The sequence below is a fragment of the Ixodes scapularis genome, unplaced genomic scaffold (genome assembly GCF_016920785.2).
Source record: "Ixodes scapularis isolate PalLabHiFi unplaced genomic scaffold, ASM1692078v2 PGA_scaffold0__279_contigs__length_252992795, whole genome shotgun sequence".
NCBI classification, from domain to species: domain Eukaryota; kingdom Metazoa; phylum Arthropoda; class Arachnida; order Ixodida; family Ixodidae; genus Ixodes; species Ixodes scapularis.
Window position 1 is genome coordinate 67196978 of NW_024609835.1, and position 72089 is coordinate 67269066.

The following is a 72089-nucleotide window of genomic DNA, read 5'->3' on the forward strand; positions in this document are numbered from 1 at the left end:
ATACTCGTATTGCAGGCTTACGTATACGACCAGAATTTCATGACGACGCTTCATCCTGCATGGCGGAGATAAGGCTCGCGCTATTGTTACTTTTCTGGTCAGTGATCTTCGCGAATGAGGCCACAAGCTCGAGACAATCGATTTTTTTTAGAAAGAATTTTCGTGCCACTTAAATTTCATCTGCTATTTTTTGACGCCGCTATTTTACCCATAGTGGTGGCCGGCGCAGTCGACGACCCGTAGCGGCTTAAAAGTGCACTAAAGAAATCTTTGAATCGTCGTTTTATGGTCATAACTCAGTTCATGAGCTCTAAGCATCATAAAAAAAAAAAATTACATTCATGCGCGGCCGATTTGCATATTAAAATGTGATTAAAGATCCCAACATTTGCCGTATTCAGCATTAAGTAGCACCAAAACCCTTTTGCATCTGGGGGTCGCTCACAAGGAAACGTCGCAGGTGCGTTTTAAAATAACAAAATCTGTTGTCGATATGACGTGGATAAATAAAAAGCAAAAGCAAAATAGAAAAGAACACTGAAAGGTTGCGTGTCCCCCACTTGGTCCATAGTTCCAGACGGTCTGACCTGGCTTGGCTCCCAAGCGACTTGTTTGTCCGCCTTGGCCACTCACACAAGTTACCGCAGCCGCTACAGCTATGGTGCCTCACTCTCAGAAAAAAAGGTGTATTATTACACCCCTTGTCCCATATAATACACCCCAAAATTTCAATCCGACGTACAGCGCCCCATAATCGAACAGGCGGCCCCAAAGTTTACGAGGGGCTTGATAGCCGTGTGGTTCAACTTATTAAGATAGGTGATGTACGTATTATTGAATACAAAAAAGATTATCGGAGTTTTCTTGGCCGTACTGCAAAAACTCTGTGTTTTCTTTCTTTGGTCCTCGAGAAGTGCTTTAGCTATTTAATAAGTTATATCGCACCGTTATCAAGCCCGTGGTAAAATTGTGTGCCGTCTGTTCGACTATAAGGCGCTGTACGTCAAAATGAAGTTTTGGGGTGTATTATATGGGACAAAAGGGTGTAAGGTGATACCCTCTTTTTTTAGAGTGTGGACAATACCACATAGGTGGTATTGGCCTGGAACGCATATAGCTAAAACCCCTAGGAGATAAACTGGTGCGCGGACCTCAATTAAAATTTTTGAGGTGGGCGGGACGGTGCGTTGTTCTGGCTCGTTGGGGCTCGGAGAGCTCTGACTTCGGACTCCTCAGCTGCACGGACACCTAGCGAGATGACACTTCCTTCCACTAGCTCTGCCTGTTCCGACGGCTGTGGTGGTCCTGTGTTCTGCCGCTGTTCGCGTTCTGGGCGTTTCACCAAGCCCAGAACCTTGTCGAAGGCCGTTGCTGCCGTTTCGCTTGGTTTTAGGCGTGGGCACTGGCTGAAGATGTGATTGATGTCCTCGTCCCCGAGGTCACATAGCCTCCACGTCGCGTCGTCATCCCCCGAAGAGCTCTTGTCTTCTTTTCCGCGTGAGCACTGAGCAGTGCGCCGGTCCGAGCCTGGAAAAGAAAGACGCTCACTATGTTGTCTTCCCGATATCGGGCGAGTGACTGCTTCTTGTTCATTACCTCTTGCCACAGACGCGTTCTTTTCGTAGTGCTTTCCGTTCGGGTCGTCCTTGTCCACTGTTTCTCGCCAGTGGCAGCATGTCGTTCTGTACCCGCGCTAAATTTGCCGTCTATGGCCGTGATTCTCTGAATCCACCCTGTTCTAATTCCCCGGTACCTGATGTGCTGGTACATTTGCCTTGCGTACCTTTCGCTAGATAAGAACGCCATGCGACCGAGGTGAGATTTTGATTTTTCCTCTCTTACTGCGTGGGTCGACCACCGCATTTCCCCCGCCACTGCTGCATTGGCTGCGCAGCAGTTTGCCCCCAGGAGCCACCGTCCAATCTCGGTTCGATGCCTGTCAAGAACCTTCGCTTGGGCTGGCCCGCGTGCTACTGCGTCGTTTGCATACGTTATTGCTGGGACTGTTGTTGCCTTCCAAAGCGTTCTTCCCACCACGTATGTATTGTAAAAGTTTTTCGCCAGATTCCACACTTTTCCCTTCAGTTTGCTGGATTTTGTCACCGCTGCTGCTTCGTGTTTGGTCAAATAGTCGTTAGTGTTCTGGATTTTGATTCCTAGGTATGTGTACTCTGTAGCTTCTTCGAGCTGTTGGTTTCTGATGTGGAAGCTCGCTGTCTCCGTTGAATTGAACGCCATCCACTGCGTTTTACCCTATTGTTAAACCGGAAGCCGTCTTGGTGTTCTGCACAAATGCCCAGAAGGTGCTGCATATCCGCTTCGGACTCGGCAAGCAACGCCAAGTCGTCCGCGAATCTGAGGCAGGGGATCCTGGTGTACTCCTGGTCACCTTCCCTGGTCACAGTTGTAAAGCGAAGTTCAGGGCCTTTTTCCTCTAATTCTCAATCAAGTCATTGATGTAGATATTGAAGAACGTAGGAGATAGTGGACATCCCTGTCTCATTCCGATTTCTGTCGATACTTCTGAGGTGTATCGTTTGGATTTGTAGGAGGCTCTGCAGTCTTCGTATAATCTTTTTAGTAGTTTTATGATCTCGGGTTCAAATCCAATATGTTACAGTTTCCTCCACAGTTTGTCATGGGGGACGGCATCATAGGCTTTTTTCAAGTACCAGGAACGTCAAGAACAGTTTAGACTTCTCGTGGTTTTTCGATTATATGTTCCGGCTCAGAGTAAATATGTTGTCACTAGTTCGTCTGTTTGGTCTGAAACTCTGAATCCATTCTGTGCCTCACTTAGAATGTTCGCATTTTCGCACATATCTTGCAGTCTTCTGTTAAGTATGCTCGTAAACAGTTTATATGCGTTGCTTAAGATTGTTATCGGCCTATACGAGTTTACGTCAATGCGGTCTTTAGCTTTTTCTTTGTAAATTAGTTGGATGGTTGCCTCTTTGCAGGGCTGTCGTATTACCTAGTTTTCTAATATGCCATTATAGCAGAGTCTTAGTTTCTCCAGAGCTTTTGCTTTTAGTGCTTTAAGGAATTCGTTGGGAGTGTCGTCCCTGCGTATGGCTTCCTGCTTTTTTTGGGGCTTTTTTTTAATTCCATTTTTGTCATAGGTTCGGTCATAGTTTTCTTCTGGCTTTCCACTTGTTTGGGCTTGTCCCTTGGATCCTTAGGATCTCCTGCTGGTCGTCGCAGTTTGTTCTGCTGGTTCCTGAAGTGCTCAGTCAGCCAAGCCTCAATTGCCTCTCGTGTCGTGAGAAGTTGTCCTTGCTTCTCCAACATGTGTTCGTGTGTAGAATTCTTTCTCGGTTTCGTGGAACTAATAAATGGCCAATATTTCTCTCTCAGTGTTTTCCTGTCTCCCTCGATCTACATTTCAGTGTGTTTGTGATAGCATTTAATTTTCGTTGCCGCCACTGCCTTTACTCTGTCTCTTTGTTCCTCGTAGCACTCCCTCAGGCGATCAATATGGTTTCGCGGGTCTCCTCTCCTCTGGGCCCACCTATGCTGCCGGCTCCATTCTCGTCGTAATTTCTTCCTTTGCCTCCCCATCGTATCACGGCCTCCTGTTTTCTCAGTGTCCTCCCTTGCTCTTTCCCACCGTGACATTGGCTGTCCGAATTAGTTGGCTGATCAGCTCCCTGTACTCTAGTGTTTGTGGCATGTTGTTCTCCAATTCCCGTGCAAATTATTTAACTTTTTCTTCGTTCTTTGTCTTCCTGTGTCTGGGCGTTTCAATGTCTTCCACTGACAGTCGTCCTGTTTTGTTTCCTCATTTTGTTTCCCGTAGTCAAGCAGACTTTAATTATGTTGTTACTCGTGCAGCTTCTTCCTTTGCTTTCATCAATGTGCATGGCAGTTATTTTTATACTATTTTTTTCCGCCTGTTGATTAATGTGTACATAACCAATTGTCGATTGCTGGTGTCTTTCCGTCCATGTAATTTTTCCAGCGCAGTAGGGGTTCAGATTTGCTTTTTCTAGGTTCTAATTTTTTTACAAGTTTTCTGAAGTTTTCGGCTTTGTGGTCCTTTCCTCCTAGCTCTGCTCTGTGTCAGTTGAAGTCTCCCAAAATTATGACAGGTTCTCCATTAAATTTTGTGTTTCATGTTCTTTTCGGTACAGTTATAGATTTTTCCATTCCATGCTTGTTTTTCACTGGTTGCCACGTAGGTTGAGTAGATGTTTATCTTCTGATTGCCTCTCAAGCGCCGTTCACACTGTTGCGACCGAGTAAGACCGAGAGAGACCAGACCGGTTTTTCCGCTGCAGCGGAGCTGGTCCTGAGAGATCGCAAGGGGCTTAAAAACCGTTCTCGTCTTTCTCAGTCGTACTCGGTTGCAAGAGTGTGAACGGGCCTTCAGATGCACTGTTATCCATAGGTGCACAGTGCACCGTTGGCGCAAAACGACAGATGGCGTAACCGAACCTTGCTGAATATGGCCGGATGACGGACCTTGGATTCCCGCGTTGGACGAGTGGCCGACCAGTCCCGCTCGTCCACGCGGGAACCCGTCGCAGGCTCACAAGCGCTGTCCGTCGTTCGACCATATTCAGCAAGGTTTGGTAGCGCCATTTGTCATTTTGCTCCAATGGTAAATGTTGAGATCTTTAATCACTTTTTTTTTTTTTTTTTTTTTTTTTTTTTCATACGCAAATCGGCCGCGCACGACTTTCTGGGACATTTTATGGAATAAAAAGTTTTCAAGGTAATATCAAATTCTATTTGATTTTCGTTGTATGATGCCCAACCAATTACAATCCTCGGGAACATTACGATCTTCTGTCAAGAAAAGCAGAAATCGATAATTTCGTGAATGTGGCCTATAGGGTTCAATACAAAGAAATTGTAGAGCCGTGGAATAAAAACCATATCTGTCCAAAAATGTAATTACTGTCTATTGATATTTTATGGTTGTCATCTGGGGATCGATGGCCGAGTGGTCTAGCGCACACCAGCTCGGAGCACGTGAAGCGAAAGCTCGCGCTGCAGAACCCAGGGATCCTGGGTTCGAGCCCCACCCCTGCCCGTTTCAATCTGGATGAGCATCGTACCGGCGTGCGGTCGTGTATCACTACTGCGTGATGCACGTTGAAGACCCCAGGCTAGCGGCTGTACCGCACTGGCTAAATTGCTCATCTACAGCTGGGAGACTCGTCGCCCCTGTGAGGCAGACCAAGTTCTAGGCTGTATAAACACACACACAACCCAATTTTTATGGTTGTCATCTAAAATATTCCCGGGGAACATCGCGATGTTTATTGTTGTTCTGTTGTTGTTGCACATTCGCAAGACGTTGATGTCCAAGAAAGTTAGGAATGAATGTAATTTGAGGTTTTCTTTAAGGATGCTTAGAGGTCGTACATTGAACTATGCATGACCATAAAACGAGGATATAAAAAAAATCACTTTCGTGCCCTTTTTATTAAAGCGAACGTACCATACCCCGTTTTACCTTGCGATCCATCCTAGCCAATCCAGTGCTGTACCACGTGACCCCCCCCCCCCCCCCCGTCGCTGTGCCCCTCCCGAAGTTCACGTGGCACTCACACGGTTTTAGATTGGCTTCGTAGGCTTGTACATTGCGCCCTCTGCTCTCCATCGTTACGTAGTGCCATTTCAGCAGACCGAAAGCAAAAAGCGAAAAGCAGCCGCGATCTTTTGAGGAAGTCTATGCGGTTAGCGCTTGGTTGGCGAGTGTTCCACTCAGCAGCGAGTAGAGAAAGGCATCCCGGGAGGATATCAGGCAGGGTTTAAATAGAGTAACTGAATATGGTCCCTATACAGTTACTCTAGGGCAGGGATGGGCAGTATTTCAAATACAAGTATTTGAAATACGTATTTCAAATACTTTGTGTATTTTGCATTTGTATTTAATTACAAATTGGGTAATGTATTTGACGTGTGCATTTAAATACTAAAACGTATGTGTTTCAAATACAATTGTAATTAAATACAAGTTTGTGGGTGCAAATACATCCCTCAAATTTATTGTCACGACTCATTTTGCTCATCCTAAGACGTGTCCAAAGCTGCTCTTTCTTCATCTCAACGCCAACGGCAACAACCAAACCAAGAAACTTTTCATATCGTCATGCATACACCAGTCTTGCGGCAGTTCGCGTCTCGCTCACTGCGGGCACGCCGGGCGCCCGCGGCACTTGCCTCTATTACGTTAAATAAATGTTATTGCCAAAGTTACAATTCTTGTTTTTATGCATGTGGTTTGTGAGATATACTCTCCATCCTTTATTCAACCATGGGGCTTTTTTTTCTTTTTCTCCTCCGGCCTTATTTTAAAGGCACTGTCAGGAGCAGGAAGAAAACTACGTTCTGCACCGAATGCAGTGTCTCTCAATCAAGCACTATTGTTTAGTGACTTTATGATTACGGTGCTAGTCCAGGGCAAGAATAGTGACGAAATCGACGTTCACAGTCAGACTGGCTAAATAAGTGCCTGTGACAACTTGTGATGCTTTCCAGCCTGATTTCCATCCATATTTTTGCCTGGAACATTCTAAATGCGCGGGTCGTCCAGGTTTTTGTAACTGGTGCGAGTTGCAACAATAAAAATTTATCTAGCTAGTGCTGCGCGTCTTGGTCGTCTCGGTTCTTTGTTGGTCTATACTAAAATGTAATCGACAAAAAAAGCTGTTTGAAGCTGTGTACTTTTTTCACCTATTACGTCCAAGCTGATTACATTTTTTTTTTGTGATTATATTTCTATTACGTTACTAGAGCCTCGCATACTAACTCCCGAGTGTGCGATGCAACATTAAAATGAGATACCCAGAAACCCGTTGCAGGTGCCCTGAAGTCGCTGACGCAAATTTTGAGGAATGTATTTGGAAAAGTATTTGGGAGGGAGACCAAATACATTTGGTTGTATTTGTATCTTGTACTTAAATGCTTTTTCGGAAATGTAATTAGATTTGTAATTAAATACATTTTTGACGAAGTATTTTGTATTTGTATTTCGATACATATTTGCTGTATTTTGCCCATCCCTGCTCTAGGGTTATAGGCCTTCCTTAGGCCTAGCGCGAGCTTGCGCGTCCTTGACTTATTTCGGCTTAAGGAATTCTGCCTCGCTCTTTCGCGGTTGGAAGAGCGATTCTATCGCCTCGCTCGCAGTGTTTGTTAATTAATGGCGGTCACGTTCTGTTCTGGCTGTCTTCCTCCGACTGCCGGGGTTAGGGGAGATAACTGCCACGCGCGCAGAGGTCATGACCCCCGTTGGATGTTGGTATGCATACTTCATGAAGACGCGCCGTACACGCTTTGTTTTCACGAAACTCTTGATGATACTAGTTTTATGTGTAGTACAAAACTGAGTAATCTACTGTGTGACCTCTATACAAATCATTATTACTTAGCGAATGAAGTTTAAAATATTACATTCCCCGGTACCAACGGTGTAGAAACAAGAGTTATGGTTATAAGAGGTGGTTCGAGTTATATTTTAACTCGAACAGATAAAAAATAATAATAATAAGGGGGGGGGGGGGCTAAGATTTAGACAAGTGCCGTCTTTACCATGTATTCATCAGGCTCTGCGGACATTAGATGAGGGGATCATCGTTATGGCTAAATAACTAAAATTCGTTAATTAACTTTTTAATGATTGGCTTTAGGGGTCAAGTTGACATCGCAGTATCGACAAGCACAATTAGAGGCCAGATTAGTTAAAATGATTTGCAAAAATGTAATAGTCTTTTTTTTTTATATATTCATTGATTTATTTGTACGCTTTTGTGCCAGATTTAAAAGTTGCGCCCAAAAAGAGCGCTGGAAGCCCTGCCCACGACGGCGTTTAGAAGATTAACATATTCGTTTCATTCATGTCGTCACTTGTGTCGTTGGCGCACTCGCCAAGGACACGCTACCGAGATAGTGGCGACATGATTTAAGTCACTGCGTCACTCTTCCAAGTAACAGTGTGGGCAGGGCTTGAAGTCGCCGCGCTCTCTTTGAGCGCGATTTCTAAATCCGGCTCGAAACCGTGAAGGTTTGTCAATTAATATCTAAAAGACTGTTACATTTTTGCAAATTATTTTAATTGGTCTGACCTTGAATAGTAATTGTAATCAATACTGCAATTGCAACATGACTCCTTAAAACCAATAATTAAAAAGTTAACGGGTTTTTGTTAATTAGTCAACTTCCCATGACAATGATACCCTGATCTAATGTCCTCCGAGCCTGATGAATAGATGGTGAGGACGGCACTCTTCTGAATCGCACCCCCCCCCCTTTTTTTTCTTCTTTTTTCTAATGTGTTTTAATTAAAATTAACATCCTGCATATCTGCCTTTTACATGGGTGCCCGTGGTCCATGAAACGAAACGATGATCATTTATAACATTTTATTGAAACAACCTCGTACTACGTGTACTCTAGTTGTGTGGTTTATTCAGATATAAACGTTAATCAAAACGTTCGGCTTTTTTTTTTTTTTTTTTTGGAAGGTAGGTATTTTCCTTGACTTGACTTGGATATTTTTGGGTATATATTTTCTTTTATGCAGCACATAGATCAACACTATCTTTTTGTCGAGTCAAATATCGACCCTTCTTAAAACGCACGGAACGGTGACAAATGATTCCGCAAGGAAGGGAAAACGTTTACTTATGTAGGAGCTTCTTTCCTGTAGTGTTAAAGCGATCTTCAACGCTTCAAACATTTAAGCGATTTAAGCGGCTTTCACCACATCAAACATTCACTGCTGGCCTGCTGCGTTCTGAGAGGAGTGGGTAGAAGACCGAAAATGTTTTTAGTGGGGATATCCTCGCCATCTATAGGCTTTTTTCAGAGCCAACGCCCTCTCGCCTATACTTTCGAAAACAGTTGCACAGAACTTGTGAGGTTGAGTGCGTTGCCTTGTTTTACCACTTGCTGAAAACAGAATAGGCCAATATATATATATATATATATACTTTGGTTTATTGAAATAACTGCGTGGGAAGCCCTGGTAGAACGGCTACTGGAAACCTCTACGAGCCATTCTGTCACTATACGCTGGTGTAGCCAACACTTCTGACAATACTATATTAAGCTAGTTTTGGCTCATCATGCTTTTCGGCGACTCAGTCGAAGGTATGTCTCCCGCGCATATATCCAATCGATGTGATATACGTCCAACTCCGGAACTTGCCAGTCTAATTAGACTCGTCCACCGTCCATTCCAAACCGTACTCCGTTCCATCCACACCAAATCAAGGGCGCAGCCGACTCTACGACCCGGCAGAGCCACTCAGGTAGCACCAAAAGTGCATCGTCACGACGCTGGTCGTCCTTGTGCACGCACAAATGCACCGTGATCCGACGCCTTTTTCTGCGGGTGGAAGGTTTAGGCGGGGATATCTCACGCAAAACACGCCGAGCGCCGCGACGACGCCTTTTTGGCGCTACTTGACTACGTTCTGGACCGTGGAATACGTTCTGAGTTGCGCATAGCTCTCTTTCGCGCAGTTTCAGATGCCGCGCTTGCATCCTTAACCCAATTAACATTTCTTTTTTTTTTTTTTTGTGGGAAAGGGGGGGGGGGGGGGGGGGTTTGGGGTAGTGATTTTTTTCCCGTTCCATTCAAGCAAGTTGGAGGTTCCGTTCCAAGGCTCGTTTCAGCGTCTTCGTGAACGCGGTCTGACGTCTCGACTTTGTATCTCGTCGGCCGCCCGGCGTATTCTTCGGGGGGTCATGAGAAGGGTCTGGTCGTGGGAAGGCGCTGGCACCTTGTCGGCGACGCGGACAGACGCTGGTTACAGTGGTACTCTGGGATTGCCACTGCCTTTGTTTGCTTCGCACGTAATGCTCGTATTGTGCGTCACCGAAAAAAAAAAAAAAAGAGTTGCACATGCGCGCATATGCGCAAGGCGGTTTAGCGCTAATGCTGGGGAACCTTGGGAGCGAGCGTGTGTATTGCGTGCGCCTCAAGCTGGCTACGTCGAGTACCTCTTCTTTATGTTGCCGAGGCCTACGTTCTTGAGAAGGGAGACATTTGATAAATTCGCCTAGTAGATTAAAAAAAGAAAAAAAAGAACACTCAATGGGGTTTTTTTTTCAATAAAAATTTAGAAAGAAAAAGGCACCACGGGCAAAACCGCAGGTGTTATTATTTTTTTATATAAAAACCTGAATTTCAGTACCGTTCACTCTAAAAAAGTCTGGAGCGAAAAACGGAGTTTGTGCTGTGGCGCTGATCATGGTGAAATCTTAGTTCTTTCTCAAAACAAATATTCTATATTTTCCCCTTTCCCCGCAACCCCTTCGTTTTTTTTTTTTTTTTTTTTTTTTATGCATTGTTTAATTTTGCGATTTATCGATTTTGTAACTTAGTGTCATTCTGGCCACGCGGTTTAAGGACCCCCTTCAAGAAAAAAAGTTTTAAGGTATAGAAACACAAGCATCATGGACACAGTACCTAATATAATCGTTCTCATATGTTACAGATAACTGATATAGTAAACGTCTCACAACTCGATATGGCATGCGGGGCTTTGTCGCTTTGTCTTTCAGAGCGATCTGGCGAGCGTGCGCTACTGTGCCTGAAGGAACGGTTATCTCTTGTCGTTTTAGACCCGCGCACCATCCGCAAGATGATGGACGAGCTGGTGGTGTCCCCGACGACGGTGCGGTGTCCCACGTGCCACGTGCCTTTCGACAAGGGCAAGCGGCGGCGCATCACCGAGGACTGCGGCCACGAGCGCTGCTACTACTGCATGCTCAGCGCCGACGCCCCCGGATGCCCAATCTGCGCCGCCGAGGGTGCGTACTTTTGTTGGAACGCGGCCTGATACGAGCGAGCTGTGCACAAAACTAGCCTTTGGTCTGCGACAAAACAACGACTGCTGGTTGGAGAGTGAAACTCACTTTCTGTATGAACTCCCGCCCTCTTCGCGTCTTCGAGCGTAGTGCCAACGGCCCTGTATGCTTCACCCTCAACTCGAGTGCTATGCGGTGAAAGTACACATAAATCTAAGCTTTACATTTTTTTTTTTTTTTTAATGATGGTGTTTGCATTATGAACACGCTAGCAAAGTTAAGTTACCCAATTAAGAATTCAGGTGGAACTGAATATTTTCCTTTGAAGTATGATATCATGCCGACGCTTGACCGCTTGATTCGGGCAACTGCAAGCACTGAGCACAGGTGAAAGGACGTGTTACTCTCCTAAATTGTACTGCATGAGTTTCTTTGGGGAAGCCAGGATGATGATGGTACACACTCCAGCCTTTCTTCATGCCTTTGGGAAGATGACTGTATTAACTAATGTATATTTTGTTCCTATTACTGTAGACATTTGTATTTTTTTCGTCTGTTTGCATCTAAAAAAGCAACAAAAAAAAATCACCACTCCCTTCTGTAATGCTTTTGGCCCTGAGGGTAAAATAAATAAATGAATGGTGTTATTAAACCTGAAAATGAGGTGCAGAAGCCATGAAAAGGCATTACACACCCACTATGCCTATTTTGGAAGAAATCTCTTGTAACGTTTTGCGACATTTTTGAAGCTAATATTTAAAAAAAAAAGTCTTACTCCACTGTCCATGTATCTTACCTCGACAAGGTGACATCTTTATTTTTTTTTATACTGCTTTAATATGTTATGAATGACCTAAACATTTTCGATGTTCTAAAAACTCATTCTACAGTCGGAAGATAACATCATATTTGAGTGCAATAATGAGTGAAGGGGTCAAACATGTGGCCCCCACAAAGTGAGAAAATCAAGAAACATCACTTTCTTACCTAGCTGCTTCAATGGTCAACAGTAGGAAAACAAAAGGCCCCAAAATACTGGTGTATAATATCTCTATTAATTTAAAAATACACCCTCTAGGAATTCTAAGAGAGTTCTTAGGAATATCTAAACTTTGGCAGTAAAGTGGGGTCAAATTTGGTCTTGTGATGTCATAGGGTAACGATAACCAAATTTTGGTTATTTGTATTGTTTTACTGAGCTTGGAAACTGTCCAAAGTGTAGAAAACTTTGGGCTCATTTGCTTTGTGGATTGAGCAAACTTGACTTTTCCAACAAAGCACTACTAAAGCCTATGACTCCAGAAAACTGATATGATAGATATATTCATCAATCAATAAGTTTTCGTTGGAAAGTGTTGCAATAATTTGTAAGAACAAACTCAAAGAGAGTATAAAATCAAATCATCTTTATTTTTCATCACACATGATGATGGGGGATGCCGAGGGAAAAAGCTGTTTGTGTACAGCTTGACAAGCCCTCAACACCCCTACATGGCAGACAATGCAAAAAGAAATAATCAACTAGACAAAAAAAAAAACAGTGTGCATTTTTATACAATGGTAGCAATGGTATATTTTTTAGTGACATGATATCAATTTCTAGCAATTTCTAGCAATGAAATATAATTTAGCATGTGAGGAAGTGCGTGTTTAATTCTTTGATGACCAAAGTTAGTATGCGATTTCGGTATTTACCATGGATGTATTTGACGGGCTTGCTGAGTTGAAATGTGTGAATGAAGGTCAGCAAGGTTCAGAAATGTTTCAGATTGGTATGTTAATATTAATCGTTGACTGTAAAGTTTTGACACATTGGTTGTAGAAAAGTTCCCAAAGAGAGTGCTTCAAATGGAAACACTATTTTTACCTTCATTCACAAATAGGCTTTCTAAGCACCAATGCTTTCAGTGCACCACATACCCAAAGGTATCCATCCACTTTGTAACCTTGAGCATCATGCTCATGAGTGCATTCCTTTTCTTTGTTTGCTTGCAGCTGCTGCAAAAGCCCCCACTAATGCAGCGAGGCCCCGCATGAAGACCAACGGTCACTTCACAACATTCATGCAGACAAGAAATCCTCAAATGAGAGGTAGGAGAAGGCTTCCAAACTATAATTTTCTCGTTAGTCGTACGCAGCTCGCATGTAACAAACAGGGTTCACTCCTGTCGTTTGTGCTTTGTTCTTCTGTGATTCAGGCCCTCCGGCTCCAAGTATGGCCAGTCCAAAGATTAGCCACATCTCCTGGAAGGACCGGAAGATGGCAAGGCCGTCTACCGTCAGCGTGGACAACCACACTGCCTTGTCAGGTATGTGCATCGACTTCAAAGTTGTGCTTAGATTGACACCTCGTCATAGAAATTGTTTTGTAGCCATGGCAACATTAAAAATACAGTGAATTCTTACTGCAAGTTTTATTTTAAATAAATTTAAGCCAAGAGGTCTAGCAGGGGTGTTTTGTGTTATCTTGTTTCTCGCAAAATAGCTTCAACTTTTAATGAAATATAAAGGCATAAATTGTTCCCCTTCTGTCATATTCTTTCTGGGCTGTGGTATAAGGTTTTCCTTAAACTTGATAAACTTGATTCTTTTCACTCTTTCACTCTTGACAGACTTGGCCAAAGTACAGCATTGGCCAATGAATATGGTCCGAAAAATAAAATCTCTTTGGACCATAGGTAAATACCTGTCATGCTCATATAAAGGCATGTGGCATGCCTTTATGCCTTTATAAAGGCTAGATGAATGTAGCATGTGCATTGATAAAAAGAAAGCAGTTCACATACCTAGCATGCATTCTGCCTATGTGTCTGGCATGTTTTCTCTGTGGCCTTTGCATTGTTATTAACTTTAACCTTTTTCTTCATGCTTTTTTCATATTAGAATCAGTGGACACCCAAATTCATAACTAGAGATGCTATCTGTAATGCAATCGTGCTTTGTACAGCAAATTTTATAAATTAGGCATTAGCAGAAATAACTACAATAATTTCTACAAATGCATTTTTGTCTCGCACAATAAAGTTATTTTTTTTATGTTAAAGAATAAATGAGATCACTACAGTTTTCATTGTGATTTCTTTATGCCAAGAATTTAAGATGTTTTTTATGAATCAGTTAGTACATAAGAGGTTAGCTACTTTATATTCGAGATGTTTAAAAACACATGGCATTTATTGCTTGTTCCATAGCATATTGATTGGCTGTCAGATTTTTATATATACATATATTGATTTTGTAGAAAGGATGCCCGACATGTGCACGTCTACCGACCTCTGATGGAGTCCTGTATTGAAACATTTGTCAAGGTTAACGAAGCCTGTTTTGTGATTCACCCGAATCGCCCCCAGGGTGGCATGGTCTGAGCTTGCTTGCTGTGCAAAAGGGCATTCTCTTAACATCACCCTGTCTCCTTTGTGCACCGACATTTCACTCCTCTTTTGCTGCAGATGACGAACTTCCACATGTGCGTTCCCCGGCGACGGTGGTTTCCAACGGCTTGGGCCACCCTTCAGAGCACTTGTACACTCGGCTGGGGCTCCTTTTGGGTGAGGGGGCACCTGCAAACACCTACGCCCCTCCTCCCGCAAGCGGCAGCAACCACAGTCAGGGCTCCTTCGCCAGCGTATCATCCCTTGCCAACAGCGACATCAACATGGCTGGATCAACCAACACAAGTCCCATTTCCACACTCACCGGTGAGACATCCATTGTGAATTGTGAAATTAATTTTGCTTGTTTTTTCATTGCTCAGGTTGTGCTGTCTTTTGGTCGTATGTTAGAAAGCTCTAAAGCTTGCTCATCCTAACCGAATAATATTTGTTTAAAGTTACGTTGCCCTATCTCTATTGTCCTGTATGAAATTTGAATATTAAAAAATGTCAAGGTTAAATTGTGGCCATTGCAATCTGTTACATTAAGTTGACACTTTCGTGAGTCAGTATTTACACTGCAACCACCAAGCATAAAGGCAACTTTGAAGAAAGAATAGCTGACTTGATTTTTACTTTCACCTTTCGAGATCATACAGGTGCATTGTTACTCGCACAATATCTACCTACACCATAGTGGATACTCTAACTTTCCTAATCATCTTAATCAATCGTTTGGAGGATGCACAGTTTTTAATTTTGGCTTTTAAATAACTCTTCTATATATCAGACTGCTTCACAGTTGTTGGGCCAGGCTCCTTAAGATTCAGTCTCACAAAGTCCTATTATATTGATATTGAATGTGTAAAAAGACAAAGCACCTCAAAAGTTTTAAATTATAAATTTGTTCAAACTTATAAGATTTTTTCCTCTTTTTAACAGGGTCTTCGGAAGCGGAGGCCATGAGCATACTGAGAGGCTCGAGTAGAGAGGAGAGCTCAGATAGCGTGGCCTCTCTAATGAGCACCAGCTCTTCCCCATCACCTTCCAGAAAGGCTCCCTTTCAACAGAGTAAGCTGATGGGCTTGCCCTTGGCCACCATGCTGCCCACTTTTCTTTTCACTGGAGCCAGTGTACTAACAGAGGGATTTCTTATTTTCAGGGAATAATAGTGTACCCAACAACAGGAGGGGTACATTAGTTAATTGCTCAAGCAAAACTCACACTCTTGGCCATGCGAGAGGTAGGTTATTGGAATTTACATATCCCTCACCATTATCAGTAGAAAAACTCCGTCTTTTTTGTTATCGCGCATCATTTATTTAAAAGATCTGGTAGGCTTTCATAAAGCGATTGTGTGCTAAACTTTTAATAACTAATTTGCCTCTTATTGCACTTTTCCCCTAAGGAGTGCAACTGCAGTACAAGATCTCACCTCAACCAGCACTGAAGCCTCTGTTTTTTGAGGTTCCTCAGCCGGACAATGATCCACCGTATGTTGGCAGACAGTGGCTCTTCAGTGAAATTGACGAGGTAACCTTGGAAACTGTTCCGAGTGTCGGTTTGTTACTGCTTAATTGTGTGTGCTTATGATCAGAGCATGGCGAATTTAGAATTTTTCTAATAGTGTAATAACTGTGCCGGTTGATAGAGATTAAGATTGTTTAGTGTTGTGCGAATATTTGGATTTTCTAATAGTAGTTTCGAACGATACACTTACAGATATTAGTTTCAAGTTGAACAGCGATATTCATACTTTCTGAAGTGTTGATCGCGGCGAGTCAACCCCGTTGAGTGCGCTTCTCACGGAGCACGTGTGCACTGCAAAGAAGCCATACCCGCGGAGCTCGCGGGCTCCGCGGGTATTGCTTCCCCGCGGTACACACATGCTCGGTGAGAAGCGCCCTCAACGGGTTTAACCCGCCGCGACCTTGTGCGAGAACATGTTAGGAAGCTATGTCTTGGCGACAACCCGTGTTCATCATTCGTGTTTGCTTTTTTTTTTTTTCTGTCAAATTTAAAACCGAAAGAATCTTTGCATATAAGTCCCCTAGATTAAGATAGCTCTGACAATTTTGCTACATTAAAATTAACTGAGCTTAGAAGTGGACAAGTGGAAGTTGGAAACCACCTGCATGAATTCAGCTGAATTTCCGTTTGAGCATGATGCACGGTGTTGAAAGGCTTGGAGAAACTATTTGATATTCGAATTTGAAAATATTCGGCCAAAACCAATATTCGCTTTGTGCTTCGGACTCAATCCACTATTCACACATGACTAGATTGTATATATCTAATATGTCTGAGTAGCTTTGACATATTTTAAAACTTTTTACTTGATTAGGGAATGGAAATCAGTACTGTACTTGCATATTAGATGACGAAGAAGTTGGCATAGTTGAATCAGGTTGTAGGTAGCATCCTTGTTTTGGAAACAAGTTGGCATGATAATCAGAATGCAGCTAATATTTGAAGCTTGCTTTGGCCTTTAGCTCTAAAAGAAGTGTAATTGTGATTAGCAGGACTTCAAGTGGAAGAATTATAAAGCTGTCAACTTTATACACTGACAAAAAATGTTTAGAAAGAATATCTGTTTCAAAAATTCAGTGCCTCTGATATACGAATATATAGCTATAAACTACGTACTGGCCATGCATTATCTGTAAACGAACGGGTTTATAAAAAATGTAGAATTTTGTAGTTAAAGCAAGTAAGCAGGCGAGCTGGTTAAGGATAGACATGGCAACCCTGGAGCGAGGGGACAAAAAGAAGACAGACAGACACGAAACTCAGAACGCAGCTAAAGATGTATTTTTCAGGCCACATCCTTAAATAGGTCCACAACCACACAAGGAAACAAACGCTGCCTGAGGTCACACAACCGTGGCAGATAAGAACCATAGAACAAAAGACCCTGGAGATCAACAAAAGGTCACTAGTTATAGGTACACAAAAAGGAAACCCTGAAGCACCAACACACTCTCTAAAGGCAAACAACCAACACAAAGGCACCGAGATAAGCACTTCAACCACACCCTTTTTAGCCCCCGCTCCAGGCTTACCATGTCTAAAAATTTGCAACAAATTATATTTTTTTTCAATAAGTTTAATTTTTACTTAACAAAATAGTTTTTTTTTTTTTATCTCAGTTTTACTTTAGCCCAACTCAGTCAGCCAAATAATTTATTACTTTATTAGTTTGAGCATGACACAAAAAAAAAAATTTTGATTTTGAAAGGATTGTTTATTGCTTTGTTTGACTGCTGTGCTTATTATGCCTAAACCTTCTGTTTCATTTTGTGAACAAGACTATGGTATGCTATCATCTTTGGATTTTTTCTTATGGTGAAATATTTTCATGTCCTTACAGGAACTAAAAAAGGACACCAACCGAGGAGTAGTTATTGTAGGCTGCCCTGGCTCAGGCAAGACTGCTGCCATCTTGCAGCTGGTGGATTACAGCACGTTTGGTCGGAAAAGAGAAGAAGTCACCTATGGCACTGCTGGTGAGGGACAGTTCACAAACGATATGGCTGGGTTCTTTAATGCTCTTTCTTATTTTGTGGTGCAAAGTACAGCTGCAAGAGGGAAAAAAAGTTAGTACATAATGCGTCGATGATCACAGGAGTATGTACGCTTAGTCCTTTAAAGGGAAGCTATGGAGCTTCTTGACAAACATGAGTTAGATATGGATTCTAATATTTACCCCATGAACCCAAATACCCAAACCATTTGCTGTGCAAGTATTGTTAAACGCGAGAAAACGTGAAAGACTGTCATTGTTTGTGACGTCATCGACAGATCTTTTGGCTGCCCAAAGCTAGGGAGGCGGGGCTTCAGCCCTACTTTGAAATTAAAATGCTCTTATGGCTTTTCGGCGTGTCGCATTGATACATAATTGTGATATCTGTTATTCTAAATGCGAAATGAACACAAGTCAAGAGTTTTTTCTCAAATGCAGAAGTGCCCCATCTTCCTTTTAATGAAACTCTGAAGAGACTATTGTTTTAGTTACTTGCACAAGTTTGCCTTATTGTAGGCTTATTTTCAGTTCTACACTTCCCTACCATTATCATTTGTGTCAGTATAGTCCACTTCTGTTTGATTCTGATATACACTGCACGACAAAGTTAGCACAAATGCAACATCGACACTTTTTTTGCATTTTGCTCACTTAAAGTAGGGACGAACCCCCAGCTTTTAGCATGCGAGTTGATGCATTGGATGAGCACATTCTGCCGCACTAGCATTTTTTTTATGAGAACCATTTATTTGTGAATGGAAAGCACATACTATTGTGTTTTTTTTTTTTGCTAGCTGCATTGCACTATGTATCAAACATATAAATTAATTAATTAAATAAATAAATAAATGGTAGTCCACCCTGAAATGAAAAAGTCAAGAGCCAGGAGTGTGTGCAGAGAGGACACTTAAGGTGCGACAAGAAGGCATTTCTGATGCCCTCGGCGACTGTGGGAGTGAACTTTCCAAGCCAAAATGCCTTTTAGTAAAAAAAATTCATGCGACAGCAAACTGAGAGTGAGGAACATCCACTGATGATAATGTGCATGTCGCCGACACGGCACCGAGCAGTACACGACGGCGCTGTCTCTCGTTTCAGGCATCCGCTATGGGGACGTGGAGCGGAGGCCGCTGGGCGGCGTGGGCGGGGGCAGCGCGTCGTCGGTGTTCCAGCCCCGGCTGAGTGCCAGCCAGGAGGGCGCCCGCTGCCTCGGGGCACACCTGGTGGCCTACCACTTCTGCCAGGCGGACAACAACGCCACCTGCCTGGTGCCCGAGTTTGTGCACAGCATTGCCGCCCAGCTTTGCCAGGCTCCCCAGCTGGTCGCCTACCGGGACCTCCTGCTCAGGGAGGACGGGTGAGGCCAGAAGCAACGGTTTCAGACTCTAGTTAATGCTGGCCGGAATCAGTGGGCACATCCAACAAGTCGAGGACAGCCATTGTTGAAAGTAGCCTTAAAGAGGCTAAAGAGGTGGTGGAGTGGTTTTCGAGGGTGTCCTTTTATGGTGCAGACTCAACCTATGTGCTCTAAGCACACAAAGAAACCCGTGACTACAATGTCACCACACACACCACACCTGAAAGTCAAGAAAATGTTTTTGTCTTATTTTGATGCAAGTTGCCTTTTAAAATAAAGTTTTGCTACATCCAGCAAAACTTTGTTTGAAGGAAAAAATGAGTAGGCAAGGTGTTAACAAATTTCTCGAAGTCTACTTGCTTCTCCCATGGCACCATATGATCTTGGAGAAATGTTTTACTTTTGATTTGCAGTCTTCTCACTGTGCAAAGTAAAATTCATCTTGGTTTTTCATATGTACTCTCTATGACGAGTAAACTTTTTTTTTATTTTTTTGTCATCAACATATTATTTTTATTATAATGTTTCATAATCACTTCAGTTACAAATGAGTGTTTGCCTATGAATCCTCTGCTACTCTTTTGACAGCTTGCACTAAAACTCTACTAATTCTGAGCTTACAGAGAAGCAACTGAAGGCCAATGTGTAGCCGTATCTGAGAGGCCAACATTTGTACTTGCAGGCTGCAAGATGTTCTGAGTATTACTTCGTGCCACACAAACCCCCACGACGCCCTGCTCAAAGGCATTCTAGAGCCTCTCCACAGCCTCCGGCAGACAGGGCGGATCCCCAACACCAGCTGTCTTCTGGTTGTGGACGCCCTCAATGAAGCCGAACTACACCGGCCTGACTATGGGGATACCATCACTTCCTTCCTAGCAAAGCACATCTCCAAGTTCCCATCGTGGCTTAAGGTAAACACTTTACTTCTGATGTCGGCACTTGATGACGTGACTCCGGACAATGGTTAGTCATGTTTTAAAGCAGTGGTTTTCAACCATCGATGTTTCGCGGACCCCTTGTGAATCGGCGGAGCTGATGAAGGACTCCGTTCGTGGTGAGAGGAGCGGAAAGGTATAGGTTAAAAATAATAATGATTTAATAAATGGATATAACTAAGTGGTAGTTTGCAGTAGACCTGTCTTATTCAGATGCACACGAGAAAACTCGCTCGAAAACTGAAACATTTCTTCTCGACCTGAAAAAAAGACAACTCATATTGCCAAGCGTGATGATGAGGTAGGGCATCGCGGACCCCTAGAATGCCTCCGTGGACCCCAAAGGGTCCGCGGACCCCCATTTGAGAACCACTGTTTTAAAGGGTCACTTTTATTGGTATTTTGTGCAGAAGGATATCTAATTTACAAATCAGTCGGTTTTCTTTTCTAGCTTACTCTATGTCTAAAGCTCTATGAAAAGCTTTTAACATAAGAGAATGGTTATTACTGTTAAAAATATTTATGAGAGAGGTAAACAAAAGTCAGAAAAATGTGGTTGCAAATTAAATAAAACTAGGAAGCATTTTGAAAATAATATTGTTAGCCTGGACCTGTCGGATCATAATATAAATAAAATTACTGGAAGTCAAAGTGTTCTAGTAAATGGCGGCTTTATGCCACACTAACATTATTACTGTAATGCTTGCCTGACAAAACCTAATGGGAGTTTAAGTAATTCAATTTATACTGTTACTGTCACAGTAATGCCACAGTAATGTCAACAAGTTCAACTTCCACTGCCTCAATAATGTGGTATGGGGTTTATAGTAGTCATAAAGCCACATAAACAATAAATATGAGATGTCTTTAACCTTGAGTAAAAAAACGTTTAGAATGAATTCACATTTTGTGTACGGTGTTGCTAAAATTTTATCCATACGACACAACCCATTATATTTATTACTACTCTAATATGATGCCTGCATTGTCTGTTTTCAGCTGATTGTCACAGTACGGACGGCATTCCAGGAAATAGCACGCCAACTTCCCTTTCACCAAGTTTCCTTTGACCGCATCTCATCCAACGAAAACCTTATGAGGGACATTGTGGGCTACATTTTGTTTCGCATTGAGTCCAGCCCTTCTGCACGTGCCAACATCACGGTGAACAACGGAAAACAGGATGGATCCACTCATGCAAGGTAAGGATTTGGAAATTGATGCATGATGTTGATGTTCTAAATTTAAAGACCTCCTTGCAACAACTGAGCAAATTGCACTCCCACACCAATATGTAATAACTCCGCTTCTTAGGTGATCGTCTGTTGTTTGAGAGGTTGTATCTGTATTCAATAGAGTCCCTAAATGTCACGAGACGTTTTGCTGATAAATAAAAATAAAGGCCTGCAAACGAAAAAAAAAAAGAGAAAATAATCCTTGAATTAGGACAAGACACTACAGGAGTGATGCGGTTAACGTTTTGCATGACTGGAAGGTGGGCTACTCTTACATACCTAGGCCTAAGTACCTTTCGGCAGATACCATAAAACTCGGACTTCTGACAGCTCCCTAACTTTGGAAAATTACATATACGAACTGTGATACTTGTGGACTTTATTATCATCTAGAAATGGCATTCACACATAAAAACAAACTTTCAGCCTTTCCACTATGGTGAAGAAGGAAGACCAGCAAAGCTGTATGCTTTTTCCTAAATGTTTCTTCTTCATCCTTGTCTGTTTTGCGCGTTACTTCCTACGATGAATTTCCACCAACTCGCCCAAGTATGCATTCTTCTATGATAGCTGGAAAGGTGGCCGCCATCTATGAGTGATGGCGGCAGTTGTCCGGTTGCCGCCGTTGCTCATAGGTGGCGGTAGCTGTCCAGACTTTGTGTAGTTTTGTGTCGACATTTGTTTGGTACCAGACACAAAACTGGGGATACTAGCCCTTAACAGCTCAGCTGTAAAAAAATCTTGCGATTCAGATGTGTATTGTCACGAATGACAAATGAAGAGGCGGCGAATAACCAGGGAAACTAAACGTTTTAGAGGGGCGAACTTGTGCCCTAAACAATTAGTAGAAGAAAGTTAGCATGCAGGCGTCGATGTCTTCAAAACAGCAAGACAGAGCTCTGGGGCAAGACTGACTCCTGCTCGCCGTGCAGAGTCCCTTATATACCCGCGTGGGTTTCTGGAACATTCGGCGTAGAACATTTGGCGCGTAGAATATTCATACCTCAATCAGACGACAAGGTTTTCAAACTAATTACGAGAACTCTAAATTGAAAGAATACATAAAAGATGCGTCACTCCCAGGAATTGAGCCCGGGGCCTACGCACGAAAGCCAAGCAATGTAACCACTTGGTCACACACGCGCTCGCTCGGCGACATGCGTGGCAATATTAAAGCTTGCATGCTGCAAATAATGTAAATGCACAGGTTCCACTGCCTTACTGCCATTTACTTGCACCATGTAACAAACATGTGCACCTGAATGTTCTTCACTGCATTGTACCAAATGAGGCATCAACCAACTGTTAGTGACACACTGAATTCATCTTTCTCTCAGGTTTGCCAACCATCTGGCTAACTTGAGTAAAGGCTGCTTCCTGTATGTAAAGCTTACCATGGACCTGATTGAGAAGGGTCACTTGGTGGTGAAGAGCAGCAGCTACAAGGTGCTTCCTGTCAGCCTGAGTGAGGTTTACCTGCTCAACTTCAACCTCAAGTTCACAACAACAAGGTCCTACGAAAGGGTAAGTGTGCCGACACGTAACAAGGGTGGGCGTAAATGTCACCCGAAATAATTGTGACATGTTGGAAAATAGACATGAAATTCTTAGGGCCTGATTTAAGATTGAAAGACTGAGCAGTCGAGAACCTACATGTCTTCCTTTTCTTTTTGTTCAGATCTTAGTACTTGCACTTTGTGGGTTTATGAATTATTTAATCGTAAAGGGTTACCTCCCCTGTTCAACTCTGGTGGTGGTTATCAGATACAGAGCAGAGTTCCTTAATATTTTCTTTTGGTGTCTAGCCACACAGCTTCTGAAAGCATCTCACTGCTGGTACTAGTTGTTTGAATCAACAATAGCTGTCCAAACGTTGGACGAGAAACGAGTGTAAAACATTAGCTACTTTGCCCCAGAACTTAAATAGCAGAATGGACTCTGCATTCCACTAGTGAGATGTATAGTCAAGAATAAAGCCTTTTGTATACTACCGACTTCGAAATTTATTGACCCCTCAAAGTTACAGAAGGTCATTTAAGAGGATTCACCTTTCATCAAAGTGCTTTGTTAAAAACAATGGCGTCGTTCCCCCCGTGAGTAACTTCTAGAATTTTCCGAAGAAGTGCATCATGGTTTTGTTTAAAGTTGCATCTCACCGTCAGTACTTATGATGTCTGCTGCATAGTATTCTCATATTTCTAAGAATTTTCAAGTGTTCGCTTATTTCTCTATGATGTGTTTTCATCATATGCCGTAATAAAAGCATCTTTTGTTTATATGAGTCCAGGATATATAAACAAATGAGTTGCGGGTGCATGGATGTGCATACAGCTACAACACGTATTTCCTCGTGCAGGTGCAGGGCATACTGCAGGTGTGCATGGCCTCCCTGTGCCCCCTGCGCCCCCACGAGCTGTACCACAGTGCCAACGCCGGCTCCCTGCACGAGCCCATGTCCTGGGCCGACTTCCAGCAGCGGTTGGCCGCCCTGACTGGAGCACACTTCCTCATCCAGCGCAACGACCAGAGCCTCATGCTGGCCCACCCATCCCTGCGGGAGTGGCTCCTGCGTAGGGACGAGAATGACAGCTCCAAGTTCCTCTGCGACGTCAGGTGGGCTCCGATGGGTTTGATTAACAAACAGGGTTCAGAAAGATGCTCGCCTCCCTTCAACGTTACTAGAACCCCTCAGTTGGGAAACTGCCATAGAGCCTGCTTTGAAAAAGTGGCTCCGATCCGTACTCGAGAACCGAGCTAATGGCGATCGCAATGCCGCCATTTCTCCCACAGCGTCCACTCTGGGAACTGCACGGCTGCACGTCGAGTGGGGCAAGGGCCGGTTGTAAGGGCAGTAGCTATGTAAAGCAGCTTTCATGTTTCAACTCATCGCTAAAGGGTGGCACTGTTATCGCATTTAGCACGGTCTCGGTGGACGCCAGCGGCCTAGGTTTCAAAGGTGAGTTTCCCAACTGAGGGTTTTAGTAACATTGCCTTCCTTGCACCATTGCTTCACATACACGGTTGCCAACAGCCCACTGTTGCCACCTGCGTATTGGTAACAGGCTAGAGGACACTACAGGCACCTTCCTGCCGCAGCCCTCTAGATTCCACGAGGTGGAGCCCACTTCATCCATGTGGCTTCGCATGGCAGTTTATAGGCCCATTCACATGGTTGCATTTGTCTATGTTACTTTATGATACAAGTGCCAGTCATCGGCTTGTCCGCCCTTCCTATGCCACATCTCAAGCTACACCTTGAATAGACTGATCTCACCAGTCAGTTTTGCTATGCTATCACTGCTGCGTTACATCGAAGGAACTTTAGTCTTTCTGACACGCGACAACCCCGCTGTGTGAGTGGAGCTTGATTCGGCATAAGCCATTTCGTGCACTGCCACTTGCCTCCTGTTGACTAAAATTATGGCAGCGTCACAGATACACCGAACAGCTTGATGAGAGCTGTGGGCAAACTCTAGCCTCCTTCCTTTTTATATGCCCTGTAGGTACGACATCAAGTGAATAAGCATGCGAGTAGTGACACAACATCAGCATTTTGTCAGCCAAAGCTGCACTCCAAAAATGAATGGCGATCGATCATATAACATTGCGTCAGGCGTTGTGTTCAAGTATATCAAAAAGCTAAAAAAATATTCAACAGGGGTGCGGCGGCACTTCCTTATTAATGGCGCCCTGTGCAACCACCCAGGCCGCCCACCTTTAGGCCGGTGCTGCAGAGCACGGATGTCTCGGCCACTCATGACCATATCACAATATAACATGTAGTAGTAAGTGTAGTCAAAAGCTACTGTGTGAATGGCCCTTAAGAAATCTTGGACTTAAGTAGATTGTGTAACACAACCATAGCACAATCTTTGTTGATAAGTCATCCAGGATTGTGTTGCCAAATATTTTTGTTTACTGCACCCCTGCAGAGTTTGCAATATGAGGTGTAGTATATAACAATGACCATTGGTATGTGTCTAGCAGTTTGTTTCGGTAGATGTTTTCTTCTATAAATGAGATAAGATTTTAATCAGAGTGGGGACATTGTATAATTCCACACATATCTGCATAATGTAAGACCTATTAGCGATTTCACAGCTGAAGTTTTCAAGCAGCCACACACTGTATCGGAGCTTACACAACACAAAAAATGCAAAAAACACGGACAAGTAGAACAAGCAGAGAAGACAAGTGCTTGTCCTCTTGCCTCTTCTACTCACCCGAGTCCCTCACAATTATTTGTGTTTTCTAATGTTCACCTACCTATTCTTCATCATGTTCTTGCAAATGAGATTAATGATTGGAATAAGCATCCCAAACTATTGTCAATGTCAAAATTGTTTCTACGTTTGAGCATGCCATTCGACTTTTTAACTGTGTTTAAAATGTGAACATATCGCCTTGGACGTTATTTTCTTTCTCTTCCCACTCTTTGAAGTTACATATGTATATATTATATGCTGTGTTGTAGTGTAGGTACATGGCACATGCCTTTGTTTATTGTCAATTTATTTTTACTGTTAAATTGCTGATCACTCTCTTTTTAATTGCATTTAGTCCTTTTTTCTTTTTCTTTTCATTTGTGCTCTGGGCACATTTTGTATTGAATGTTGTAAATATGATATTGTTTAATGCTTTATTGGAGGTATGAACCTTACTGTTTTGTTAAATGTATGTTCATCCCTGCCACATCCCACGGGCCAGCAGTATGTAAAAATAAATAAATAAATAAATCTAGCCCATCAGATCATTCCGTTACTGCATCGAATACTGCATGCCTGCAAGGAGGGGCACCAAAAATATGTAGAAACGCCCTGACCTTCCAAGGTCGTGGCTGACTCTGTGCCCACGACTGTGCAGGGCTGGCCACGCATCCATCGCGTTCCGCATGTCGCGCATCGAGGCTCCCCTGGACCCGGTGCAAGTGCTCGAGTTGGGCCACCACATCCTGAAGGCCCACATCTACAAGAGCCTGGGCCAGAGCCTGCCTCCGGGCTGCTCTCCCAGGGACCTGCAGGCGTGCTGGGTCTTCCAGAGCACTGCCTGTGTCTCGTCTGCGCTCGTCGCTCTGCCCAATGTCTACAGTCCCAACGTCAAGGTGGAGCCACCGTCGCTTTCTCGTTTTACTTTTCCTGTTCTGTGTCTGCTTTATGAAGTAACTTCCTAATGAATTGACGTTCCTCAATGAGTTGATTTGGCCCTCTACCAAGGTTTGAGGCTACATTTGGCTAAATTCAAAAGTTTGAGGGAAATTAATTTTTTCTGCTTATTTCCAGGATTTGGATTTTGTGTTTGGCTTTTCCAAATCAAAACCTGCAGATTGGAACGTAGACTTCAATATAGTATTCAGTTGATAATGTATATTCTGCACATGGAACGCTTATATGTAGTTGGTTCGATCCTTTGACTGGATATGTTACTCCTAATTTATGTTGGAATTCTCCCGAGATTAACTTTAGCTAATGTGCATTTTTCATTCTTTTAAGAGTTAAGTGACTGTTATAGGAAACCATAATCTTACCCTTTAGGACGAAACCTTAACTGGCTATAATTTGATTTTTGGCTAATGTCTTCAGCAAAAATACTGAAATTAGCCTTTTCCTGAAGACTGAGAATTACAAGCATGTTCAGTACATAATAGCTGTAATATTAGTTGTACAATTTCCCAAAGCACGTGCTAAAACTGTTTGTCTATGTTGCCTTACATAAAGTACTGCAAATTGCATTCGGCTTGTGCCAGTTTATATAGAGAAACAAAGATAAAATACATTCTGTTCTGAAAAGTATAACTCATCTTGTTGTGATAGTGCAATACACCACACCAGACATAATTCTCTATTTTTTTTTTTTGCTACAAACAAAAATGTGTACTTTAAAGTGTCATTTCTTTTTCAACACAATATGTGTTTTATCAGCCTATTTCCCTCGAGTTCTGTAACGTTTGACTGTAATGAGAAACCAACACCGAAAAGCGTTACGCCCATGGGGGACCATATAAAAAAACTTCAGTCCTTCGGCAGGATTTGAATTCACCACTTTGGGATTGTGACCTAAGTGCTTTGCCGACTGAGCTATCCAGGGTTGAGTGCCGGAGCTTGCAAAAACAGTCATTCCACGGTGCCTGTCATTTGCATTTTTTTTGTTATACTGCACCATTTCACGGCGTCAGTCACAAATGAGAGTGAATTTTTTTTAGGTGCTGCCGTTCAGATGCATAATAAAGCTTGGACTGGGGTTTGGACTAGTTGGTTGTACATAGCTAAATGTGCTGTGCTGCAAAGTTCTACAGAACATACGGGTGACCAGAAAATGGGAAAAAAAAACAATGAGTTACACGAAGATGAGGAGAAACACAACCTACATGAATGAGTGCATGCTAGCAGCTGTTTATTCTTACCTTTTTTTCTCCTTTTCCAGGCATGAGTTTTCTCATGCGTGAGTTTGGAAAAAAAACAAAAATCTGAGAAATAATGAAAAATGTCATCATGATGTGTGGACTTTCAGTGTTTGTGGTGTAGGTTCGCAGCTGCATCTTGTACAAGAAATCATGTCACCATAGGCTGTCAAAAGGCCTACAAAGGCAAATCACCCGACTACGGGCAAGTGGCTACCCAGAAACTCTGCTGGTAGCTGTGGCAGAAAAATGCATAACAACACTCAGGGCTCAATCGCAAAACCAAGGAAGAGGACGCAGACAAAAAAAAAAAAAACACTGGTACTGATGCCATACGTACACAACTTCTAGCACAGGCTGAAAAAGATCGCCAGAACACACAAGGTCAAAGTGGCCCTATCTGCCCCCTTCAAGCTAAAAGGATTGTGCAAAAAGGTAAACAAAGAGGGAGGCGACACATCAAGTCAATCGTTGTATTGGGTACAACACAAATAAGTTTGTCGATGCGTAGAAGGGGTTGTCTATAAAATACCATTGACGTGTGGCAAATCGTACATTGCATGCGGGCAATCGCAAGCACCCGGCAACCTGGCAGCACATTGTGCAAAATACAGCTGCGAACCGCTATTTGGAACTACCTCAGTCTTGAATAGATCAAACGATAGGAACAAGCACGAAATCATAGAAGCCTTCCACATGGTATCAGGAAAGCGCAGAACGTGTGTCAGTGTTCAATCAGTTGCACTGAAGGAAAGGAAATCAAAATGTTCAGACACTCCACAGCATAACGAGGTTAACACCAGCTTCAAGGTCCCCTCTTACTCCACAATTTCTCAAATTTTTGTATTTTTCCAAACTCAGGGATGGGAAAACTCATGCATGGAAAAGGAGAAAAAAAGAAAAGAATAAGCAGTTGCTAGTCTGTGCCCTCTCATGTACATTGTGTTTCTCCTCATCTCCGTGTAACTCGTTGTTTTCCTTTCATTTTCTGATCACTCATATGTACTGTAGAACTTCGCAGCACAGCACATTTAGCTATGTCCAGATGCCCTTCTCTTCTTCCTTGGAAGACCTATCCCACATTCTGCACTTACCAATCTTCATCAGCATGATCAAGCTTGTATATATTTTTTTCTGAATGGTTCACTAGAAATTGAGTTTAAGCATATCAGTATCATGGAATAGTAAAAATGCACTTATGTCTTGCAAGCACCATCGAGCAAACACGTATCTTCAAATCTGGCACAATTATCTTTTGATCTTGGGTTGGTATTTATCTTGCAATTTTAGTAGTCTGTTCAGCTAGTACTGTCAAACATAACTAGGGTTCCGTGTTTTCTGAGTCTATTTTTTTCTCGAATTTGGGGGTATATTTTGTTTTTTTCAGGGTTTGGTGTTTTTTTACAGATTCGGTGATTTTGTGTAAATTGTTCTGAGTCATAACCAATTTACACAAAAAACACAAAATCTGTAGGAAAAATGACCGCCCCCCCCCCCTCCCCCCTAGAAAAACACCCCAAATTCAAGAAAAAAAAAAAAAAAAAAGACTGAAAACACGGAACTTTAAACATAACATATCTCGGTGCGCCGTGCATTCAAGCTCCGAGCACACTCGGCATGCGTAAAACTTAGTCCCGATGCCTCGGTGGAACGCAGGTGAGCCGCTTGCTGTTGCTGGCTCAGGCAGACCCCAACACACGAACCTCCTGCCTTCACCGGGCCCCCATGCTGGTGCTCTCGGCCCACGAAGGCTTCACTGACATGGTCACTTCTCTGATCGAGTTTGGAGCCGACGTCAACATCTGTTCAGACACTGGCCGCACTGCACTCAGCATGGCCTGCCAACGTGGTCACTTCGAGATTGCCAAACACCTTTTGGCCTGTGGGGCGAGGGTGAGCAAAAGGCACTCTGCTCATTTTTGGCAGGGCCTATAATTTTGCAAGCCAGAAAGGCCAGTGCAGAGGAATTTCGGCCTTTATTTTACCATTTGTTTCTCTAATTTGAGGGAAGCTGCTTTTGGAGAACATCAGATGGCTACTTTTTGTCTTCAACCTTTGACTATCATTGCATCATCAATGCAATGCCTTGTTGGTTGATTCTACTCTGCTATTGTTTTATGTTTGTGTGTGGATTTTTTTTTTGTTTTATTGTTTTAGCACGTTTTTTTTACTCAAATCAGGCAGTGCTGTATGCTCTGGAATCTAAACCTAATTATTTACTGCAGTATGAACAATTCTGGTTTTAACCCACAACTTCTGCCAATCGAAGACATCCCAGCTTTTATCTTTTGTAACTAGCTTTGTAATTCATTTGATTATTAAGAACTGAGTCTAGTGGTTCAGTCTCCACAGTTAGGTTGAGCAAAACTAGAGTACCAGCATTATGAAAGTGTGAATATCCGAGCTTGAGCAATAGGAAATTTTTTTCAAATATATTTGTGGAATTTATTCATTTAAATTATTTTTGGAAGCTTGGGATTGTTATTTTCCAAATGCAGAAAGCAGTAACATATGATCGTGTGAGAACATATATTTACCTAGCTCCATGCACTTACCTTGTGTTGAGTTGCTTTATAATAAAAAACTGCTAGCTGGTTAGTTTATATGCTTGTGAAGGTGACAGCTGCCTAATTTGGGTATGTGAAAGCAGCCTCTATTTTGAGGTGAGGTACTACTATTTGATAAAATAGTTATTTTTAGTGAATCTGACTAATGATATTTCATCAAAGCATGTTGCATGTTACAGGGGGGAAGCATTGCATTTTTGGAGGTGAAAAAGAAACTGCAAACAGAATATTTATGTTAAGATTATATTTAGAATTCTAAATATGTTCTTTAATGCAGTTTGAGACCACATACCGTACAATACCGCACATCTGCCCATTCCACATTCAGCGCCCATTCCCCAATTTGTAAGATCTGAGAAAATATGCACAGTACATTTATATGTAAAATTGATGACTGGACAAGAGCCCATCTCCCATTTTTTTTGTGATTATCTCCAAAGTTTGAGTGGGTGCTTGCCCGATATTTTACAGTGACCTTACTTTTTTATGGCATTCACCTGCTAGCCCATTATTACTGAGAACAGCCAAAACGAAACACTTTTTGATGAATAATTTATATTGAAAATGTAGTATATACAAATCACTTTTTCATAGTGAGTTCTTCTTAGCAGGTCATAATTTTTTAGAAAGATTACTTGCCATCAAATTGTACAAACTTAAGAACTGGTGGAATGAACAAGTTTGCTTGCATTGCTTCCTTGAGGTATAACAAGGGATGTGTGTTCTGTGTGCCCTGCCTGCACCAGATTGACCATGTGGACAGCAAGGACCTCTCAGCGCTGGCGTATGCGGCCTCCTCTGGCCACCTGGACCTGGTCTCCCACCTGGTGCAGTGCAGCTGGCCCGACGACTATGGCATCGGGCTCGGGCTACGGAGGGCCGCACAGCAGGCCCTCATTGTGGCTGCCAAGTCCGGACAGACGCAGGTGGGCTCAAACGAATATGCTCGCCGGAACACGGGCAGGAAACAATCTCGTCGGCTCGGACTACAGTTTGTTAGTGTGCTACCTAGTTTTGTCAACATGTTACCAGTGAAGTGCATCAGTCTATTTGGGGTCGCTTGCTTGCGTCAGGCAGACATGACATGATTATTTTAAGCACTCCGGCACAGCAGCAGCTGACAGGAGTGAGGTTCCACCATTCGATCTCTGGACCTGCAGCGTGAAAGTTGCTCCAGTGTGCCGACAAAATTGCAAAGCTGCTGAAGTGTGCGCGTAACTTTGCTAGCAAGTGTATCGAGTTAATCTTCCAGTTGGCTTGTGTCGCGCAAAAGTGAATGGAAGGCAAAGAAGTTAATCAGACACTTGCCAGCTTGCTAAAGACAGATAAAAAATAAAAAGGAAGGAAAAGGCTCTTAAAATAAAGCAGGTTTATCAGTTCTTCACTTATACTTTAATGGAATCAGCAACTCTTGCTTTTAAAATTGCTGTTTCTACTGCTTTGAAACCTTGAGTACATGTTTTGCGAAACTCTCTTTGAAATGATTTGAATCTGTCCTTCAACAGTAACCTCCAAACAAATACACTGCTGTTCTATCCTGATTAAACCACACATCAGTTTCTGCGGATCCATGGTTGCACAAAGTTCTATATTCTAATATAACGAGTATAGCTAATCTCTATGTCACTGCATGCAAATACAAAACATAACTCACCTTGCCGCCAACTGCATCACAGGTGTGCGAGTTCCTGCTAGACATGATGGAGGTGCAAGTGAACAAGCAGGACGACTTCAGTGGCCACACGGCGCTGACCGCAGCCAGCCTAGCGGGGCACAAGGACCTGTGCAGCGTGCTGATGCGCCGCGGTGCGTCGGCCCTGGTGAAGAACAACAGCGGGGAACCCCCCCTGTGCTGCGCCGTGTCCGAGGGCCACTGGGCCGTCACGGAGCTGCTCCTCTCGCACGCCAGGGCGCTGGAGCAGTGCGACAGCTACGGCCGCTCCCCGCTCATGCTCGCCGCTGCAGAGGGCCACCTCGGGGTGCTGGAGCTGTTGCTTGCAAAAGGCAAGCAATAGGCGCAGTCTTTCTTCAGTCCTCGGTGTCCCTCTTATTAATGCGGAATTGTGTTTTGACAAAAGCAAACCCAGATTTTTTGTTTTCCGAAGGCACCAGTCAAGCAGACGTGGGAGGCAGCGTAGTTGGCCGCCTGCCAAGCAACTGCGTCTTCGACTACCGTAATATCTTGACAGATAACCCACCAAAAATCAAGAGCAGATTGGGTGAAATTAAGAGTGGGCTAACTTTCAGTGTGTATTCAAGAAAAGTTAAAAAAATACTATTTTTAGATTGTGTGTCCCTGCTAAGCCTGTTATTGCCGCAAGGGACAATGAAGCAAAGATGACTGTACTTCCCAGTCAGCAATGTTCGCTTATATCCCACCCTAGCTAACTAGCCACATTTACACCGATGCCATCATTGATCCGAAAACTATGATTACTAGAAATGGGCTATCTTTTGATGTTTAAGAAAAAATAGTGAATCAAGCCAAAAAGGGATAGGTTATCTTTCGGGTTGGGCATCTCTTCGGATATTACGGTAACTATGCATCTTTGCACGCATAGCACATCAGTGCGTTATAAGTTGCCCTACACGACGCTCCCCGACTTCAGCCTGTGCATCTGTGCACTCTCCGTGTCGTCGCAAGAAAGGGAAGACAGGAAAGGAACACGAGGAAATACTAGGAAAGGATGTGACAATACTGCATAGGACGATTTATTAAACAGATTAAAATAAAACGGTAACTTTGTTTCTTTTTTAAACTACCTGCCACTGCCAGTATAAGTGATTCTGCTGCTTTGCAAAATTTATATTTTTTCATGGTCTTCACCACATCCTCTGAGCCATCATACGTTTGACTTGCTCAAATGCAGCATGGCCCACTTTCTTCTTTTGTAGCGAAATGAATATAGTGGTAAGGCAGCAATGTTTTGGGCTTCTTCAGCAAGCATTCACTAAATTCCCCCATCCTTAATTGATGAGTGGCAAAAGATGTAGAATGCCCAACTTGTTACGAATAACGGCACCCATTTTGCCTTCATATTTGATTTGTGGTTTTATTGCCATCACACTGACCGAAATTTGTTGTTTATGACTGTCACAAAATTTATGCAGAGTTATTCCTTCACCAGTCACAATTTTAACCTGGCCAATGTAAGATGTACCTCAGATATAGCTACATCTACATTAAAAAAGTTTCTATGTGCGTTTTACTACAATACTCTGACTGATGGGAAAAGGAAGCTGAGGCTGAACTATCCGTCTTCTGTCCCGCCCTCCCCAGGAGCCAGCCCACTGTGTGCAGACAAGGAGGGTCTGTCAGCCCTCAGCTGGGCCTGCCGCAGAGGTCAGGTCCAGGCGGCCCAGTGTCTGCTCACCCATGGCGCCGATATCAACCACAGCGACAAGCAAGGCAGGACTCCCCTCGACATGGCCGCCTCCCTGGGAAAGGCTGACGTGGTGAGCTCTAGCAAGTCTTTTTCTCGCTGCTATATTCATTGCACGAGCAAGACAAGGACAGATATTTTTAGACTGCGTAAGGGTGCCAACAAGGCATTTGTGTCTGGATTCAACATCTTGAAAACTCGAGACCGAGAACAAAAAGGGAGACAACGCACACACACGTCCCTTTAGAAGGGCAGAAGAGGCGATTGCACAATCAAACTGCTGGCATGGTAACCACAGTTTTTTTTTTTAGAACAAATTGACTTAGCTATATTGTGAGTAAATGAACGTGATAGCGCAGCCAGATAGATCAAATGTAATGGTTGCTTAGTTTTGTTGTGTGAATATTGGAATTTTCGGATGGAAGTTTCGAATATGCTAGTTGATATTCGCTTCGTGGTGAACTGTGGTATTCACACTTTTTGAAGCTTTGATTGCAGCGGATTAGTTCTGTTAAGTGCGCTTCTCCCGGAGCACCTGTGCATTGTGGGGAAGCAACACCTATGGATCTTGCAAGCTTCGCGGGTATGCAGAGCGCAAGTTCGTCTGCTTCTTTTGCAGGTCTTCTGCTGACGTCAGAATGCCGAGCTCTGATTGGCTCTGATTGAAGGATAGTGGGTAGATCTCAAAGCAAGCTGCCTTGTGGTCTACGCACTATCTTTCAATCAGAGCCAATCAGAGCTCGGCGTCGTTCTGACGTCACTGCAACTCCTGCGGAGACCAAGTCGTCTGCTTCGCAAAAAGCAGACGACTTGGTCTTCGTATTGCTTCCCCACTGTGCACATATGTTTGGTGAGAAGCGCCCTCAACGGGGATATCCCGCCACAATTGTGCAGGACTTAAGAGTATCTGTTATGCACGGATGTCTTGACAACCCACATTCATCATTCTTGCTTTTTTTGTCAAGTTTAAATAGAAGAAAAAATTGGGGGGGTTGTGTGTCTGTTTATACAGCCTAAAACTTGATCTGCCTCAACAGGCAACGAGTCTCCCAGCTGTAGATGAGAAATTTAGCCAGTGCAGTACAGCCGCTAGCCTGGGGTCTTTAACGTGCATCATGCAGTAGTGGTACACGACCGCACGCCGATAGATGCTCATCCAGATTGAAATAGACAGGGGTGGGGACTGAGCCCAGGATCCCTGGGTTCTGCAGCGCGAGCTTTCGCTCTACGCGCTCCAAGCTGGTGTGCGCTAGCCCACTCGGCCACCTATCCCCCTTAAATAGAAGAAAGAATATTTGCATATAGCAAGCAGACTAATAAATCCCCTCAATTAGAATATTTACAACAAATCTGTTGTTTACATGCCACAGTTCATATAGCTATATTAAGATTAAATAAGCTTAACAGTGGACAGGTGGCGGGTTTGGAATAATGGCCGAACAACCTTCACGAGTTCAATTGAATTTTTGTTTAAGCATGATGCACGGCAGTGGAAGACTTTGAAAAGCTATTTGACTTTCGATTAGAAAATATTCAGGCAAAACCACTATTTGCTTCAAATGTGCTTCAAACTAAAAATCCACCATTTGCACATGCCTACTTAAATTAGCTGCCCGGCCTTGTCAGCTTCAAGGTGGATGGTCTTTGTAGTATTTTTGGGAGATGAGCTCTCGCGCCAGGGGCTCCGGAACCGGGGGGGCAGAGGGGGTGTCCGCCCCCCTCATGTTTTTTTCTTAGGGGTCGTGCCCCCCGACGCTGAAGGCTGACCCACAACCCTCCGTTAATGTAGTCAGAGCAACATGCTACTGCGCCTTCCAAGCTTGAAGGGGAATAAGAAAGGACAGCGACGTTTTGTCGGGACGAGAATTAATAGTAAAACTGATACCTTTGTTAAGTGCTGGAGTAAACGTTTCTTCTAAGCCAGCTTTGAGGCGCGCGTATTGGTCACATCTTAATCCCTGGCAGCGGGACGGGGGCAGCTTAGGAAAAGCCTCTTTCTACCATTCCTTGTCATCGGAAAGGATGGCGGGGAGGAGGCCTCCCTCCGGCTCTGGATAAGCCTCCCCAAACATAAAACCTCTTGCCACGGGAAATTGGTCTCTGGCAGAGCGCTTTGACTAACAGCAGTCCGGAGCATATGTCCTTGGAGGGACTGCGCACTCTCTTTGACGAGTTTTGCTTAGGATTGGCTCTTTCAAGCTCGGCCATGCCAATACCGTGCCAATTAAGCGCACTGATCCCATAATGGCCGGAGAGGGTTCAGAGCTGGCCTAGCATGGGAGGCGCCCCTTGAAGTTTCTGCACGACGTCTAGACGCGAAAAGCATTTCTGCCGTCCGTCAATCATTTTCGTACTTTTGTTCGGTGTGACAGGAGAGGCCACGGAAACGCTCTTGCGTGCTAGAGATTTTGAAGATCTCTTTTTGTTACTCAGAAAAGATTTCGGCTAAATGAAGGTCGCTTCCTCCATTTCGGTTTTTCCGCGCGTACGATCTTCAAAGTTGATGGGGGGGGGGGGGAATCTGCACTGCAAGGATGTGAGCCTTGTCCCCCGCCCCCCCCCGATCAGAATTGACTTCCGGAGCCCCTGTAGACTCACGTAGTATGAGCTCGATCTTCTTTCGTGCTCCTGCTTGCTGAAAACAGGAAGCACATTCTCTGTTTCTGTCGTTAAACCGAAGATTGTAAAAATAATTGCCACAGCTGCAAATTACCACGTTTATGTAGCATTTGGTTTATAATAAGATTAACTCTGACAAAAAATGGTTATCATCTGTTTGCAGATCAAGCTGCTCCTAAAAAATGGGGCTGAGATCGAGCATGTGGACCTAAGTGGAATCAGAGCCCTGGACAGAGCCATCGGATCAGGAAATGTGGATGCGATCAACTGCTTCTTGCAAACAGGAGCCAAAATAGGTACTCTATTGTTATTTGCAAATTGTCCAAATATGTTTCAAGGTTCCTTCTTGACCTAGACACTTTTCTCATTTAATCAAATCAGTAAAAATGGTACTTACATATTTTTTAGCTCTATGTTACTCATCCATATTAATTCAAGTTCTAACTACCGTATGTCAAAATAAATATTCTGAAAATGCCTGCTGTGTTGTTTGTCTCATTAATTTTCTAGAGAAGGCACCGAACTGAGGCAGATCACAGGCATTCGAGAACCGAAGCTCATCCACCTCAAATGAGCTCAGGTACCGAAAAGGAAATTTAACTGTAGAGATATGAAAGTAGATTAACTGAAAGTCATACCACTGCTGAGGATCATCCTTGTCTTTCCACGCTAGTTGTTCATGACTGGCATGATAGGTCGAGACATTGTAAAGGCAAATATAAACACAGAGGATTATAGCATTTATGCTCGCCGAATATTTCCTCGAGAATGGTTCAGTCTAGGATCACTAATGAACTGGACAACTTAATTATGATGTAAAATGCTGAGGTGTTGTGAAGTTCTCGGTGACCAGTAGTGCAGCACCTAAAACTTACACCCTTGCTTTTTACTTTTCAGGATCTCAAACTTGGGAGATGGCAGCCGACAAACCGAATATTGTGTTCCTTCTGTTAAATAAGCTTCACCAGGATGGAGTTCTTTTATACAGAGTAAGCATTGCCATATTCCCTTTACCATTCCAGGATGTAATGACAATGTGGGTGAAGTGAAGAGGTGTTTTTTAAAGTGTTGTAGTGGTGCATCTCTTCCAGGTCAAGTATAGTACTTGATAGCGCGATGAATAAAAATATGGTGCTTTCATAAGTAAAAGTTTATGGAACCGCTAATATTCGAATTACGGGTACTACAAACTTTTTTTAACAAGAGATTAAAAAAACTCAATTTATGAATTTCTTAAGCTTTAGCACCTTTTAAACCTTTGAACTTGCTGGGTTGACCAGCAGAACAAACTTGGACCTTTTGAACTTCATAATCATAGAAGCCAAACCACATGTGGCGCACGTGTGCGTGTGCACGTGGCCAACATGTGGCACACGTGTGCGAAATACTTTTTTCAAAATGGCGCTGTCATACTTGGAGCTAAAAATGAAATTAGATGTCGAGTTTTAGAGGGTGGAAGGTTTGTCTGCCTATGAGATATGGCAATACTGGTTCACGCTCTAGACCACTGGCTTTCAACCACTGACATTTTTGCACCCTTTGTGGATTGGCGGAAATTTCGGAGGACCCCGTTCATGGCGAGGGGAAGGAAAAATTATGGTAGGGTAATCATAATGATGATTTAATAAATGGATATAACTAAGAGCTAGTATGAAGTAGACTTCTTATAGTGACATACACACGAGAAAACTCGCCCGAAAATTTGAATGTTTCTTCTCAATCTGAAAAAATACAACTTTTATTGCCGGGCTTGACTGATGAGGCAGGGTTTCGCGGAGACCTAGAATGTCGTCGCAAACCCCCATTTGAGAACCACTGCTCTAGACGAGCAATTTAAGTAGTGCAGAATGACTGTGAATGTGGGGTCTTCAGTTTGCATTGTGCAGTTCTGTTCACAGGACTGCAGACCAGTAAAATGCTTATTCAGATCAAAATGGGCACCTGTGATAATCAAACCCAGAAAAGAACCCAGGGTACTGCAGCATGAGCTTTCACTCTACATACTTTGAGCTGTGGTGCATTAACACTTTTGGCCACTGATCCCCTCTCGCTTTTGCACTTGGGGCTTTAATGTGTATACCCAGAGCTGTCGTCTACAAAGTTCCCAACTTGAATTTGAATTTGTATGAAGGTGCATTTCTCGAACTTTGAAACTGTGCAAATTCAAACTCAAAAGTTTGCTTTTTTTTTTTTTTTTTTTTTAACTGCTCAAATCCTGATCTCTAAAGGGCCTCTGAAAATTTAAAAAAAATTGTTTTTTAAAGTTTTTCTGAAAGACTTGTGCCAAAAAAAAATAAATTTTAAAGCAATAGTGAGGACACGAGACACAATTTTGTTGGTAATTACCTTTTTTCCACTTTCCGGGTTCATGGAGGAGAGAAGCTGTGGCCATCACGTTGAGGTGGAGAGAGTGTGTGACCATGTTGTTAAGGTGGAAAGAGTGTATGACCATTCCATGATGTCATGGACTTTGCGTGCATCATTCAGACGCAACTAAAATAAATCTCGCGCCATCAATATTGCTCTAAAAATGTTTTCTTTTTTCATGTAAATCAATTTTTTGACATGCATGTCCCAACCAGACTGTTTAAAAATAAACAATATTTTTCTTTTCATTGGCCCTTTAACATGTTTACGGTAATTGTTTAACCTTTTCAAACTCTCACCTTAAGAAGTTTATGGAACCCTTATTTTAATATTGCAGGACTAGACTAACAAGATGAGATGATTGAATTTAAGTTCTAATTCCACTTACTCTGTGTTGAGTTAGCTCTATGTCAATGACATAGAAAAGTTAGAAAAAGCAACTGTATCTCCTGAAATTCATAAATGCATCAGTATCAAGCTTGCAGTTTTCTCTTATAATATGAAGGGTTATCACCACAGTACTGGGAATTTCTTTTTTGGGTATTGTAAAACGTTGTTTGTGACTGTAAGACTTTTTGTAACATTCCATTTTAGCAATATTTCACCAAAAACACCTCCCTGTTGCGCCTGTCTAAAAATAATTTCAATTCTGCTTGCAGAAAGGCCACATAAAGGATGCTGCTCATCGTTATCAGTATGCCCTAAAGAAGTTCCCAACATCTGTAGCTGAGGATGACGACTGTGGAAGCAATTTTCTCCAACTGAAGCACCAGCTACTTCTCGGACTTGCCAAGTGCAAGCGGAAACTAAATGTATGGTCTATGTTTACTTCATAGTATGAGTCCCAGCAGGCCATTGCAAAGCATTCCCATTTAGTGCATGTTAAGACCAGGATAGGAACTGCACTGTGGTGATAGTTTCTATTTACTGTTAATTCTCACTTGAGCAAACTTCAAGGTACCCAAGGAGCTTGAAGTTCACTTCACTGCAAGTTCACTAAACTAAATATATTCACTAGAATATCGAACAGCTTAGGGCACATCATACATTGAGTCAGAAGTGTGAAATGCAATTTATGGAGTCATGTATATCAATATATACAAAGTGCATAACAGTTACGTTGCTATCTTTCTCATTTTGAAAAACAATCAATAATTTTCATTTGCACCGGTGCTTTCAAAGCGCATGAAGTAGCAAAACTGTCCAGAGAGTCTATGTTCTTTTGCACTTCCTCTGGGGGAGATTTTGGAGGACCCCGTGCTGTGACGACGCCATACCGCAACGGCATCGTCCACTGGCTTAAAATACCCCGTGCAGAGTCGTTTCCTGTTGGGCTTGAACGCAGCTCTCCTTCAAGCTTCGACTTTTGCTTCATTATCGTTGACAACGTCGGCAATGGAATCCCATAGTCCTTCGCAACGTCCACTTGCCTTTGACCGTTGTCCAGACGCCGAAGGATTTTGAGCTTATCTGATAAAGACAACAGCTTCCGTTTTGTCGTTCTCATTACGAAAGTGGGCGCACAAACTGCCGTCATGCGCTAATATGGCCGAACGGAACTGATGACAAAGAAAAAACAGACCCACCAATGGTTCGTTTTCGTCTACTGCATCGCCACTTTGCCTCGGTGGCGCTGTAAACACCAACGAGCAGCGGGGCGATGGGCATTGGCTACGCGGAGCACTGCAGAGCACAAAACTTTGTTGAACTAATTGGAAAGATAATCCTGGGTACACCGATCATGTTTGTTAAACTGAAATATTTGCTATTCCAAAATTCGTTTTTACAAAATTTGATTTTTCATTGAATTGAAATATTAGCTATTCCAAAATTTTTTTTCGTTTAACTGAAACATTTTTTGCATAGAATGCCTAGGAAAACCGCCGGGGATTTTTTCTTAAAGTTCATTATTCTGAAATATTTGTTAAACCGACGTTTGTTTAAATGGGTTTTACCATGTGCAGTTCCAGCACATCACTAACAGCTTCAAGCTATATAATCAGGCCTAGGCTAAAAAGAGAAGCTATATTTTGTGCAGTGCAAAGAGTGATCTTCAGGAATACAGCTCACAAACTTGAGGACTTTGTCCCACCTGAGCAATAAGTAGTAGAAAGTGGAAAAAGAAATTGCATGATCCTGAAGACAATTAAAAGGAATTCGGTTGGAAAACACCAATGATGTCAGGCATGAAATTAGAAATACAATAACCCCTTTCCTTAATGGACGTTTACGAAATAAACGCCCCTCTCATCAATTGTCCGGGATCTAAAAAGAAACTGGAATGAGCTATTCTCAAGAGCAGTTGCCCTGCACCCTGACCAAGCTTATTATGACCTCGAAAATCTGAGTTTTCGTATTGATTAACATTGTAGCAAAGCGTTTTTTGTATTTGTCCTGCTTTCTTGGATTTTATAGAATCATAGTCATAGGGAACGTTGAGGCATTCTCTTTAATGTTTTTAATGTAAGTCACCTTGTTTTATACATCTCATCACACTCTTTTTCTAGGAGCCTGATGCGGCCATCTCAGCAGCAAGCCAGGCAATCGAACTCAGACCCAAGAGTTTTGAGGGACACTTTGTCAGGGCAAAGGCATACAAAGACAAAGGGTAAGTAAGCACCTTTGCCCAGTGCCAACCATACTAAAATAAATTTAAAGCCAGATATTTAAGGCTGTTTATGTTCATAAATCACATTTAACGAGCTAAGCCTCTAGCTAATGACATCAAAAATCCAAAGAAAGCATTCATGATTGTGTATCTTTCTTAATTTGTCCATTCTTGCCTTGCAACAATTACAGGCTTGTGTCTCTACTGTGTGGGTTTTCGAAGGTTTTTGGAATTGTTGTGCAAAAGCGACTTTCTTTTTATTTCCACCAAAAAATCAATCCTGCGCAGCATGGATTCCTTCAGGGGAGATCAGTTGAGACTAACCTATGCACATTTTTCAATTACTCGTCTCCAGTCGTTTTCGGCCAGGGGCAAGTTGATACTGTGTACTTTGATATGTCGAAGGCATTCGACACGGTGAATCATGTTTTGCTGTTGTCGAAACTGCGGTTGTATGGTTTATGTCCTTTGTATCTTGCTTGGTTTGAATCATACCTTTCTTCGCGTACAAACGCGGTTCGAATTTCGAATATTTTATCGGATCATTTCATTTCAACGTCAGGCGTTCCACAGGGCTCAAACTTGGGCCCTCTCTTTTTTCTAATGTCTATAAATGATATTGTTTCTGTTGTCAAGAATGCTAAGATTCTACTGTTCGCAGACGACATCAAACTTTATTTCTCGGTGCGTGGCTTAGACGAGTGTTTATTACTAAAACAGGATATTGATCGTGTGTCAGTGTGGTGCTCATCTAATCTATTGTTCCTTAACACACAAAAAACAAAAGTTATTTCTTTGTCCAGAAAGCGTGACCCGATTGTTTTTCAATATACGCTACCGAATGCGACAATGATTCAGCGTGTGACCACCATGCGTGACCTCGGCGTTATTGTTGATAGCTGCCTTTCATTCAAAGAACATGTCACTTCAATAATGGGTACTTCCATGCGTGTACTGGGGTTGATTTCACGTATGAGGTGGGAATTTTCGAGTTGCAGATGTTTGGTCCATTTGTTTTGTTCCTTGATTCGACCAAGACTTGAATTCAGTTCCGTAGTGTGGAACTCCTTTTCGGTGAATCGCTGCAACGAAATTGAAAAAGTTCAGGAGCGTCTGGTTCGAATTGCATACGATCGATACTTTCATCGTCGTCGTTATTATAGTTACGAAACACTACTTAAATATCTTAACTTACGAGAGCTAAGTAAACGGCGTACCATTCGTGATTTGTCATTCTTGCACAAAGTCATCTGTGGTAGAATTGATAGTATTTCACTCTTATCATCTGTGAACTTTCTTGTACCTATTCGCACTCGTAGATTTCTTTTGCAATTTTACTTAAATACACCATACCATGCCTCGCCAATGTCTGGGATCCAGCACCTTTGTAACGAGCTTTCTTCTCCTGATCTTGACATCTATGCAGATACGTTTTTAAAAATGGTGAAGCATTTATAGAGTGTGAAATTTTGTTTGCGTTTCTAGCATTGTATTTTGATATTAGCACTTTGTGTTATCTGTAGTGTCTTGGTATATGCGTGTATTATGTTTGTTAATTTTGTAGTTAGTATTGATTTATTTGTGCCTCAACAGAGAAATGCATCTTTAATGTGATTGTGATTTTGTTTATAGTGTACCAATAAGTAGGCCTTCGTGGCCGTTTTTGGACACTACCAGAAAATAAAGTATATTATTATTATTCTAAAGAGGGCTAGTTTTGCCACCCAAAGTTGGCATGTGAAGCCGTAATGAAATGTAAAACTATGGTGTACTTCGAAAATGCAGATGTCAAGCAGAGGCTCAGAAGAACATCGAAGAGGCCTTTCGGCTTGCCCCCACTTCCAACCTTGAACAACGGAGGACCATCTTAAAAATGAAGGAAGAGATTGGATCAGGCTTGTTGGGTTTCCCGACATCGGAGTGTGTTTCTACGAGGAGGTGAGTGAAGGACCTCTCTCTAAATGTCATTTAAGTATACATAATGTTGCACTACTGCCATCACCATAATGCACTGGTGTTGTAGCAGTGCAGTTTATTTGCGATCTAACGCCAAACACAGTGTTACTTTTTAAGATCTACAAAAGATTTCAGCTGTTCTAGCAAAAAAAAAATTCCAAGGACACCTAAGCACTTCTTATGAGTTATGAATGTGAAAGCATGAACATTGTTTTTCCGCACCCTTAGTTCGTCTGCAGCGTACTGGCGTGGACAGTAACATTTCGCTACTGCGGGGGTAGCGGCCAACGGCCAGGCGCGCGCTCTTGTGAAGTGGCCGCATCGTGCTGAGCTCCGCCTTGCCGCCTCTCCGGAGTTTTCCCGTGTGCACTCTGTGGCCAGGCCCGCACCTCCCACTGGCGGCCAGGCCACTGAGTGCGCTGCACCGCCGTGGAGACTCTTCTCTGGTCGCGTTCCTTGCAACTATGCCGCAAAAAGCCAATAGGAGCCTCGTTGCTTGAAACTATGATGCGTACCAGCCAATGGGAGTCTATCCATCAGATTTCTGCCACAGATGGCAGGCTTCGCTCTGTTGGGACAGGGGAAGGTGCCGTTTGGCACGGCTTCAATAACTGATGACGTCGGTTCATTCCATCGGACACCTAAAGGGACACTGACAAGGTATTTATGCTTGCCAAGGTTTTTATTCATGACATATGAGAGCCCAACTACCCAGAACACAATTTGCGGTTCAAAATTCATTTTCTTTCCGCCCGAAAACTGCTGATCAAGAACTGGCCGGTTTGAGTCGCGCTCCCTCTCTTCTTCGTGCTCACGTGCCGTTTTCTATGGTTTAGACACAACCACCAAAGATAATCAAAGTCTTGGGTCATCGAAGGCACACACTCAATGCTAGAATTAGACAAAAAAAATGGGATACTCATTTTTTGTGGGTTCTAAAAAGCTGCAAAGTTGTTGATTGAAAAAAAGAAAAAAAAAAGTAGCACATCCACGTGACTTTTGATAACTTTCTCCTCCTCTATATTTCTTCTTCCTGCCCAGTTCGGTTTCGGTTTCGGGAAGTTGCGTTTTCTGACTCTCTTAAAAAGATACGTGATTTTGCAGCAAAAAATTCATTGGGTAGTCCTTCTGACACAATGATGATCGCCTGGCAAGAAATAAATAAAACTTTTTGGGAGGTGTCAGTGTCCCTTTAATGCTTTCGCATTAATAAAGCACAACTTCAGAAGGTCGATGGAGCAGTCCACCACCAAGTGTGAAGTTGTCTTGGGTTGTCCATGTGTCGTACTGATAGCGTAACAGAATTGAAATGGCTTATGGTGGTAAACGGCTTATTTCTCGCTGCAGCTCCCTCGGCAATCAGTCAAGTTCTACCGACACCATGGATCAAGTGTGTGGCATTTCAGTGGACAGCAGGCTCAACCTGGCAGTGCACCTCTGAGCAGATGCAGTGCAAGTAACAGCAGCAACCATCCCAGTCTCAAGATACAGACACACACACACACACACACATTCCTGTCCGCAAAACGGCGTCGAAACATCCTTACTTTCAAGACTTCCGTGTATCTATGGTAATGTGTAGCATCCTCCTCCTGGTATATATGTATATGTATTACTTGTAGAAGTGCACGTACAAAAAGAATATTTATTGCCGTGTCACGTATCAACCCCCTATGTACATAGCAGTTTTATTCCTGTATTTATGAACACACTACTCGGTGTACTGCCACGCAAAATTTTGATGGTTGGCAGGTTTAGAGCTGTATTGACTTTGCCATTTTCCACAGTGGTGACTTCCCAACTGGCATTGAATGAGGACATTTTCATAACACTATGAGATTATCTCCTCAAAGAGTATTTCATTGTGACTAGTGTGTTGCAAATTTAAGAACTGGGTCTAAATTTACATAATATGTACCTTTTTCTTTTCAAGTAACATTATTCCCTCGAATGCCTTTATTTATTTTATCTGAAGCATTACTCGCAGCATCCCACGCTACAGTACTTTGTAAGTTCTCTGCACTCAAAAACACAACAAATATGGGACGAAAAACACCAAAGAGCACTCTGTTATGTGCAAGATCCTTGCGCAGTTACAAGATAGGTGACTATCCTTTTCTAAGAACTAAGGATATGATGCTGACACCATGCAAGACTTTCAAACTAAATGACCAGTTGTCCTACTCAACTGTATTACAAGTATGTGCCATAACATCACTGGCTCTCTCCCAGCCTAGCACAAGCACTATGAATGTGAGAAGTCCTCTGTGTCAGACATTGACACATGTTAGATTTTCTGGTTTATATTTCATCATCACTGCTAACATTCGTTGTTCACGGCTTCAGTTACAAGAATATAAAAGTAAAGTGAAAAACTGAAGAATTATTTTCTCCTTTTATTTAGAAAAAAGCTATTTTACCTTGTTTTGAGACGAGATTTTCCAATCAAATTCCAGAATATAATTGGGACACCATTCCTTCTGCAACTGAGACATTAATTAATTAATGTCTGTATTATTAAAATAATTAAATATGTATGTATTAATGCTTGTTACCAAAATGCAAGAACAAGCTAACATCAACTATACTTGGAAATTTATGAATGCAAAAAAAAAGGGTATATATTTGTCAACTTCATTGCAGATTTGTTGTTATTTAATTTATTTCCCAGGAGAAAGTGAAGCGACATGTTATTTAGCATTTCTCAATGACACCTGCAACCAGAAAAAAAAAATGCAGAGAACATTATCTGCATTTGTTTCAATCTTTTCCCAAAAGCTCTATTAATGACTTAACAGCCTAATATGATCTATAATTTTCATGATTGTTCCTAACATGTATTTCTACTGCATGTTCCTGGATAGTGTCCAGGTCTTATGTAGCAGTTTTTTTTGTTTTTTTTTTCAAGCAAAGAATTGTGATGCAACAAAATAAAAGATATGGAGTACTTTCAACATTAATGTGGCTGTTTTCAGCTTACATTTCTTTGACAGTGCTTCAAAAATGGCAAGCCAGTTTTGTGACAGTATCAGACTTATCCCAGAAATCTTGTCTCTCGTAAAATGGCTTTTTCATCCGTGTTTAATTGTAGGATCTGGTGCATTCCAATAGGTTACAAAGATTAGAATAAAAAAAAGAACTTGCATTTTGACATAAAGTTGTTGACTGACACGCTGTTGCAGTTTTCAAGAGACCTTTCTGCTGTGCGGTTGTTCCTTGGAATGTAATTATGGGTGATCATGTCAACCCTTTGTGCTGCAAGTGTGTCTAAAATGTTACTGCCACATTAAGCTACTAGCATATACTTCTACCAATGCTAATCTTAGTTGGTAAGTGCCAGACATTCAGGCTGAATTAGCATAGATGTATGTTGTTTTTTAATTAAATAGTGCTGAATGAATTATTGTTTTATTAATGGATCAGTTGACATAGTTTTTCTAATTCAAATGTTTTAACTATGATTGATTTCCTCACCATCATGTAAAGACTAGAGATAATACTTTATACCAAAGCAAGTGATGAAGCAATTGTATAAACCAGAGAAATCTGACTTGAATAAGATACGAAGTTACCATCAGTCATTATCATTGATCATCACCAAAAACAACAAAAAAATACAAAAAAAATGTGATGGTTGCTTTGCAGTTGTTGTTTATTGATCTTGCATTTTTCTTACAGCAGGTCATTCCGGTGAGATTACATTTGATGTGACTGCATGGATTGCTGTATCGGTTGTGCTGAGTTAGTATAATTAGTAATTGCAATGGTTAGTTTGTTTTTTCTTTTTTGTTCTTTTTGCCTTTGTAGATTGTGAGTGATTTAGCTTTTTACAAGTGCATATGTCGGTTTGCAGTTGTCGAGGTCAGCAAAAATCTTGTGGTAATTGAAGCTTAATAAACTTCAATATTTATATTCACTTGCAGATTGGGTGTTTCTATAGTGCCATACTGATTAAATTATTATCAGCATGATAATGCATGTGATTTGTTCATGACAACTTACAGCCGTTAAAATATGTTAAAAGCTTAATTCTCCATGTTCTGGTGTTTTTGTGTGCTCATCACAGCTGAGGAACCTTCATGTCTTGAGCATTGTTAATTTTAAATTGGCATAATGTTTAAAACATTGATTTTATTAGGAAATCATACTCATGTATTTAACTCTTATAAAGGTGTTTTGTCCTTTTTATCTATATTTTCCTAATCAAAACCTAGCAAAAATTTATTGTATTTACTAAATTTTAATTAAATGAAGGATTTAGGGTAAACTTTTCAAATTAAATAGCTTAGTCATGTTACCAAAATGCTGTGCTCAGGCTTCTCTTTCAATATTTAATGTTATAATGTATTATGTAATGTTATAATTGGTGCTTTCCAGTTATGTAGTTTATTAAAATGCATAATTTGATGGAGACACAGCAATGATATAAATTCAATTTTAAATTCTGACAGTATTAAAAGCAATGTGTAGTTGCTCCTGGTCTTGTAGAAGACCTTCAAATAACATTCCAGCTATTTGCTGATAGTACCAGTTGGACATGTCACATATGAGATCCCCATTCAACTAATCTTATTAACTTATGAACAATGAGTTTATCCTCTACTCAATTCCTGCACAATCATATTTGTGTCAAAAATTATAAGTATACCAGTTTGCAGTATATTCCAACTAAATAAGGAACAATATTTTCTAAGAGTTCTTCCTTTGTCTGAAAATTTCCAATTGGGAAACAATTTACACTGTAAATAGTAAAAACACTTATGAAACATGCTGTTACAACAGACGAGTGATGTTTCGTGCACTGCATTATTGATTGTATGAATATGGTTCTGTACTGTCAGAAAACATTTCATTTTAAAATATTGTGTGTACATATAGAGTTTTTTGTAGATATACTTGATAGAGATGATTATAATCACAAGAGTTATATTTCTGTTTCACAAAACTGTGGCATGAGTGAGTGTATTGCCATATATATTCAACAATAAACTGGACGCTTTTCTTCTCCACAAAGCTAGGTCTGTCTAGAAAATTATTGCGCCTTGTAAGCGCAGCATTTTTTCCGTGTCTTCAAAAATGCCAGCGAACTAGGCCTTTTTCTTGGAGGTTCAACTGAAGAGGACCGTTTCCTCCAAATCACATCCTCGAGAAATACTCTCTTCTTGCTCTCGGCTCTTCCATTCACTAGTGTTTCGTTTGTGTTCTCGTATATTTTTATGTATACGCGAGCCCCTATAAAAATGGCTGTCGCCCTTCTACTGACATCTGACCGACACTTTATCGCCCCTTTATTGACGTTTGGCATTGACGTTGTAGGCGCTAAAATGGCGACCAAATAGCGAAAGAACGATAAAATGAAGTACCGTCTTTTTATATTACTAATCGCATTGTCAACTTAGCGCCTCTGGACGCAGTGCAATACCGGTCAATTTCTTCTGCAAGTGACGTGAACTTCAAGTGCAAACCATAGTTATAATGCACGCTAGGCTAGAGGTTCAACTGGCGCTAGTGAGCCGCGGCAAATTGAAGCAGACCATACATGGTAAATTACTTCCAAAATGTAATTTAATCACAATTACTTTGCTCCATAAGTAGTTTAACTACAATTACAACTACTACGTGAAAAGCAATTCGTTACAATTATAAATTACTTTAAAAAGTAATGCAATTTACAATTACTTCTGAGAGCGACCATCTTGGGCCATATAACTTCAAACGACATGTTAAGAATGCAACACATATGTTCATTCCTTGCCCCAATGTTTGAGGAGGCTTAAGCATCGCCGTATAAATGTCACGAATTGTACATTTCTTTGGTGAATTTTGTTAATGATAGAACTTGACAGTTTGGGGTAGTGATATCCTACGTTCTTAATTTTTTTTACAAATAATAATAAATTAGTTCATATACTCGAAGACTCCAGATCGCTAAAATAAAATTGGTTGACAAACTTTTGTTAACCAGGCAAATAAAAATGTGATAATTAGTCATTTCTGAATATTTTAATAGTGTTAATATAAAACTATAACCCACACGCACTAGTACGACCACATTCGCACACAGACGCTTTGTTTTCGTAAATTATTTACATTGAGATGAAATTACAATGGCTCAAAAATATGTAAGAACCGAATTGGGGCTCCCGAATCAATGATGACAATATTCGCAAGTGCAAGGTAAGTCTCCAAAATGCTTATGCAAATAATATCCGAAGTAAAACGAACAGGAAATACACATACAAATAATACAAATAAAAAATGAAAAAAAAGTAAAAAAATGGCGAAACAAAAACAACAAAAAACTAACTTCATAGGCAATTTAAATCCTCAACCTCGGCTGAAAGCTGAACCTCAATTTTGTTTCTTTCAAACACTTACGCTATGCGCAGCGCAAGTTCGTCTGCCTCTTGCACAGGGGTTGCGATGATGTCAGAACGCTGAGCTCTTATTGGTTTATTGAAGAAAATAGTGGGGGGTACTCCTCGAGGCATCTAGCATTGAGATCTACCCACTATCCTTCCAATCAAAGATAATCAGAAGTCTGCTTCGGTCGGACGTCATCGCAATACCTGTGGAGAAGCAGACGAACTTGCTCTCCGTTGAGGTAGACTCCAAAGAGAATTCTCTCAGCCCGCAGTGTAAGCAGCAAAACACGCAGACGGCGCCACACGGCGCTGTTGAGATAGGCTCCAAGGAGGATTCTCTCAACCCGCGGTGCAAGCAACAAATCAAATAACAACACGACGCTATTTCTGTTGTGCGCGCGTGTAAGTGCGTGTCTATGTGTACGAGTGTGTCACCGAGCAGTAGGCCGCTTGAGCGAGCGCTGAGGCTTTCAGAGAGATTCCGTCGGTACCGCAAAGTCTTGCAAACGTTATTGTAATGGTGCCTGAAATTTTTCAATTAGTGACGCTAGAAATTATTTAAATTACAATTCCGTTTAGCCGAAAGTAATTAACATTGCAAATTACAAATGAAGTAATTAAACTTGAGTAATTTAATTACTGTAATTGAATTACTACCTAAGTATGAAGCAGACAGCAACCAGTCGGAAATTGACTTCCGGTAATGCATTTCCATGGGACAAAGAGAGTGCATTATCTGTCGCGACTCCAGCAAAACGGATACCACCAAGCAGGAAAACCGGGAACCAGCCGGAACAGGTCGCTTTGCGCCTCTCCGCGTCTCTGGCGGCTTTCGCGGACACATATTGTTGGCGTGGTGGCGAACAATGTAATTTGACGAAGGTCCGAATATGTAAGTTTGCCTGGGTGTTCATTAGTGTGGTGAAGCCTCAGTAGATTGTTTCCTTCCATCACGTGTTTGAAAGGCCGTTTACTTCATGACACACGCGTGCATGCTTTCGATTTCTTGGATGGGGAGGAATCACGTAAAAAGGTTTTGATTTCTTGTGTGTCTCGAATCACATTCAAAGTGACGGCTACTTGGTAAATGATGAGTGGTTCCTTGAAAAGGATGTAGAACAGTGGACTGAGGACGACAGACGAGGTGTTTCACTGGAGGAAACACCAGTGTTGCAGTCAAGTGAATGGGAATGTTCGATAGCTATTTTTCTTGACTTTTGGTTGTGTTCGTTTAGCTTGAACATTGAGCCACCCACGCCGGTCGGTGCGTTTGCTATTCATCTTGGCTGCTTTTCGCCGGAAAAGCCTCTGGACCACACCGGAGGAGTTGGGCTGATTTCGCAAGTACTTGAATCCGGAAAACCTGCTCGCTGCATACGATTAATGAGGCAAATTGTCTGAAAAAGGGTGGCGGAAGCGTCTCGCGAAGTTAGAAGCTGTCACGCAATTATGATCTATCGCGCCTCTAATATTTATATTTTACCCCCGTCGAAGCCAGCAGCAATATGCGTCTACATTGCTCAGAATGTCCGGCCACAAAAAAATACAAATTTTCTCCGTTGAGGATTTGAAGTGGAGTTCAATGCAGAGGGGTTCTGCATAAATCTCCGCCGAAGACTTTCTCCAGTTTGTCCGCATTTGTTTCCGTGCTGCCGGCTAGAATCATTTGGCTGAGTTTAAGCAGTGTATCTCTGTCTGTCAAATATACTTTTATTCAGCAGTTCACCTAATAGCTAGTCAAATAAGCTCATATTTCAACCCGAAGAATATAAAATATCGCTTTAGTGGGTGGGACATAGCGTAATATAATACACAACCAGGATATTCGCCGAAATGACTTCTCGGAATTGAAATACGAGTATCAGCTGCTAAGTGGCACGTCAGCCGGTTAACATGCTCCTTGGCTCAAGAAGCGCTTGCTTAATTTTCGTAATTTTAGTGCAGCCTTTGTTGTTGGCCGAGCAGACGGCGCACAAAAGCTCGATTTCGCGGACAGATAAGTCGCATGTTCGAGACATACAAGTTAGCTGAAAATTAATTTCGGTGGGGCAATTCTGTAGTTATCGCCGCTTTCCTGAGCTGTCCAAACTGATTAAAGTGTATACGCCTCGCAAGTAGGCTCATTTTTGTCTTCTGCGCATGAGAAAGGAAGTAGTGGTGACGTCAGAACGCCGAGTCCTGATTGGCTTATCGCGACCCCCTCTCTGAGCGTCGTCTGCTCCTTTGCAACGTCGTCTGCTCGCAACGTCGTCTGCGTCTGTCTTACCTTTCCTGCGACTTTCGGAGCGAACTCGACTTCGCCTTTAATGGAGGGCAGACGAAATAACTCGAGCGGTACGTTGTTTTTGTCTAACAAATACCAGACGCGCATCAAGGAGGGAAGTCAAAGGACTCACTGGCGAGGTGTCCCGGGGCGCCGAGGTTTGTTTGCTTAGAACCGATGGTGAGCGCGTTAGTGTCCGCAAGTTCCCTCCCAAATACTTTTTCCCTCCATTCGTGTGCGGCGAGACCCCTCACTCTTTAACGGCGCCGGCGGGTTGGCGCAGTTAACGTCGTCTGCTTTACGTCTGCTAGTCAAAGCGATGGCTGCTTTACCTTTCCTGCGTCTGCCGGAGATTCACCGCTTTTTCACCGGCGAGAGTCGCCGTTGCCTCGGGAAACAAGGATGTAACAAGAGGAAGAAATTGACCTCTTAATCTAAAATTGAGGTCAGCGATCAAAGTATAATACGGGCAGGGTTCACAAGGGTCGTGCGGGCATATTCCATTCAGCACGCCAGCCGGTCGTGGGCAAACGGTCGCCAAGTCGCGGAGTGCCTGCTAGGCCTAACTGCCGTGCTCGCTTGGTCGCGTTCGGTGGAATCGTGGCCGTTGGGGCTTTTCCCGGGTGTTTGTGGATCCAGCGTTCTTGTCCGTCGTGGTCTGTTTCAAGTACTTTTTACTTTTTTCTTGCTGCTTGAAGTCGGGACGCGTGTGAAGCGCACGTAGAAAAATAAACGTCCGTGGGTCGTCGCGACCGCGACGCTGTCGGCCATGCTGAGTTGATCGTAAGAAGTGCGTAAGACAGCTTCGGAGCTGTCGTAGGATTTCGCCGTAACCTGCACAAAACTTACGAAAATTTTGTTTCGTGAATACGAATTTGTTCTTAAGTTTTGTCTTACGCACATTTTTGGCGTAAGATCGTTTCGTGAATCTGGCCTCTGCACTTCCGAAAGTCGCAGGAAATGTAAGACAGACGCAGACGACATTGCGAGCAGACGACGTTGCAAAAGAGCAGACGACGCTCAGATAGGGGGGCGCGATCAGCCAATCAGGGCACGGCGTTCTGGCGTAACCGCTACCCCCTGCGCAAGAAGCAGACGAACTTGCCCTCCACATTACCGTGTCTCCGAAGCCCATAGTTTCGGTATTAAACGAAATCTCCGAAACGAAAGTTTGACATGAAAAGAACAAAAAGCACCGAAAAAAAAAAACAAAAAAAAAAACACTATGCTCTGCAAGTTTATGTGCACCGGCTACACTTAAAGGGACACTGACACCCCCCAAAAAATTTTTTTTAATTTTTTGCCAGGCGCTTCATTATGGTGTCGGAGGACTACCCAATTAATATTTTGCAACAGAGTAGCGTATTTTTTTAATAAAACCAAAAGACGCAACTGCTCGAAACCGAAACCGAAACCCGACGGAGGTCGGAGAAGTGGAGAGAAGAGTGTGAGTGGCGGAAGTCACGTGGCTACACCCGACCGTGTTTTTTTTTTTTTTTTCTCCTTCCCGGTAGCAGACGACATGCGGCGTATGGGAACTGCTCGCCGTGGGAGGGACTCTTTTGCAGTTATGTATGTTCCGCTCGTTGTTTTCTACTCCAAGATGAGTTGTTTTGTACATTGAGGAGTTGGAGATGAGTAGTGAGTGCCCGTGGTGAATTTTGATCGGCTCCGAAAAGAATGCACCCAAGATGTTGCGTGAAGAGCTGGCTCACATGTCCCGCGTCCGAAACAGAAGTGGCATTGTGCGACAGAGTTTCCGAAAGATCAACGGGATCGGGACCAATGGCTGGCTGCAATTCCTGTAGACCATTTACGGGCACCTCGGAAAGCGGACGCTTCCTGATTTATATGCTCCTTGCATTTTGTGGAAAGTGATTGATTACATTGAGTTTGCAGGTGTCAAAAAGGATATCCCATACCATCTAATTCAGCGACGTGTCGTCCACAGCATTTGTTTCTTATTTTCTTTTTTTTTTTTTGTTTCTTCAGTAATAATTGTAAAAAAAAAAGAAATGTAAACATCAAAAAATATTTAGGAAAAAAAAAATTTCACGGGGGATCGAACCCGGCTCTACCGGGTGTGAAGGGGACGTCTTTCCCACTGAGCTACTGGGGCATATCGAAAGTGGGGTATCTTTTTCCTTAGTAATAATTTAGCCGATAAACTGCAAGTTGGAAAGTTTGCTGCCGATTTTCCTCTAGCAAAAGCAGTCCCGGGTCGAAGTCGGGATGCACCACGCATTGGCGACATTCTCACCTAGTAAAGAAATCGTACGCGTGCATATTCCACTCGAAGTAGACACGTCGCGCTTGACGTTTGCGCGAGCGATGTCTTCAGCCACAAGAAGGGAGCGACGGCTCGGCGACGTCTTCGTGCAAATCGGCTTGGTGGTCGGGCGTGTCGTACGGGATGAATACCAATTCTTTTGATCAGTCCCAATTTTCTCTTTTAAAAGTAGACAGAATTCGCCGGTACCGCGAACGACAGTTCTGAAATAGAGGTCCCACGCCCGTCGTCCGCTGCCATCGCCGTCCCTGCGAGTCCCACGATACGCGAAACGACGCACGCACAGAATGCTTCCGGTTGTCTGTGGAACTTTTTTTTCAATCAACGTATTTGCAGCTTTTTAGAAGCCACAAAAAATGGGTTTTATATTTTTTTCTATTTTTAATATTGAGTGTGTGCTTTCAGTGACCCACGACTTTGATTAAATTTGGTGGTCGCATCGATACCTTAGAAAACGGCCCGTGACCGCGGAAAAGAGAGTGAGCGAGACTCGAACCGGCCAGTTCTTGATCGGCGGTTTTCGGGCGGAAAGAAACCGAATTTTGAGCCGCAAATTCTGTTCTGGGTAGTTGAGCTCTCATATGTCACGTACAACTAAAAACCTCGGCGAGCATAAATACCCTGTCAGTGTCCCTTTAACCGTCGCAGTTCAAATACCTACAAAATAGGGCACTAATCAAAAGAAAATCTGTTAAATTGAATGCGCCACCCGTCTAGGCGGCCCAGCCGAGCAGACATGCGTCTCCGGCGCTCGCTATATAATACGCGACCAGTACATCCGGGCACTTCGGACCAGACATCAACGCGCAGTTACGGCTTTCAAAGGGACGACATTTTTGGTCGGCTACTGTGTTCTGCCGAAGGCATAAAGTAAAAGCAGCAGCAAAAAAAGAACTATAGGGGGCGCTCCGGTCAGGCGAAATGGCGGTCGAAAGGAGGTCGTTTTCGTCGTTCAGTACGCGGACCTCCATACATTTCTTGCACTGCAATTTTTCGACGGTAGAAACCTTCTTCTAGTCCATGGGATGGTCAAGCTGCGGCTCTTCGCGTGTTAAAGTACGGCTCGCGGCTCCCTCTTCGTACTCCCCCCCCCCCCCCCCCCCCCCCCTCCCCCTACCACCTTCCCGTTGCAAGTCTGTTTGCGGCTCTTACCGGGTCAGCCTGGCCACCCCTGTTCTAGTCAGTGCGTAAGAATGAAACGGCGAAAGCTTAAAAATAATTACTGGAAGCAATGTTTGTTTCTATGCTGCCTACGAGAACCAAGCCAGGGATAGCAGACGACAGAGTCGAAACGACTTCCTCTCCTGAGCTTCTCGGCGTTGCCTCTACGCGGCGTCGATTTCGCCGGAGTCGCCAATATCCATTGCCAATATCCTCTCTACTCCGCACGCCACAGCGCGCCGCTTCACTGCCACGTCTGGCCACGCCATCCGCGCCTCCGGATCACCTGAACAAGCGACGGTCGCTTCCCGCAGAGCGGCCTTGGATCCAGCATGGCTGCCCTGGGAGCACCTTTGCAATACTCTGCTCCGCAAGCGGAGCATATGCAGTTACTCTAGTTCGCACCGATTCGCGGTAAAATTCTGCGGATGGCACATTACAAAATATTAACCTACCTTGGCCCACTCGTACACGCCGCTTCGCAGCGCCCCCTGGCGGCCAAAGTACACCCCTGCTGTCCCCACTCCCCACTGCACCTCGGTTGCTAGGTGTTACGTCACACCGTCTCTCTACATAACTAGCCAATCCCGTGCGACGGCCGTCCTTCGTGCACACACTCAGTGACCCGATTTGCTTGCACCAGGGAGACGAGGGGTTTCGGGAATGTTCGCCCCGCGGTAAACTGCTAGGAGGCTGCATTTACCATGCTTCGTTCTACATAACCGCTGCTCGATATGCTAACGCATTTCTTCGAGAATAACCACAATAAGCACTCTGAAAGAGGAGGTCGTGAACCTCTGTGAGGGGTGATCCTTTAAACCTGTTGAAATAACTATCGTGAGAGCTTCAGAATTTCTTTCTTGATTTTCACGTTTTAAAAACCTCCTCTAGCTATTCACCGCCATGAGATTTCGACCGAACTGTCCAGAGTGGCCGCCACAATCCGGGCACGATTGACGACCCCAAGTACTGTAAAACTCTTACCGTTTGCGAGCACCTAATTTTCGCGAATAGTAAAATTCGCGAACTTTAGGGGGCGCGAATATTGCCCAATGAACCTTTTCCGAGAAGCGTTCTGCGCACGCGCGAGCGCCCGATGCCAAGCGGCGGAGTCGGAACGAAAAATCGAGGAAATTCGGAAGGAGGCTGTATATCAGCGAGTAGAACACGTAACTGCAGCATATATATAATTGTGTTACACAAGAAAAGAACGTCGACGGAAAGGAAAACACGACGTTTGGGTGGACGCCACGGATGCCCCTCTTTAAAGTCGCGTTGGGCAGGCGCCGCTGCTCAGAGAGCGAAGAAACTGGTAGCGTAGCTCCCATTGTCGATTGGTAGCGCAGGTAGGTTACTTCCTCGATTTTTAGTTCGTGCAGCCACCGCCTGGTGCCGTCGGTACGTGGAAAAGGTCCATTGGCGAAAAATCAGGGCCGCGAAAATAAAGGGTCTTCTTACGTATTCTGGAGGCAGCGGCGTAGCCGGGGGGTGATTTATTATAATGCGAGAGCATTAGTACCCCCCTGACAGGCCAAAACTGATGGCGTCCGTCTCTGGACAAAACAGTGGGAAGGGAAGCGTAGTGAGGATGGGAGTAGTGAAGGACAAAGGCCAGAGGGAGGCGATGTCACGGGGCGCAAGCCAATGCGCGCGCGGATGCTGGGGCGAGTCTGAACTTGCATGTGTGCGGAGCGCGTGTGCCTTGGTTTTTGCTACAAGATGGAGTGTGAACCAAGTACTAGCGCTGGTCCAAGTAGGCGGCAAAAAATTAAAAGAAGATTCATTGGTGGATCCTTAGGGAATGTGTTAGCATGGCCTGGGAAACACCCCACACGTCCCCTTTGGGACGTGTGGGACGCATGCTTCAGAGCATGCATCGAAGTGGCAGCGTGAGCTCCCGCTACAAATCGCGTGGCCCGGGAACACGATCTACTAAAACTCTCGATTATTTTTAGAGCAAACATGAAACGTTTTACCACACTGAGACATAATAATAAAAAAAAAAAAACTCCGAGACAGAGTAGTAACATTTTGTTAATACGTACAGCGATAAAAACCAAGAAATGTATTGGGTTGAATCCCTGCCATAACGCATGAAGAGGTCACGTTAATGAAAGGGAGCAAAACCGTTGCACTGAGGGGGGGGGGGGGGGGGATTTAACGGACGATGCGCGTCATGATGTGAAGATTAATTTTGTTTTGTTTTGGTTATGTGCGTTTCCACGATTCCACTCAGATATCTACGTGTGTGTATGTCCGTCCGCGCGCTTTTGTCTGTGAATATGCATGTGAGTGTGTGTATGCCGGCGTGTGTATGCCCGTGTGAGTTTTTTTGTGTGTGTATATTTGTCCCCGAACACATTAACGATAGAAAAAAAAGTCATTCGTGATTTCGATCGCCGGCCTTGCGCCTCCTGAACGCGTGTTAACTTTAGCGTACTCCCGCGCTTCCCACGCTATCTCAAATTGCCTGATCATAGGGATTTTTAATGACGCTAACAAAGTTTCTAATAGAAACCAAACGTTTAAAGGCTCTGCGTGAATACCGCATAGAATGAATCCCTGACGTTTATGATCGATGAAACACGCGCTCGTTTTTCTCCCCACGCAATACATGTCGCAGAAGAAAAAAATAAAGAAAACGAAGAGTGGCTTAGCTCGGCTATGCCAAGATATACATAGCGCAAGCTTAGTTTCAGCTGGTTATTCTTAGCTTTCCTGGTTGTCTAGGATTAGCTTGATTATCATGCTCACTGCTGCTTCAATGACACACATTCGGTATACGTATTATGTGACTACTTCGGGATCCGATGAGTTAAGCTGTGCGCCGTGTTATGTATCAAGCAACCAAGCTGCCGCCCGTAACAACCGGACAGCGCGAGCCACGATCTCGAGCGGGTGCATGCGCGCGGCGCGAGCATCGGGGACTGACACGTGTGACGTCACTGCTCTTCGCGCATGCGCAGCACGGCTCTCCAAGAGCCACGCGAAACAGCTCAACCTCGGCCAGTGTAGCTTTCGCTACAAAACGAGCAGCATTCACCCCTTCAACTCGCAGCCAGAACAAGCGGCCACGTGATCTCGAGCCGATTATATGCCACCAATGTTAATCGTAGTCCCGCGCTGAAGTTCGCAAAGCACAGGACACGCGCTGAGTTCCAGACATTATTATGGTTCGGCTATTGTCGCCATTGCAGCGATTGGACATGGGCCACATCCTGACTGCTTGTCGAGCTATTGATTATCACGAGCCCAAATCGAGTGCTCCCGCAATGCTCGGGTCCAATCTATGAGCCGCATTCAACTACCGTCACTGGGGGATACTGCGATCCCCCAGCTACGTCGTCAAGTTTTGCGGAGAGATTGGAAGAATACACTCGCTTTTAGCCTTGAAATTACACCACAACCAGAGAGTTTCTTAGTCAGTGGCGTTGCGTGTGGGTATACTTGGGTTTCACTAGTGCCAGTAAGCTCGTGTAAAGTGAAAAATATTTCAATTGAATATCGTTGCCCCGCCCGTTTAATCTCACTTATTAACGAGTCAAATTGAAAAAAAAATTAGTTTGCGAATTAGTATTTTTTTTTTTTTTTTGTGTGCAATTTTCGATGTCCGCTGTTGCTTGTAGTTAGCTCCAGAAAAGGGTTTATTATTTTGTTATCCACCCAAGTGCTAGGGCTTTCTGAAATTATTTGCAGAAACATCCGGTATAAGAGGATATGATTTAAGTTAGAAAGTGAGTAGTGCCGTAGTTAATTTTTTTTAATTTGTTTTTACCATGATAAGTGACATGCAGATCTTAGCAGAGCGTTACCGCTGGCTACCGTGGCCAAGGTACGGTTTCTGACGCGCGCAGGAGAGCATACTTCGAAGTCACAACACAAGCTAACCGTAGCAATACCTCGAAGGGAGGCAATGCTATTCTAAAGCTCACTTTTATTGCCATAAAATTATTAGCAAACTAATCCGGTCATAAAAATCTTTTTTATTTTTTTATTTACTACTTCCACATGGGAAAGGTTAAGGTACGTTAAAGATAATAATAACAATAGTCTTCATTAGTAAGGGCTTTGGGTCCAAGTTGAACATTGGTGCTAGAGCGGCACCTTTGAAAAAAGTCTTGGGCGCCAGGTCTGCTATCATATATCACATGATAGAGTACTCTGACGTTTGAACACTAGGTGCCTTTGCCAATATTTTTGAGGCCACGAACCCTTTTTGACTGTTTTTGATGGGCGAGACCATGTTCTAATTAAAATAACTCGAGAAATACTCCGATTCCCGAATTGCTCTTCTGGATTCTAAAAATAGAGAAAATCTACTATTCTATGTGTGGGGTTAGACTGCAGGGGTGGCCAGGCTGACCCAGCCTAAGAGCCGCAAACAAGCCCACGAAACTTCTAAGAGCCGCGGGGGGGGGGGGGGGGGGGGGGGGGGGGGGGTGGCAAACTTAAATCTTATCTATACCCGGCGACAACTTTTCTTGGCAATGCAGTGGAAGATACGTCCCGCGTCCCCTCTCCCATTTTGAGTGTGCGCAGGCTCTCCTCCTCCCCCATTACCGGGGAGAGGAGGAGAGCCTGCGTACACTCAAAATGGGAGAGGGGACGCGGGCATGTACCTTCCGCTGCATTGCCAATAAAAGTTGTCGCGGACTATAGAGTCTGACTGTACGTATAGGGGTACAGGGCTACCAAACCGCAAGCTGTGAACATCTTGGGAAGAAACAGCAGCAAAAAACTTGGACAGGTGTAAAGAAACATACATGGCAGGACAGCGCCGTCCTATTGTGTATTCTTCAAATTTACTCCTGTTCAAGTTTATTTGCCGCTGATTCTTCCCAAGATGTCTACCTCAAACCAACTAGCCCAGCACCTCACATTGTCGCAAGTTGTGCTTTATTCTGAAATCCTTTCTTTTTTTCCTAGGAAAACGAAGAAAGGGGCGGGGCGGAGGTTCCCCTTACGAGGGGTCCGCGAGCCGCACTTGGACCAGCAAAGAGCCGCACGCGGCTCGCGAGCCGCGGTTTGGCCACCCCTGGGTTAGAGTATGCTGAGACTTTAATCGTAGGTCCCTGAGCACGGCGCCTTTGCCAATCTTTTCAGACCACTCCTCCATTTTTGACCGTTTTTGCTTGCTGGAGTCGAGCTAGCGGCACCAGCTGCAGCCTTCGTTTGATAGTAGATAATGAATGGGACTCTATGAAAGAAATGAGAAAACTGAAATTTCCTTAGTAGGTTGTTCTCAACAATGAAACGTCTATCGTGTTTTGCGGGAATGAGACGTAATTATGTGAAGGCAAATCTCAAGAGCGTTAGAATACCAATATTTGTTTTAAATAAATGCTTTGTGGTGGCGGGTCGAGGAGTGCCACTTCGTTGTGCGTAAACTGTGATGCGGTTTATTGGGACAAGGGTTGCCGAGAGTCTATATATAGAATCGCTCGGGATCTGGAAGTCATCATTGCTAAGCAGACAGTAAGTTAGAAAGCCCTTTCTGAGGACATTTGGATCCCTTGAAGCGCTTGCACAAAGTACTTCTGGTGCATGCCTTTTCCTTGAACAGAAGTGAGGGCTTCTTTGACGAACTAAAACTCGGAGCGTGTCGTTCATTTGTTGAACGTGTCATTTATTTAGCAACTGAAGCAAGCGATGTTAAACAATGGCCACTGGTTGTGGTACCGATGAGCTCCCGATCCCCGGTTCAGCCTACTACCAAATACTTTATTAGGGGGAATGCATCCTAATCCCCGATAATACAATGGGCTCAGGGCGGACAGGTTGGGCGCAGTTTGAATGGCTGGATGACCAGCAACCTTGGGTTATTCCGCCTTAAGTTGCGTGTTTTGGGAGGCGCCACCTATTTTCCTGAAAGTCGCGGTCATCAGGCATTCGCTCAGGTGGGCGAAAGGCGCACCGCAGGCCGTTCGGTCGATGCAAGTGTTTGCTCAATATGTGTCGTAGCGTGTTCTCCAAACCTTTAAGAGAAGGATGTATTCCCCCTAGTAAAATATGGGTGTAAAACTGGAAAGTTTGTTTTGAGAACGGTTTAAATGAGAAAGGGAGAAACGCGAAAGTTGTTTTGCGCTGGGTTGAAATGAGAAGGTAAAAACGAGAAGGTAGAAATGCGAACGGGTTCAAATGAGAACCACCCTAAAATATATGCTACTACCATGGCCAGCGCGCCAGAAACTCTCGGAGGCCATGCTACTACATCAAACCTTTCAGGAAATATGTGGTCCCCTAGCGTCTGCTCCACGCATTGTGACGTTTCGATGTACGGCACCTGAAATTATACAAGAAGTGAATAGGAAGTTGAAGTTGAATCGTGCCGCTACCAGGATATACGAAGCGATCGATCCGGCACCCGAGTGTACATCCGAACAGCCTCACAATTCGCATCGTCAGAAGGCCTTCCGGATTTTCCGGAAAGGTCTATAGAGATCCGTGTTGCTACCACCGCCAGAGAAGCTGACATACGATGTACCCATTTCGAGCGTATCACGCGCGCGGAGCGTCTTCGCCGAGACAGCGAATAGCAACACTACCGCGTTGCGCGCAATTTCGAGTTCAGGCGTCAATTTCAAATGTGTGATTGCCGCCGTACCTAGAAAGCGCGTCAAGGCCATCACGAGAACCGCCTCAAAAAAACGTCAGTCAAACACCCACAAAATATGCCAGGTTAGGTTCCGCGAAGTTTAGAGTTACGGAATGCATTGCAGAGTTGCTAAGTTTAACGAGCGAGATATTGCCCGCCAAATTTAGCTCACAATGGTCACGAGACCTTTTCAGCCAGATGTGACCGCGTGACTTTATCAGCATAACGTCGTCAGGTGACACCAACCATGTGACCACGTCACGCAATATGACACAATGCACGTGACGTGACACCATGACATACTAAAAATCACAATGTCACCATGCTATGACGTCACTCTACACTGTGTCACGTGACATGACGTCATGAGACGCCACGACGTGACACTATGACATCACGTGCTCTAAACCAATTACGTGACCATCGGACATATTGTACTATCGGGGAAAAATGAAATGCGAACAGAGGAGCGCGTGGCTCGCGGTACAGGCTGCGCCACCTGGGAGTGAGCCTACGGGCGAGGGTACGTGGCCTACTCCGACGTGTTCACGCCCCTCGATTGGCGCTCCCCCAGCTTCAGCAGTGCGCCTCTAAGTGCGCTGAAAGCTATCACCGCTATCTTTGCTGGCTCAGCGCGTGCGGTGCAAAGAAGCTCGCCGCACTCGCCGAGTAGGCAAAGATAGCGGTGACAGCTTTCAGCGCACTGAGGGGCGCACTGCCGAAGCTGGGGGAGCGCCAATCGAGGGGCGAGAACACATCGAAGTAGGCCACGCACCCTCGCACCTAGGTTCACTTCCAGGCGACGCAGCCTGTACCGCGAGCCACGCGCTCCTCTGGTCGCATTTCATTTTTTTTTTCGATAGTACGTACGAAGGGTTTTAGAGAACCACAGAGAAACACCCAGCGCAGCTCAAAACACGCCGCTCAGCCAGCGCAGCTCAAAACAAGGGGTCGGTTGTTGCGACAAACGTAGGTGTCGCAACAACCGACTCCTTGTGCCAACATTGACAATTTGATAAATTCCATGCACCGTCAGTGCCAACCGGTGATCGATGCAAAGGGTTTCCCTACAAAGTACTGATCAGCTTGAGTTTATATCTAGACACAGGGTTTTACGGGGTGTCCTATTTTGTCACAACAGCCAGATTATTGACGACGTCCTCTTGCACTGCTGTTACCAGGTTTTCAATAAATATCGGTTAGAAAAAATTGATTCATATTTAAGTAAGCATCAGTTTCTACTTTATAAATACGTCAATGTAGTGTTTCATTATAATTTTTATATCTGCAGTTCGAAGAAAAGTGAAACCTCCCCCCTCCCCCCTCCCCCCCCCCCCCCCCCCCCCCCCCCCGAAACAAAATCCTAGCTACGTGCCTGCGCTTTTGTTTCTGTTTTGTTCTCGAGCGCGAGCAAGAGTTGTTAAGTCATTCGGAAAAAAATCTACAAACCTACGAATCGTCCGTAATAAACACATTAATTGAAAAAATAAAGTGCACTTGTCGATCGCGTTAAGTAGAGGAAAAACAAACGCTGAGCGCGTGCACCACCCGCGTTCAGACAGCAAACATAGCTTAGAGCGGGCAGAAGCGGAAGCAAGGCAGGCCTCCAAAAACGTTTCTCCTGCTTGCCGATAGATGGTATTCATTCTGAAGAGCGACTGGACACCATCGTAGTAGAGAATGAAGAAATGTGTTCCGAAGCCAACATAATTTCCCTGAAAGCGGTTACTTCTGATACGAAAGAATACGTTGAATGCGCCGAGGAGCTCTCAAGGGCAGGGACCACGTCTGTTGTCCAGGAGTACCAGGATCAACATCACCTAACCACACGGTTGTCGTCGGATGCACTAACCCAGGCTACGCCAGAACGTCAGATCACAGGAAAAGGTTGGCCAGCCACAACCTGCCCGGTCGCTGGTCAGAAGGCCAAGGCACCTGGGAACATCCACCAGGACAGTGCGACTTTCATTGAGACAGTTGGAGATGAGAACAACCAGGAAGTAATTGATTGCTGCTTAACATTACCAGACACCCAGCAAAATGAGGTAGAGCATGTGAGCATAAATGAGATAAGGACTGCCGACTATAACTGCACTTTGCGAACCTCACTAGACTTTACGCAGCAGAGATCTCAACAGGAGAGAATTGAAAACCTTGAAATCCAAGTGAGACAGATTACTGAGCGACTATACCAAGTGGACACAGACAGGAAAAATATGGCTCAAATGGCACTGCTGTTTGAAAGATCCGAGAAGAAATGGCGAGAGACGGTTGAAGGTCGAGAGGCACTGGTGGGTTGGATTGCCCGCTAGGGCTAGAAACAAGGCTCAACAGACTCTTGGCTGTTTAGCTAAACGACCTGCGTGTGGAGTCACCAGAGAACTCCCAAGACAACCAGGAGGGGTGATCCATCAAGACACGCGAAGAGAGTACATTTGAAGACGCAGGGAATGGGCGAGACACAACGTCTACTTCCAAAGACTTTGCAACCTGGTCCAAGAATCGCTCCAAAACTACGTCCAAGTTACCAGAAACCTCAGTGGTAGAGGGGAGTCATCAACTGGAGATACTCAAGGACAATGAACCCACAAACGTGCGTCAAAACATAAAAAATAGCACACAGGAGATGGAAGAGCTGTCGCAGAGCAGGTATGCCCAGCAAACGACGCAGCGTCCGAAACATCTAACCTGTGAAAAAACAGTTAGGGCGCAGGCGAGCTGGTGTAAGTTTACCATTTTTGATCACCTGAGACTGGGTGGAAGAAACACAACGACGTCTCAAACACAGCTAACCCCTTTATTCAGTTCTCCCTCCCTTTATACATCCTGACCCAACACCGCCACCAAAAAAACATTTCAAACAATGGCACCAATGGGACACGCCTTGACATCGCAGCCACAAAGTTCTTAAAAAAAAAATATTACGAACCACTTTGAGTTAACAAAACGGTAAACACACAACAAAACATCGGCCGAAGGGAACATTCTCCGCTTATGGCCTGAATGTCCAACGAGACTGAATGTCCAACGAGCCTGAATGTCCAATCGGTCACGTGACAGGCGAGACGGAATGTACAACGAGACGAAAGATCCAATCGAGACGGAATGTCCATCGAGTCTGAATGTCCAACGAGACGAAAGGTCCAACCGAGACGGAATGTCCAACGTGCCTGAATGTCCAACGAGACGAAAGATCCAAGCGAGACGGAATGTACAACGAGCCTGAATGTCCAACGAGTCTGAATATCCAACGGATATAGAATTAACCTTGCAAAGAATTTAGAAGACATTTCTTTGTTGAATTGTAGGATTACTGATAGTTACGGCGGTGAAAAATGCGTTCGATGAAATGGGGAACCGGACATTTTGGTGCGGAGATATCGGTACGCGATCATTTCGGTATGTGGTCGCTTCGGCACCGGGCTTTTTAGTACCGGGATTTTTGATGAACGACTGTTTTGGTGTGCCGCTGAGCTTGTCCCACTGAAGTTGGCTCTGTGAAGTCTCCAAAATGAAATTAAAATTACGCTCGTGTATTTTGTAGACTTCATAAAACCTCAATACAATGTATTTATTGTTCGTTTTATATATCTAAATTTAAAGATGATTTCTATAATTAAAAAAAAAGACGTTTAAAAGGTCACACATGCTACAAGATAAAAGACCGAACTCGTTGATCATTGACAATCTGTTACGCGTTTGATTTTAGAACGGACGCTTCTCTGGAGCGGAAACAAATGTGGGGTCCTAGGGAGTTCTGAGAATCGTTAATCGTGCTTATCCTCAGCCACAGTTTTTCCCTATTGTACAAGTTGCTGTATTTTTCTTATTCGTGTCCCTAGTCCCGCAAAGATGATGTCCCTCGCATGGGAGAAAAACGCCTGATTGAATTTTTAGTATTGTCATTATTGTTCTGTAAAGTCGGTGCAGTATGTGTAATTACATTAAATTGTAGTGTTTGTTTTCTTGTTTCTTACAAAACGAACGTGAAAGTTTTAGACATTTCTGATTGGACTTCTCGGTCCCCAGAAACAAAAATTCGATCGTCATATCAAAATCAGTGATAGAATGCAACGTTCCTTTCATTAAGCTTTTGTGCAGGTAATGTCCTCAAGTGGTGGGCTTTTTTCCGATGATTATCCGGAGGATTCGGCACATTGACGCTTATCGCGACGATTAGTTTCGCATGCTTCGGCCACCAAAGCGATTGCTGTCGCAGTGAACCACGTATTAAGCAACAAGTAGGTAAGATTAATAATTAATACAATACTTGTTAGGATTGGCTTCCGTTGTTTCTGCCTTTTCTGGTCACGTGGCATGCAGCAATTGCACCGATACGCGCCCAGGTAGCATACGAAGGCTGCGATCGGATTTCAACTGGTTCTAACTCTGTCACAGAGCCGCTGCGACAGTACGACCGTGATGTATTCATATGCGCACATTACAAGTGCACATATGACCATGGTATCAGGAAGTCAGCCCCTTGCTCGGTCTTCCGAAATTCCATAATGCTAGAGTTGCGAGTGAACATATTCGCGAAGAACCCGACTTTTATAATTTTGAATAACCCGGGTGCGATTCACTATCGGACCCTTGCCAATTCTGAGAGCTGCATTTGTCATCGTCTCTTTTTTTGGAGAGAAGGTCTCATTGTTGACCCTTACTGTCACCGGCGATCTACACACCCAATCCTAATCAACTCTTTTCGACAGTTCGACCAACGAGCACTTTCGCCCCATTTTTCATTCTGCGAATCGGCTAGGGCGAGTCGCCATATTAAGCGAATTGTCCTTCTTCCAGTTGTCCAGAGACCAATGGAATTTCGACGAAGTAACCGGATTCGTGGTGCAATACGCTTCCCCTACAAGAATAGAAACCCACGTGGAACGATCTATTGTTATATTCACACATGATGTAGGCTAATAGTACATCCGGGTGTGAACCTTCTGCTGCACGCCGAGATAGATGCGTTCGCGTCCTTTATCAGCAGTCAAGCTCCCACCTACCAAGACGTCATGAACTACCTCGACAGAATGGCGAGCTCTGGAGTGCTTCCAGAAGCCAGTTAAATTGCATGGGCTTCTGAAAACCACTATGCATGTCACATGCAAAAAAACGTTGCGTACTGCTTGATACTAATATTATCGCTCTACTCACTGACATACAAACCTATTGGCAGGGAATGCATGCGTATGTAAACTACTGACGACTGCAGTGTACAGTGAGTAGTTGTCTGTTCCAGAGATAAACGAACAAAAATGAAAATTTGTCAAATTCACACAATTGTTCTGCATTTACTCAGGAATTGTCGGGTCACACCCCAACCACCCTCGTGCATTTATAGGCGCGTTAGATGTAGATTTTTTTAAAAGATATCTATAATATTATTTTTATTAGTGGGAAATTACGCTTGCGCAAACTGCTGATCCCTCGCACCAACAGTTCCCAAAGCTCCTTTCAAAAATTTAAATATTCACTCTGCGCATAGTCAGTGGCGCTGGTGGGCGGTCATGTGCTTACAATGCAGGTCTCCGTACGCAGGTCATCTATAGATCGAAACGGGCAGGGATGAGGACTGAACTAGAAATTCCTGCAGGATCTGAAGCGCGGCTTTCATGGATGTACCCCAAATAAGCTGCACTCGAACACCCGGACACTGCATCCCTCATATATTTCAAATTGCCTGACCCATGTCATCGAAACATTCGAAACATTTCAACTGTCATTATCAAAAAACCGTTTTGCGTCGTACAAGTAATACGTTTAACCGATAGGCATATAGCTGCGCATCGGCACTGAGCGAACTAACCATTATGTTTTCCTTTAGGTGAAATTAGAATATTTGTGTCTGCTCTATGTTTATCTGTCGGTCCGTCAACGTCAGCTTCAGTGGAACATTTTAGTATGACGAAAATGCGGCAATGCCTGGAGAAACGCGGAATAAATACACACACAAGTCTGTATATTTAACGAGACAAATTATTCTCGCACGTGACGGGCGAGACGGAATGTCCAACGTGCCTGAATGTCCAACGAGACGAAAGATCCAATCGAGACGGAATGTACAACGACCCTGAATGTCCAACGAGACGAAAGATCCAACCGAGACGGAATGTCCAACGAGCCTGAATGTCCAACGAGACGGAAGGTCCAAGCGAGACGGAATGTCCAACGCGCCTGAATGTCCAACGTGCCTGAATATCCATTATTGGATCTTTCGTCTCGTTGGACATTCAGGCTTGTTGGACATTCCGTCTCGTAATCAACATTCTCGACCTTGCAGCCACTCTTAACTTTACAACAAACGAACTATCTAACCACACGGAACCGACTGCAATACGAACCCATCAACCTGTTACACTTTTTTTTTCCCTTTTCCTTTCCTCAAGTACGCAAACACCCGTGACAAGAAGACGACAAAGAAGAAACCTCTCGCGAAAAACACAAGACCTGTTCAAATCATATTCGCAGAAAAGCTTTCGCCCTATCACTAAAAAGCATAGACGCCTGGCTTATGCATTTGCTGATCAACCTAATTTTCACTGTCTCTTTTACAAGCCTTTTGACGTCGTTGACTTCTTTCCATACTACCGTTGTACCGGACCACTCGGCCGAGCAGTTTCTGCATTCTTGTACATGTCTGTCAATTTCGGAATTAGTCGCTTTTATATTTACATTTCTTTTGTGCTCAGTCAGACGATCGTTCAAGCATCTTGAGGTCTGCCCTATGTACCTAAAACCACAAGTCATCGGTATGTCGTAAACTACACCGGTTTCACAAGGCACAGATTTTTCCTTGTGGCCCTTTTGGCACCCTTTTTTTTCTCTTTGGAAAGGGGTGAGGTTGCCCAACTTAAAGTCCGCGCTGAACACTACATTAACGCCAAATTTTTTTGCGCACGCTTTTACATTGTGTGACACGGTGTGAAAATACGGCACTACTGCGAACCTGTTACTCGATTTTTCCTCCGCCTTTCCCTTTTCCCGAAACATTAAGGTAACTTGCCTCCCGATGAAATCTCCCTCGTAGCCTGCTTTAGTCAATCGTTGCCACTGCCCCCTCACTGCCTTAGGCATAAAATGAACACATGACCTGTTCAGAGCATTGGTGATCAGCGATCTAACAACACTCGCCTTTACCGTCTTAGAGTGGCAGCTCTTCCTTGGGAGTACTGGTTTCGGGGCATCCTTTCCATACTCCCAGCATAGGGTTTCACCCACATGAAGTTTTAGGTCTAAAAACTGCAACATATCATTCGTTGACCTTTCCACTGTGAACTTGAGTTCAGGAGCTGACGACACTACAAGTGACTCTAGCTTCTCCGCAATTCCACTCTGAAAGGTGCATAACACAATGCCGTCGACATATCTCCTTACTATACAGCTATCCGACGGCATTTTTTCTAGTCCTTTTACCACGGCAGAATCAAGTGAGTTGAGGTATATTTCCGCCAAAGCTGGTGCCACCGATGAACCTATGCACACTCCATCTTTCTGCACAAATTTTTGCCCATCGTATTCAACCACAGTTGATCGAAGATACAAATCTAACACCGTCATGAAACAATCCACCGAAATGCCGGAACCTGCTCGTCTGGTACCCTCGCTATAGCGAACTGGTCTCAAACTCATTTTCAACCGGCGATTTGTATTGGGGCAGATTGCAGAGTCATTAGGGCATAACCCCTGTTTAAGATTTTTTTTTTTTTTTGCTTTGTCAGAAACAGCATTTTTACCGATATGCGTTCGCAAACCAGTATGAGCGCAGCAGGTGTGATACAGAAATAGACTGTTATACTCCATTTCACCTTAAGTCCGACCGCAGCGTACGCTTCAAAACGACCGAGGTAATAAAATAGCGGCAAAGGTGCAACGTCACGAAGTGCGTCCCCGGGGGACCCAATAAAGTGCAAAAAGTGATTTTGTCGCTGCTTGGTGGGTCATATCGTCTCGTAGCGTCCGCAGCACTTAGGCCTAAAGTGACGAAAATAATCCCTGGAGAAGGGGAACAAGAGGGACAAAGGACAAACATAAATCTCCAAACACAGCTAGTTGACTGGTGGGCTACCGAAAAAATCCGCCTGGTCCGAGTATCGAACCCGGGACCTCTCCATTACAGGTGGAGCGCTCTACCAACTGAGCTAACCAGGGGTTAGACGTCAGTAGAGCAAACGGGTTTTATCAGCTGCCACCAGTCTAACACCAACAAGGGTGAAGCTTGCAATTTAAGGTTGTAATTATAATGCAATGAAATGCAAAGGTGCAAGCGAGCTGGACAAGAATGACGAAAATAATCCCTGGAGAAGGGGAACAAGAGGGACAAAGGATAAACATAAATCTCCAAACACAGCTAGTTGACTGGTGGGCTACCGAAAAAATCCGCCTGGTCCGGGTATCGAACCCGGGACCTCTCCATTACAGGTGGAGCGCTCTACCAACTGAGCTAACCAGGGGTTAGACGTCAGTATAGAGCAAACGGGTTTTATCAGCTGCCACCAGTCTGACACCAACAAGGGTGAAGCTTGCATTTTAAGGTTGTAATTATAATGCAATGATACCCGGACCAGGCGATTTTTTTGGTAGCCCACCAGCCAACTAGCTGTGTTTGGAGATTTATGTTTGTCCTTTGTCCCTCTTGTTCCCCTTCTCCAGGGATTATTTTCGTCATTCTTGTCCAGCTCGCTTGCACCTTTGCATTTCATTGCATTATAATTACAACCTTAAATTCCAAGCTTCACCCTTGTTGGTGTTAGACTGGTGGCAGCTGATAAAACCCGTTTGCTCTACTGACGTCTAACCCCTGGTTAGCTCAGTTGGAAGAGCGCTCCACCTGTAATGGAGAGGTCCCGGGTTCGATACCTGGACCAGGCGGATTTTTTCGGTAGCCCACCCGTCAACTAGCTGTGTTTGGAGATTTATGTTTGTCCTTTGTCCCTCTTGTTCCCCTTCTCCAGGGATTATTTTCGTCATTCTTGTCCAGCTCGCTTGCACCTTTGCATTTCATTGCATTATAATTACAACCTTAAATTGCAAGCTTCACCCTTGTTGGTGTTAGACTGGTGGCAGCTGATAAAACCCGTTTTCTCTACTGACGTCTAACCCCTGGTTAGCTCAGTTGGTAGAGCGCTCCACCTGTAATGGAGAGGTCCCGGGTTCGATACCCGGACCAGGCGGATTTTTTCGGTAGCCCACCAGTCAACTAGCCGTGTTTGGAGATTTATGTTTGTCCTTTGTCCCTCTTGTTCCCCTTCTCCAGGGATTATTTTCGTCATTCTTGTCCAGCTCGCTTGCGCCTTTGCATTTCATTGCATTATAATTACAACCTAAAGTGAAACGGATGATAACTGCAAGTTTGTCTCATAAAAAAATTTAATCTACCGTGATGTTACATTTAGTATACGATGATTATCCTTAGCCAGCGGAGTCAGGGAATCAACCGTGGGCACCTCATAAGCGGTGGTGCGCTGAACCATGTTCAGCAAAAATTGGCGAGCGCTGTGGCGTCGTCTGCTCTGTGCCTAGCAGACGACAAAGCGAGGGTGTGCTCGCAGGCGGGAAGAGCGAGTACGCCACACGGCGCATGCGCGCAGTTTCGGACGGCGCCTGCTGTGGGGCGCTGGGGGTACGGGGCGGCCGCCGCTGCCGTGTTATAGCTAACAGTGTCCACGATAGTACAGTACAGATGGTAAGGGGCGAGGAAAACCAAGCGGACCACAAAAAGACACGTACACTTCGTGTTGTTCAAGCACACAGTGTCCCCTACCCCCCCCCCCCCCCACACACACACACAAGATCTATACTTCTATACTATGCTGCAGAAGAAATAGACCCGCATCGACAGACTCACTACCTGAGCGACCCAGTATTTTCCAACAACTATCGGAGAGTCCAAGCCCCAACTGCCGACCTCACTCACGAGCTATATGGGTCCCCCATCGCCATGGAACCAATCGGCAACACACAGGTATACGCGGTGGGGCGTCAAGAATATGGCCCGGGTATGGCAGTGTCATCTACAATGCCCCTTCCACAGGGAATGCCTGTGAGACTTGTGGCTCCATTGCACCCACCACTCCTGCCGCGCCCACGTTATTTTTACAATACGACGCCACAAAGAGACAGACAGCATCGTATGGAGCTCGAGCGGGGATGGGTGCACTAAAGGTGCTCCAGGCAGACAGCGCCGCAGCACGTTCCTTCAACAATAACCGGCGCAAGTGTGGAGCTAGAAGAAAACGAAAGTGCGGACGGCAGGCAACGGTCACAGCGGGGCTCCTTAAATCTACAAGGAGCCCGTAGAGAGCAGAAGTGGCAAGAACTCTTC

At 43.9% G+C, this 72089-nt stretch overlaps 1 protein-coding gene across 1 annotated transcript; it reads left to right on the forward strand.

Annotated features, from left to right (window-relative positions):
• Window positions 1-10589: 10589 nt before the first annotated feature.
• Window positions 10590-47007, forward strand: LOC8040702 (protein TANC2). Its single transcript, XM_029966348.4, has 25 exons — window positions 10590-10773; window positions 12766-12861; window positions 12969-13079; window positions 13383-13448; window positions 14220-14468; window positions 15084-15212; window positions 15304-15384; window positions 15550-15674; window positions 17512-17647; window positions 18763-19021; window positions 19704-19935; window positions 20959-21161; window positions 22532-22718; window positions 23551-23807; window positions 26058-26295; window positions 29248-29484; window positions 30905-31084; window positions 31835-32162; window positions 33439-33614; window positions 36324-36456; window positions 37058-37149; window positions 39187-39339; window positions 41035-41135; window positions 42921-43073; window positions 44439-47007. Exons 1-25 carry the CDS (start codon window positions 10605-10607, stop codon window positions 44530-44532), a joined length of 4185 nt encoding a protein of 1394 aa, XP_029822208.3. The 5' UTR covers window positions 10590-10604; the 3' UTR covers window positions 44533-47007.
• The last annotated feature ends 25082 nt before the right edge of the window (window positions 47008-72089 follow it).

Bases quoted from the DNA above. Each gene is read 5' to 3' on its own strand.
- LOC8040702 (XM_029966348.4), top strand. From the start codon at position 10,605: ATGATGGACGAGCTGGTGGTGTCCCCGACGACGGTGCGGTGTCCCACG. The intron at 14,469-15,083 runs GTGAGACATCCA...TCTTTTTAACAG, and splicing joins TCCCATTTCCACACTCACCG to GGTCTTCGGAAGCGGAGGCC. The intron at 17,648-18,762 runs GTGAGGGACAGT...CTCTCGTTTCAG, and splicing joins AGTCACCTATGGCACTGCTG to GCATCCGCTATGGGGACGTG.